At 40.8% G+C, this 72,089-nt stretch overlaps 1 long non-coding RNA gene across 1 annotated transcript; it reads left to right on the top strand.

The window, feature by feature from the left end:
- The first annotated feature begins 19,084 nt into the window (after positions 1–19,084).
- Positions 19,085–45,109, top strand: LOC150077706 (uncharacterized). Its single transcript, XR_016547642.1, has 3 exons — positions 19,085–19,178; positions 34,747–34,860; positions 44,903–45,109. It is a non-coding gene; the product is annotated as an uncharacterized LOC150077706 (long non-coding RNA).
- The last annotated feature ends 26,980 nt before the right edge of the window (positions 45,110–72,089 follow it).

Here is a 72,089-nt window from a genome sequence, read left to right as displayed (position 1 = left end):
CCAGAGTAGAAGATATAGGGTGGAGAGGAGAGGAGGACGAAAATGTCCCCCCTCCCCCCAGGGAAGTAGGTTTAAAGGTGAAGGAGGCTAGAGTGCCCTCTTCAGATCGCCATATGGCTATTGGCAGCTATTGTTTCAAGTTTCTTTATTCATGGGGCTAGCTCCGTCCTTGTGCTTGTGTCCCTCATCTTTAGTTGCAGCCTTTACATTGTGCTGGCTGGTGTCTCAATAGTGGTACTTGATGTCAGTCATTGTAGATGGTGATTAATGTCCTTCTCCTGATGAAGAGGTCTTGTGCGAACTGGGATAATGCTCTATATTCATCCTCAGTATCTATGAAATGGGATTCCAATCCTTTTGGTAGGTATCTTATTTTTGTTATAAGTACTCCTCTGAGGTCTTCATATTGTGGGCACTCGTACACTATGTGATTCCAGCTTTCTGTCTCCCCGCACGTACAGTTTGGGTCCTCAGTGAGTCCGAATCCGTGCAGCTTCTCATTGTAGGGTCCGTGTCCTGTTATTAGAGATGTCAAATGGTACCCTGGGAAGTACCAGGTCGGCTGTTTTGGGTAGATTTTCTGGAGGTCAGGTAGATATCTTCTGGTTATCTCACCCTTGGTGGTCTCCGTCCATCTTCTCTGCCATAATTTTAGCAGGTGGTTCTGTAATCTAGTTTTTTCCGTTTTTAGGTTGTTCGCTGGGTCAGTTGTGTAGTCCAGATGTGTGGCCGCCACTCCCCTGGATAGCAAGTATAGCAGACCTGTGCGAACGACCTCCAGGTCCAAAGGAAGCGCTCCAGCGAGTACCTGTAGTGCTGGAGTACTCACTGTACTACACGCACGCGTCGTAGTTAAGAGTATGGTCCTTTGGATCATGTCCAGAATTCTTCTATTCACTGCCAGTGCAGTTTTTGGGAACCAAATTGCTGAGGCGTAAGTAATTGCTGGGAGAAACGTTGTCCTGTAATATAGCGTCAGGGCTCTTTTTTTGAGTCCCCAATCTTTCCTAGTAACTCTGGCTACCAGTGCAGAATAGCTCCTGATTTTTTTTTCTTATGTACTTTAGGTGCAGCTGGAACGAGAGGTTGTTGTCCAGTACCACGCCTAGGTACTTAAGTTGGTTTACAAACTTAATGGTGACATTGTTAATTTTTATTTGCGGTGGTCGTCGCAATTGCAGGGTTCCTTTAAGCAGGATTGAAGAGGTCTTTGTGGGTGAAATTGTTAGCTGGTGTTTTGCGGCCCATTGCTGGAGTTGCTGCAGTGCTTGGTTTGCGTGGGTTTCCAACTGGGCCCGGGAATCCGCTCCCACGGTCAATATCAGATCATCAGCGAATGCTTGTGTCCTGACGGGTCCCAGATCCATCACTAAGAACTCATCTAACACCATATTCCACAGGAGTGGTCCCAGCACCGACCCCTGCGGACAGCCTCTGTGTACTTCTCTTGTGACCTTATGGTATTCTACATTGATCTCCACTCTTCTATGTGATAAATAGTTTTCCATGACCTTGAATAGGTTTGTTGGCACCCGTGCCTCCCTCAACCTCGCCAGGACGCTTGGCCACCAAAGTGAGTCAAACGCCCCAGCAAAGTCAACCGAGATGAGAAGCAGGTACTTGTTTCTATATTCTTGTACCGTCCTGAGTAGGTTTCCCAGTGCGTCCACTGTCGAGGTCCCTGGCTTGAAGCCATACTGATTAGCGGCATGGAGTCCAGCTTTTCCGTAGTGAGCAATTATTCTTCTGTGAAGTAGTCTTTCGAATACTTTACTTACCACCGAGAGCAGTGCGATGGGTCGATATGCATCTGGGCTTTCTGGGTTTTTTTGGGGTTTTTTTGGAATTAGTTTTAAGTTGGCCGTTTTCCATGCCTTTGGAAAGTGGCCGGCTTCCAGGCATCTGTTGTATAGGGTGAGCAATAGGTACGGTGCGTATTCAACAGTTTTCTTTAAGATTTCCGGCTCAATCATGTCGAGACCTGGGCATTTCTTGCTTCTTACTCGACTAGCTGCCACGCTGAGCTCGTCATTGGTAAAGGGGGGCTCCATTGCCTGATTGGTGTAACTGGCATTGCTCTCGCATATTTCTCTCTGTGCTGTTAGTATCGGCATCGCTGGTTTCTGGTAGATTGTGTCCAGTATATTGTCCATCGACTGCTCCCAGGTCGTGGTAAGGTTTCCCTGCCGGGTCCTGGTTGTGGCATTCACCTCCCCTCTGGGCATTTTGTTGGTGGTTACCTTATAGACTAGGCCCCAGGGGTTAGTGTTTCCTTCTGTGGATACTAAGAGCTCCCAAGAGCGTCTTTTGCTCTTCTTAATGGCATCAGTATAGCGGTTTCTTATCTCCCTATATTGTTGTCTCAGGACTTCGACTTCGTTTGCAGGCCATGATCTGCGGGCCCTCTGAAAGTCCTTCCTTGCTTTTATCGTTTGCCGCCGGAGCATGGCAATTTCTCGAGTCCACCAGGGTACTGCCCCCAGTTGGGGGTGTTTTTTTCTTATTGCTTGGTTACTGATAGTTGTCATCAGTTCCGTAGTAACTTTCTGCAGGTCGTCTGGGCTGTTCAGTGGGTTCAGGGTTAGTGGGTTACTGTTGATCGCTGTGGTTAGTAGTTCTTTGAATAGCGGCCAGTCCGCTTTGGCAACTGCATATCTATGGAATCGTTGGTTGATTGTTGTTGCTCTTGTCATTGTTCTTGTTATTGTGCAAGTTATAACTCGGTGATCCGAGGTGGTCCAGGCTTCCTCCACCCTCCAGTCGGCCACGTGGTTCGCCAGGTTCCTAGTGGCTAAGGATATGTCGATTGTGGCCTCCCAGAGGGTGTTACAGAATGTCGGTAACTGGTGTGGCTGGTTTAGGACCGCTAACTGTGATCCTGTCAGGTAATTCTCAAGCTGCTGTCCGTTTGCTGTCCCTTTTCTATCATCTGTAGCGCTATACCATAGCGGGGAGCGGCAGTTTACATCCGCGCCTATTATGATTCTTTCGTTTGGCAGGATGTTCTGTAGGTAGCGTAGGTAGTTGATGGCGATCTCTATTTCTTGTCCCGGTCTACTGTATAGAGCCACCACGTAGAGGGAACCCAGTGCTGTGATGAGTTGGGCACAGGCTGCCCAAGCCGTGCATAGTTGCGTTATTCTTGTTGCGGTAATATTCTTGTTTCTGACCAATACCGCCGCCCACGGGGTGTCTTCTTCTGTGTGGATCACTTTATATTGTAATGGGTAGCCCGCCACCCGCCTTGCATGGACATACGGCTCCTGTAATATAATAACGTCGATGTTCTCTTCATCGGCCTTGACCCGAATCTGGTCAGCCACCGCTTTTGCTCGCTGGGCATTTGTTTGTATTATTTTTATCATGGTTGTGTTATATTTCTTAATTTTTGTACCCATAATCGATTCTGTTTTGGTAGGTGCTCTTGGCTTTTATATAGATTGGGCAGTTAGGATCCCTGATTGAGTGTGTATATTCGAGTTTCATTGTTTTACAATTTGCGCATGTGGCTTCCTTGTCTTTGTGTGGGCATTCTTTATATTCGTGTCCCTTTTCAGTGCAATGTCCGCATGTTGGGACTGTCTGGGAACAGACGTGGCTGGAGTGGCCGAACTTACAGCATCTAAAGCATTTCGGTACTGCCACCCGCTCACGAAAACGATAGCTTCCCCATTCTATGTAGACCCTTGTCCGGTCCTTTAGGACTTGCCACGCTTCCGGGATTAGTTCCACACTCCAGCTGTTTTTTAAGCCTCCTCTCGCCTCTATGTGGAACTTTGGTGTTATCACTTCTTGTGGCTGCTTGTCCGGGATCTCGCGTTGGAGGTTTCTGTGGTAAAGTTCTTCAGCTATCTGGGTGGCTGTAATTTCTGGGCTAACGTCATAAATTATTATATTTGGTCCCTTCCTTTTGGGCGGCTGGGCCGTTAATCCAAGGGCTTCAATCTTGGGGTTTTCAATGATGCTCTGGATTTCTTGCCTCGTCTCTGTCTCTATTACCAGCCCTACGTCTCTCATCTTTCTCATCCCTTTTATTCGTGTTAGCTTCAGGTCCTCCTTCATGTTATTTATTACTTTTGCTTTGAGGTCTTCGCTTGTGGGAATTTTTCCTGTTTGTTTCGGTCTAAGTATCACCAGGTTTGGTGTTGGTAGTAGCGTCTTCCTCTTCTGGTGCGTTGTTATTGTCTGGTGCGTTGTTGTCTGTTGCGTTTCCGTTGGGGTCCTCAGCGCTTCTGTATATGTCGGGGGGCGCTGTGGCATTTGTCTTGCCCCGCATTCGATGTAGGCGTGTAGCCGTGTGATGGCTCTCTCGTTTTCAACATGTGTGTCATGCAGGATTGTCTCCATCTTGTGAAAGATGGTGACAATCTGTGATCTCAGGCCAGACGATATCCTACTGGGATTCTCCTTAAAAATGGTTTCGAGGGCCGTTTTCAGAAAGAGAGTTTTCTCGTATACGGATGAGCCTTCTGGTATGGTATGGTCCAGACATAGTTCTTGTTGTTTTTCATCATTTCTTTCTTTTTGCGATGCATTGGCTTCTGGCTGTTCCTTTGTTTCAACCCGAGATCGTGTTTCGCGTTCCGGTTCGGGAACCAATCGCTTGCGGGTTTTCCGCTTGGTTGGGGGGGTCCCAGGTCGGGTGTCCTCTATATCCTCCAGTTGATCAATAACGATGGGATCATCATTTTGTGTCTCTGTCAGGGAATGTTTGTGCTTATCTTTCCCCTCCATATCCGTGGATTCCGGATTACCGGGACTGTTCGGTTAATCGGGTTCACAATGTTGGGGTTAGATGGTTTGTTAAAAATGATGGCGATTGATGCCAACCACAAGTTCGTGGGTGTATTTGAAGGCACACAATGGACTGTGAAAGTTTTGGGTCTCCCCACAGCACTTTGAGTGGGGGGAGGGGAACGCCGGATATATAAATTCTCCTAAAAGGACGGGATTACTTTCCCAGCGTGATATCTAGTAGCGGCGAAGACGTTCATGGCATTCAGGTTTCTGGTAGAAGCACAGGTGCGAAGATAGCCTCTCTCTCTCTCCGTGGAGAGTTTATGGTGGGGGGGGGGGGAAACGCCGGATATAGAAATGCTCCTAAAAGGACGGGACTACTTTCCCAGCGGGATATCTAGTAGCAGCGAAGACGTTCATGGCAGTCAGATTTCTGGTAGAAGCACAGGTGCGAAGATAGCCTCTCTCTCTCTCCATGGAGAGTTTATGGTGGGGGGGGGGGACACATTAAATTCATATTTCTTTGGTGATATTATTCGGTAAAGGCACAGATTGATAGAGCACAACAACTGCTCAGTTTGCACTAGTTGGGGAACCTCCCCAGTCAAGGTGTCAGGTGGAAACGCGGCCGCCGTGTTATATCGGCAGCCTCTCTATAGCCCTGTTGTCAGCGACATGGTGACCATGCGGTCTGGCAACAAAGGATACAGATAAATAACGCTTCAACCTGACCAAATTCCCAATATATAGGCAAAATTTTCTCACCAGTAGAATCCAGTCCAGTTTGTCTTCAAGTGAGGATACATTTCATGGCACTGACAGAAGTAAAACACATATTTTAAACTGAAATTAGCGGAGCGATGAAACACACGTCTGTTCACAACGGCAGCCATATTGGCGATCCCGAAAGGTGGGGTAGCAGGGGGCGAGGCGACTGGTCATCTCGTCCTCCTGCCAGGAAGGGATATTAAAGGAGAGCCAGGCTAGTGCTTGGCTCAGGCCGCCAGAACAGCTGCTATTCGTCCTTCATTCAGATTTTTTGTCTATCTTCATGGTTGCTTAGTAGTCCATCTTTGGTGTTATGCACATTTTGGCTTCTAGCCATTATGTGGCTAATGTGCATTCAGGTCCCGTCTTCTTCTGTACAGGGCTTCAGCGAACTTTGAGAAGGCAATACATTCCTGTCTCCCATCCAGGAGGTGTTGTTCTCTATCTCTGGGCAAAAAAGTGATCCGAGTGATGAGTTGGCAGCGGAGGTCATCATAAAGCTGGCATTCATGCATGAGGTGGTGCCAGCTCTCCAGCTCTCCACAGCAGCAAGTAGGGTCATCTGTAATGCCCAGGGCTGTAAGTTTAGCCTTAAAGGCACCATGTCCTGTTAGCAGGAAGGTCGCGTGGAGTCCCGGCGTGAACCATGCTGGAGCCATTGATAGAGTTTTCCAACGTTGGGGAAGAATCGTTTGGTGACTTCTCCCTTTGGGGAATTCTCCCATCTGATTTGCCAGGTTTGCATGAGATGATTTGCAAGTCTCTTTTTCTAAGTCAAACGATTTGTGGTAGGATCTGCGTCGAAGCCGGCGAGGGTGCAGGCTCTTCCCTTGGAGAGTTCACATAATACTCCACATTTAGCTACTTCGAGGTCTAAAGGTAGGGTTCCCGCCAGCACCTGCAGCGCGTGGGTGCTAACTGTTCTGCAGGCCCGGGTTATAGCGAGCAGCATGGCTCTATGGATAGAGTCGAGGATTCTGCGATTTACAGCCATGGTGACTTTGGGGTACCAAGCTCCGGAAGCATAGGTAGCTATCGGCAAGAAGGCGGCTTTGTAAAACAGCTTGAGGGTCTTCTTTTTCAATCCCCAATCCCTTTTTGTGACTCTGGTAACAAGGGCTGTATAGCCCCGTATCTTCTTACGGATGTATTTCAAGTGTGCCTGGAAGCAGAGAGTGGGGTCCAGTATTACTCCCAGGTATCTAAGTTCCTTGGACAGTCGTAATGTGATACCATCAATCTTAATCTGTGGGGGTCTCCTGTAATCTAGGGCACCCTTGAGGAGAATGGAGTCCGTTTTGGTTGCTGAGATCCTAAGGAAGTGGATATTGGTCCATTCTTGTAGGATTTTAAGGGTATGATTTGCCTTTCTTTCCAGCTGGATTCTGCTGTTTCCCTCTATCATCAGGATGAGGTCGTCTGCAAAGGCTTGTGAAGACGCCTCTCCAATATCGGTATTTAGGAATTCATCCAAAACGATGTTCCATAACGTAGGTCCTAAAACGGAGCCTTGTGGACAGCCTCTGTTGATTTTTTGCTCCTCCTTCCTTATATGGAGCATTCACCATGATGAGTCTACTGGAGAGGTAGCTTTGGATTACTCGATAGAGGTTGCCTGGCATCCCACTCCCCCGGAGCCGGGCCAGGATGCTCGGCCACCAAAGGGTGTCGAACGCCCCAGCAAAGTCGATAGAGATAGCCAGGAAATATTTGTTTTCTGTGGCAGCTGCACGTGCAAGGACGTTCTTCAGGGCATCTACAGTCGACGTTCCCGGTCTAAAGCCGTACTGGTTTGGGGACATTAGGTTTGCCTGTAGGTAGTAGGTACATTATATGCCAAGCTTCGAAGAGTTATACGGAAAGATTGGGGTATTAAGGGAAGGGCATTAAATTTATTGTACGAATGCTTGTTTGTCCCCATAATATCTTATGGTGCTGGAGCTTTGGTTAATAAATTAAATAATGTTGTTATTCAAAAATACTTGATACAAGCACAAAGATTTGCTTTGCTCGGTATTACAAGGGCATGCCGGACGGTGTCTTCAGACGCCTTGCAGGTATTAGCTGGAAAGATGCCAGCCTATTATGTAGTACTTGTTGCAGGACTCTCATATTTGACAAAAAGAAATATCAAGAAAACTGTACTTGGTGTGAGCACATGTCCAGATGGTAATAAAGAATATACAAAAGCAGATGTAAAATTAGAGAAGAAAAGATTTGTGAATGAAATTAAGATAAAATGGCAGGAATATTGGGATATATCAGAAAAAGGGCGGCAAACATATATATTTCTGCCAAGAGTTGATATAGTTGATTTTAGAAATAAGAGCTGGTTACAATTTGGATTACAATCAACATTTTTGGTAACCGGACATGGATTGGCTCAAAAACTATATCAACTAAGTCTGCATGATACTGGATTGTGCTCTTGCGGTGAAGAAGAGACATCTGAACATGTCATGATGTATTGCAGTCAATATGTAGATTTAAGGCATACTCTAGAACTATCTTTGGGCATTCTGGAGAAGGAGCTCCTCTATGTTATGTTTAATGACCGGCGTCTCTTTACTTATTTTAATAATTATGTAAATAGTGTATTTAAAAGAAGAGTAAGATTGCTGGATAGTAGAGGCACGCCTCCACGTGGCAGGGATGTCAACTCGGGCTATCAAGATCAATAAAGATGAAACTTGAGATTGATTTTCCTAGCACGAGGCTAAGTTGCCGAGCGTTATTGTTTTGTTAATTTCTTTCTTTATGGTTTATTGCGTTGCAAAATTTAATAATATAATAAAAAGGATTTCAGTATAGACTTTATTTCCCATTTTAGAACTAGCCACGGATGAGCCTCGGCTCAGGTAGTGGTTTCTATAATGGAGGTCAGAATGGAATGTAGGTAGTAGGTAGTAGGTAGTTAATATTATTGAGTTCTAGACTCTGTCATTATATCCCTTCTAGACTTTATCCATGGATGGGCGTCTGCCCAGGGAATGGAAGCCTCGAAGGAGATCCAAAATGTAGGTAGTGAGCCTGTATTCTGGTTAACAGGAGTCGTTCCAAGTGTTTACTGCAGACTGTTAGTAGGGCTATTGGTCTGTAGGAAGTTGGTTGGTCTGGTGGTTTTGTCGGGTTTTTAATTATGAGTTTAATATTTGCTTTTTTCCAGTCCTTCGGATAGGTTCCAGTTTGGAGACATAGATTGAAGAGGTTCAGTAGCATGTCAGGGGCTATCTCCACCACCTTCCTGATGATTTTGGGCTCCAAGAGGTCCGGACCCGGACATTTCTTACTTTTAATGAGGTGCGCAGCCGCTTGTAGTTCCTCTATTGTGAAATCCGGTTCCCTGTCTTCTGTTCGGTAGTCGTCATTCTCTGTGCACATCTTGATTTGTTGGGGTGTCTGTGGGTCTACATGAGGGTGGAAGGTTGCATCCAAAATATTGTTAACAGATGCCTCCCAAGAATTGGTAGCATCTCCCTGTGGTGTTATGGTGGTTGAAATTACCTCTCCCCTGGGAAGTTTATTAGTGGTTACTTTGTAGACCAACCCCCAGGGGTCAGTGTTGCCAGTGGTTGCGACCAGATTTTCCCACGAGAGTTGTTTACTTCTGCGTATGAGCGAGGTGTACTGGTTTCTGGCCTCTTTGTACATTTCCCGTAGTGCATCCACTTCAGGGGCAGGCCAGGAGCGTCTGACTCTCAGGAATGCTTTTCGTTTGTCCTGGACTTCTCTTCGGAGCCTCTGGAGCTCCGGACTCCACCATGGTACAGCACCTGAGGCAGGTTTTCTTCGTTTTATGGCAGCATTCGCTGCTTTAGTAATGATCGCTGTGACTATTTTTTGGAGTTGGTCAGGGTCTTGGATTGTTTGAATTGCAGCTTGCTGTGTATCTTTTTCTGCTATTAGGGTGTCTCTGAATTGGTTCCAGTTTGCAGTGTTCACCGCATATCTCTGCAGCATTTTTCTCTCAGGATATTGTCTCTGATGGTCTCTGTTGAGTTGGAAGGTCAGGACCCTGTGGTCGGACGTTGTCCAGGCATCCTGAACCGTCCAGTCTGTTATATTGCCAGCAATGTTTCTAGTGGCTAGGGAGACATCGATGGTTGATTCCCATCGTAGGTTGCAGTAAGTCGGTAGTTGATTAGGTTGGTTTAGCACTGTTATCGTTGATGTTGCTAGGAATTCCTCCAGGCGCTGCCCATTCCTTGTCCCCTGCCTGTCCGGGGTTGGGTGTACCAAGCTGGTGACCTGCAGTTCACGTCCGCTCCTATTATTAGTTTCTGGTCAGGGAGGATATTTGTTACATGTTCTAGGTACCTTGTAGCCATCGTTATGTCCTCTCCAGGGCGGCAATAAAGGGCTACGACGTAGAAGGCTCCCAGTGCTGAGATAAGATGCGCACAGACTGCCCAGGCCGTGCAGAGGTGAGTGATCCTGGTAGCTGTTATATCTGGGTTTCTGACCACAATAGCGGCCGAGGGGATTTCATTTTCAGGTTGTATGATCTTGTATTGTAGGGGGTATCCCCTTACTTGATTGGCGGCTGCGTATGGTTCTTGGAGTATGATGATATCTATATTTTCGTCGTCGGCTTTCATCCTGACCTGGTCGGCCACTGCCCTGGTTCTATGAGCGTTTAGCTGGAAGAATTTGATTACTTTAGTGTTGAATTGTTTATGGTGTGGTGCCATAATCTGTTCTGGATTGGGTCAAGCTCTTGTATTTTTGGTATATGGGACACATGCTGTCTCTGAGGGAATGGGAGGCATCCATTTTCTGACTTTTGCAGTTTGCACAAACGGCGTCAGTGCTCTTATTTGGGCAGTCGGTGAAGTTGTGGCCCTTGCCAGCGCAGTGGCCGCAGGTTCGCACAGCCTGGGAGCATGTGTGCGATGTGTGTCCGAACTTGCAGCAGTTGTAGCATTTGATGATAGCCACATGTTCGCGGAATCGGTGGCCGCTCCAATATATATATACTCTAGTCTGATTTATAAGTATTTGCCAAGCCAGCGGGCTCAGTTCTACCGACCAGTTGACTGTGCTCGAGGACTTGGTCTTGATGGTGTGCTTGGGTATCACATGATCATTTAGATTTTGATCTGGCAAATGTTTGGATAGATTTCTATCAAACAATTCTCTTGCGACCTCCTCGGGTTTGATATCCTTATCAAGGTCGTATATAAGGATGGAGGGCCCCTTCCTTCTTGGGGGTTCCGCTCTGAGTCCCAGGGTTGCTATCTTGGGGTTGGCTATTATTTCGTTTATTTCCTCTGTGGTCTCTGTTTCGATGACTACACCTGGATTCCTTGTCTTTCGTACCGATTTTATTTTCGTGGTCCTTAGGTCATCGGAGAGTTTATTAATTATTGCCTGCTTAATGCCTTCACTAGAATGTTTGTCCATTTTATTAAGGGGTCTCAACACTACAATGTTAGGTCGCCGAGTGGTGGATTTCTCCTTGGCTTGTATTGGTTGGGTGGCTGTGTGGTCACACTGAGCCGGTATCCTCAGCGCATCTGCATAGGAGGGAGTGCGCTGTGGCATATTTTTTGCTCCTCCTTCCTTATAAGCCTGCAGTTTAGCTGTGGCTATTTCAGATTCTAAGTATGTTTGGAATAAAACGGACTCCATTTTATTCCATAAAGTAGCAATTTGGCCTCTGAGACCTGCTGAGATTCTGTTGCTCTGGTCCCTAAATAGGTCTTCTAGGGCTGTCTTGAGAGTGCGTGCTTTATCCAAGGGGGATCCCTCTGGGAGTGCAGAGTCCAGGGGGGAATCCTTCGGCTTGGTTTCAACTTGTTTTCCTGGTTGTAGGGAGCCAGGATCATCATGAGCGTCCTTTGGTTGGCTCTGGCTTCTAGTTTCTCTGTCCGAATTAGAGACTATTTGATTTTTATTTTTTCTTTTAGCCAAAGGTGTCGGTTTAACTTCTTCAGTATGGAATTGGTGTTCAGGGTTAACTTGTTCACAGTCAGAGTCACAATCTTTTTCGTGTGGTTCTCCCATCATGTTTGTATCCATTTCGGAATTTCGAAGTTATCCGGATTAGTTAGGTCTAGACGCGTTATTTTGTTTGAGGGCTCTGAGAGCTGTTGGAGGATATAAACCACTAGTCCGTGGGTATATTTGTTGCCGTGTGATCTGCAGGCGAAGATTCGGGCTCTCCCCCACTGGCAGTATAGGGGGGGGAAGAGCCTAGTATATAAGTGGCCCTAGAGAAACGGGGTTAATTTCTCTGGGGGTTTTTCTTGGCGCCGATAACAGTGGTGACATCAGTTTTTGCACTACACGTATATTTGCTAAGATCCATTCTGTTCACGGTATGTCTATTGCAGAGGGGAGGGGGGAGACAAAAAATACATGTTTCACTAGCACAGTAACGCTAATTCAGCACTGATGATGGAACGCTCTTGCAGCTCGGGTGTAGCACAAGTTGGGACACCTCCCCAGTCAAATGCAGGGTATTTACGTGGCCCCGCTTTATATTGGCGCCTCTCTATATCCTTGCTGCCAGCCACATGGTGACCACTGCGGTCTCGCAAACAAAGGATATAGATGAAAACGCAAATAGCCTGCTAAATTCCCAGTTGAAATTTAAAAACTTTCTTACCGTGAGAGTCCACTAGTTGACTTCTTTAGTTGAGAACACTTTTTATGGCAATATCTATAATTAAAACGCATATTTAAGCACATTTTTATTTAGCGTTGATCAGCACGTCCGACTAGTAAGGCAGCCCTCTGGCGGTGTTTTTCTAAGTCAAGGAGGAGAGCTCCGGCCAAGACCTGCAATGCGTGGGTACTGGTTGTTCTACAAGCACGTGTAACTGTCAGTAGGATGGTTCTTTGCGCTGCATCAAGGATGCGTCGGTTTATTACAGTTGCTGTTTTGGGAAACCATATTGCTGAGGCGTAAGTGATGATCGGTAGAAAGGTTGTTTTATAAAACAATGACAGGGTGCGTAGGTTTAACCTCGAGTCCCGCCTGGCGATCCTAGCCACCAATCCAGAGTATCTTTTAATTTTGGCTCTGATATAAGTTAGATGGTGTTTAAAGGTAAGATTACCATCCAGTATAACCCCTAAATATTTTAACTGGGTCATTAATTTTATTGTGGTAGGTCCCACCTTTATTTGTGGCGGTCTACGTATATCAAGCTTGCCTTTTAGCAGGATGGAGGACGTCTTTGTTGTTGATATCGTCAGGCAGTGGGTTCTGGTCCAGTTTTGCAATATCAGCATTGCCTGATTGGCCTTTTCCTCTAGCTGGCCCTGCTATCTGCAGCAATGGTGAGGACCAAATCATCAGCAAAGGCCTGGGAGCGCACATCACCGAGGTGCAAAGCCAAGAACCCGTCCAGAACCATATTCCACATGAGCGGTCCCAGAACAGAACCCTGGGGACAACCCCTGCGGACATCACGATTCACTCTACCATAAGGTGCTTCCACGATGATGCGTCTCTCGGAGAGATATGACCTAATTATGGAGTATAAGTTGATCGGCACTTGTGCCTGCCTTAGTCTTGCCAGTACGCTCGGCCACCAAATGGTGTCGAACGCCCCAGCGATGTCAACGGAGATGACTAGTAGATATTTATTATTGCAGTTTGCTGCTGATTCCGATAGGCTACGCAAGACTTCCACAGTAGACGAACCCTGCTTGAATCCTTATTGCGATGTCTCTGTTAGTTTCGCTGTCTGATACTGATTTATCCTTGTGCAGAGTAATCTTTCTAGCAGTTTGCTTGCAACCGGCAGTAGGGCTATTGGCCGATAGGAGTTTGGCAAGTGGGGTGGTTTGTTTCAATTTTTGGGGATTAATTTTACCTTTGCAGTCTTCCATTTTTTGTGGAATATGCCCTTAGCCAAACAGCTGTTATATAGGTGTAAGAGGAGGTATGGAACGATCTCCACAGTCTTCTTAATAAATTCGGGTTCTAAGTAGTCCAGGTCTGGACATTTATTGTTTCTTATCTGGGTTGCCATTTGTTGTAGTTCATCCCGTGTGAAGGGTGGCTCCTGAGTGTCTGTTGAGTAAGCTTGATTATCTTGACAGATGATGAGTTGCTCTGGCAGTGTTGGCTCTATTGGTTCCGGGAAGATGGCATCCAATATATTGCTTATAGATTGTTGCCACGTGGTGGTATAATCACCTTGTGGTGTCTGGGTGGTTGAAATGACTTCCCCCCCTGGGAAGTTTATTCGTCACTATCTTGTATACCACTCCTCAGGGTTCGGTGTTCCCTGTTGTGCTAACAAAAGTATCCCAGGCCTTGCGTTTGCTCTTAACGATTGCATTTGTGTAGCTGTTTCTGGCTTCTCTATAGCTTTCCCTTAAAGCTTCAACCTCATGGGCCGGCCATGTGCGCCTTGCCCGTTGGAATTGTTTTCTTCTTTTAATTGTTTCCCGTCTGAGCTGTTGAATTTCCAGAGTCCACCAGGGGACAGCTCCCTGGATCGGGCTTCTCCTTTTTATTGCTGCATTGCTGGCTTCTGTTATTATCTCGGTTACTTTAGTTTGGGTTTTATTGGGTTCCTCGAGCTGATTTGTCTCAGTTAGATGTTGGGCCGTTGCTGGTACTAGGATTTTCTTAAAACGTTTCCAATTTGCTTTGCGAATGGCATAGCGGCTTTGTATTTGCTTGGATATTGGGGCTCTGTCAAGTGACCTTGCTATCTGATAGGTAATCACTCTGTGATCGGACGTTGTCCACGAATCCCGAACAAGCCAATCCTTTATATAGACTGCGACGTTCCTAGTGGACAGCGTGACGTCGATCGTGGCCTCCCACAGTGTGTTACAGAACGTGGGCAGTTGTTGCGGCCTATTTAGTACCACGATCGGGGAGTTGGAAAGGTATTCGTCTAGTATTTGTCAGTTCCGAGTTCCGCTTCTGTCCGGAGTCAGGCTGTGCCAGGTTGGGGATCGGCAATTGACATCTCCCCTATGATTATTTTCTGGTCCGGGAGCATGTCTACTAAAGCTTGAAGGTATTGTGTAGCTGGGGTAATGTCCTCCCCCGGTCTACAGTACAGTGCCACTATGTAGAACTGGCCTAGCGGCGTCAATACGTGGGCACAAGCTGCCCATGACGAGCATAGTTGTTTAACTTTCGTGACTGTGTAGTCTGGGTTGCGTACCACTACCGCCGCCCAAGGGGTATCTTCCTCTTCGTGTACTACCTTATATGTGATTGGGTATCCACACACACACGTTGCGGTGGATGAGATGGCGATAAGTGAGAGTCGGGCTTTGATTTGGTAGTTGAACCGAAAGCTTCAAGGGAAGGGCTCACCTGCCCATTCGCCAACCTTTTCTGGCAGCAGTGTGCAGTAAATTTCGCGCGAGCCACACTATACTGTAAAGTTTTTCAGGTTTAGGTGAGAAAGGCCGGAGCAGCTCTGACAAATTAAGCATTTGCATTTGGAGCATTTTATATATTCTCCTTTGTTTTCATGAAGAATTGCTTTTTCGCATAATTTGCAGGTATCAGTGATTGTAGGAAAAGGCGCTCCTTCCATGATATAGCAAAATGAATGAAAGGATAAATTTGTTACAGTTCAGAACTTTACGGACGTATCGTATTCCCAGCAATAAGGGAAATAGTGAAACCACTAAGCCTAACTGTCAACGATGCGTATGTGACTACAGCAAAATGTAAGCGTTAGCAGAATGCTAAGCCTAAAGGGATTAGGTAGATGACGAGAGAGTACAGACAAGATAATCCTCGTAATAACAAAATTTTCTCACCCACGTAATCCTCTTGCGAAATTCTTTTAGCTGGTACACTTTTCCGGTGGAAGAAAACACTTTAAACACATTAAAATAATTCGACATTCAGGAGCTCCAGAAGACGTGGCTACACTGAATTGCTAATCGTCAAACTGTTAAATTATCATTCCGTGCTGTAAGTCTTTTAACACTGTCGATGATGGGGAGTGTGGTTGTTATATTAACTTGGGTAGGACGTGACCATCTCTCAGTGGAGGGATGTTCGGATTTTTATCTCTCCATACATTAAAAACGTTTTCCTCCTAGTAATATTTATTCGAACCAATGTGAGAAGAGAGCGAAGCAATTACATCACTACAAATGCAATTAATTATTGACCACTGCCTCCACAACGTTCACCAACTTCGTGCACGTGCATCATTTGATGTTCCATTTTAACGTTTTTTGTATATTAATGAAGAGCGGGAGTGCAGTAGCACACGCTCTTTAAGTAGACCGGGGTTCAAGCCCCTGACTGCTGAATACGGTCGATCTGCCAACCCGCACTGGACCAGCGTGGCAGATTATGGTCCATTTCCCTCAGCATGAATTGTTGAGGAGGCTTCCATCCTGCAGTGGGTTAATAATGGCTGCACTTTACTTTTTTTTTTTTATATACGTAGTTTAGAATTTTATAATTATTTTAAATGTTTGTACAGTTTGTATATGTTTCAGTTAAATAATTACATAGTGATATTTATTCGAATTTGAGAATGCCGCGCACTACAAATGCACAGGTAAATGATTACATAGTTTATTTCCTGATTAGTTATCGTTCATAGTGATATAGTGGTTATTCCCTGGCGGCATCGTGTCTTCCCCAACTCCGCGTTTTTATTTTGTGTAGAATACAATACTCTGCATAATGCCAGGGTGTGTGTTAGTCTGTGTTTTGTGAAGTATTAGTGTGGGTTGTGTTGTTCCTCTGACCACTTAGCCTGGGGACCTGTGGAGGGTCATTAACACCCCCAGTTTCCTTCACCGCTCCAGGGAAGTGGGCCAGGACACAGGTGAGAAGAAAGCTTTGGCTGGGCGAACCGCGGAGTAGCCTAGACATCCAAGGAGATCCCAAAAAAAAAGTATATTGGAAAGAAGATAATGATGCGATAGGAAGAGCGAGGGATAAAAGTGGTAGAGAACAGAGGGGGCAGTAGTTGAGGCACCCGTCTGATTTAAAAGACGGAAAGTAAGGGGACCAGGATGCCCATCCTAGTCCAGAGGGTGGGAGTTGAAAGTGGGTGGTGGGGTGAGCCACTGGGCGCAAGGGGGGATTAGACGACCCAGGGTGGGGGAAGGGGATTAGGGGAAGGAGCCTCAACCACCAAGGTAGTAGGGATAAAAGAACATAGGGAAAGAGATCCCTACGGTGGAGTGTGTTTTTTGCAGCTCTGTCCAATACTGGCCTGGTGGCTACCCAAATGGCCAATGTCAGCATCTCACACCATGCCAGCTAGAAAACGCTACAACATGGTATCAGTTTGGATAACCGTGAGGCCCCTGAGGGCCTGCATAGCGATCAATCTGTCCGGTCAAGAGGCTAAGATAGAAAATGCAATTATTAATAACTCTCATTCACTCGACATTACACAATTTTACTTTTTATAGTTTTTCTTACACAGTTTCTATTTTATTTTATATATTATATTAGATATAGATCAGTGTGTTTCGGCAGGTGTGTCTTTTACTTAGAAAAGATTGACTTACTCCGTCATAACTCTACATATTACGTAGAAAAGCGTGCGCGGGGGTTGGCGAGCAAAGTGAGCAGGGAACGGAGCCGCCTAGTTTATTTATTAATTTACTATATTAATTTATTAATAATTTGAAGTATACAACTGCACCCTGATACGGTTGTATTTGCTAATGGAGTAGTAAAAAAGTAGTAGCGAATAAAAAGCAAATAGCAGACTGAAATTTGACTTATAAAAATTATTCGATAAACTTAAGTTCCGAAAGTTGGTTCTGCAGGATGTTTTTAATAAGCAGCAGTTCTCCATGACGAATATTAGAGAAAGGTACACTTTCCTCAATGGTATTTCCTTTTAATAACGCTTACATTATTTCCAATTCAATTTCATCTTAACTAAACGAAAGAGTAAGGAGGTAAGGTCTAACATATGAGGTATTCCAATTTCTTCATGTTAGACTGGATATGTAAAATAAATTATATGTAGTTCAATATGTAATAAACATACTGCATAAAATGGCGATCGTGGCAGCTGCATACACCGTGCAGCCAACAAGTTGTTCATCAGCTGAGACACATCACTCGGTAGGTTTGTTGAAAATGAACTTTATAAGGGATAAGAGATGCAAACCTCCTTGGGGAAACCTCTGCTGATGTTCAACTTGAATCAATTGTGCAATGCATCACGAAAATTTGTCTTCCAGTCAGTAATTGAATGAAAAGCTTGAGAATGTGGCCTGTAATTCTGAAATAGTTCTCGAGGATTATAAGTAGGGAACTGATGAAGAATCTGTAGTATGGTGTTTTGATGTTTAAGGAAAATATACATCCATTTGCCGTCTATTGTTTGGGGAATATTGGATTCTACAGAAGGTATCAAGGTAGTTTGACGCTATTGATCTGTTCTATATAGCGGATTTGGATAGCCAGCTCTGTGCCAGAAAAGTACTCATTTACGTATGACTTTTATGGATGGCTATTTCAAAATTTTTTAACATATTGCATTCTATAGAAATTGGTGTATATTCCTTGGTAAATTTTTGTTTGTTGTTTTTTTTTTTTTTTCATATATATCAGCTTTGCCATGTACTCTTTTCAGATTGAAGACGTAGTTGGAGTTGCAAGAACCCCGTTGAAGATGAACAGGAAGGGATCTAGATTTTGGATTGCAGATTTTTAGCATGGATAAAGGAAATCCATCGAGTGCATTTGGTTGGTAGGTTGTTTATTGAGCAGATTTGATCCTGTCGGATCAGGCTGATGGGAGAAAGCGGAGTTTTATTAGTTATTGGAATAAATTCACCATCACAGCGGAAAGGAGGATCGGATGCAACCATAGAAAGGCGTGATCTGCCCAACCCAGGAACGTATTTCAGCCAGAGAGAGCAGTCATTGCCTGGTTTGGGATTATTAACGGCCGAACAGTGTCTATTTCAGTTATGGATGAAATTTCTTCCAGGGTAAAGTTCCAGAGCTAATTTCCTTACAGTTGTATGAGACTGGAGTTGATGATTCGTACAATACCAAGAGAAGAGATTAGCAAAAAAAAGAAAAAAGATTTGCTTCAGTTATACCATTGGCTATAGGATTTTTATTGATGTTAATAACTTTACTTTTTGAGAATTTTCTGGACTTCTTTAGCATGTTTGAAAACGGTTTCAGGTGACCATCAACAGTGCAATTTCGTTGAGCTCGTTGAGGCAGGCATAATGCTTTCTGATCAACTTTTCAATCAGCTTTTAAATTAAAATTAATTAAGTTTTTCTTAGCAATGTGGCATTCATATCACGTTGTAAAAAGGAATTTAATGAAATCACTATTTCTTGAGATTTCTGTAGGCAAAATTATTGACATTTATGATATTTTTTTTCATGAAACAAATTTTATGATCTTTTTATGACCATATTTTTATGTCCATATATTCATGATGTTTTATAACCATTTTATGATCGGTTACAATTTAAGGCAGAAATTACTAAAACAGGATTTTGTTATTAACGAAGATGAAGGTGAAACGACCAATAAATAATGAAGTAAAACAAGTATTTTATGCTTTATCGTGAAGGGCATCAGCAATCACGGTTGCCAAGCTAACAACAACATAAACAGGCAGTGATTTTCCTCACTTCTAGGGAATTGGCAGGTTTCTCTGCTCGCTTCAGTACACAAGATATTTCCAAGGAAAAGAATCTCTCCTTCGCAGCAACTCTAAAAGGTAAGATCGTTCATTTTATTAATTAATTAGCTAAGTAATAACTTTTATTGCTCCATACCGACTTACAATAATACCCACCGCAGGTTAGACGTTTAACAAAAAAAAAAATTCGGTTGTCACGCCAAGGTGTGGTGGTAGGTTGCTACTTGTATATCTGTTCTGCAAAAATACAATAAAATATAAATGAATTGTCGCTACTTCGAAATCTAAAACTGAAGCGAATGTCCCGTGAGAGTTATTATTGGATTCTGTGTGGGTGTGTGTCGGTCTGTCTGTCTGTTTCGCAACTGACTAATCTGGCCCTAGTGAGTCTCATTAAAATTTGTCTCATCTCCGGTTTCGAAACTAGACTGTATTCAACCGTTGTCGGACTTGCGCACTCGTGAAGGTGTTCTCCTGTCTAGAAGATTTTTTGGTTAGGAGATATACCGGTGGGTTGTTGTTGTAGGGTGTTAGGCGGATCAGCAACTTAGGCTATATTGCGCCCTATGTAATATGTCTGTAAATTACGTGTGTTCTGTGGTCGATTTGCTGTTTGCTGGACGAGTAACCCAAGTTACAGAAAAAAAAAGAAAGACCGGTTAACTCGGCCACGTTGTGAAGTTGGCCAATAAAAGTTCCTCTCGTCATTTGACGGGATTCGAATGCCGGGGTTTTCCACACGGTTTTGAGGAGGGCGGTGATAATAACAATAAATGCGTAAACAGCCTAATCTCTTTACCCATCAGTCTCTTGGCATGTAACAACTCACTTTCCAGTGAATGGATATTTTACATCTGATTCTTTAAGATCGATATGTCTAGCATTCTGAAATTTCATCAAAATTAGAGAAATTCAAATTTCTCAGGCAGTCTCTTTTGCATTCATGTTTCCGTTTCAGATGTGAAGACCTTGCTGAAGTAGAAAAGTGAGATCAATATCAAATGCTTTTTGTTAGTTTGGGTAGATTTGTTTTGCTCTGAGTTCCAATTTCTAAGTCTCTTCCTCTCTCCAGGGAAACATTGCCATTAATTTGGAACGGCAGCATCAACGTTTCATCTTTCAAAATTTTAGAACAGATTTGAAATATTTGTGCGAAAATGCATGCCACGTATTATATTGACAGTTTATTCGATTTCCTCTGTAACGGTCTTCTCCCCTCAAGAGATACTGCTATATTTATATCTCTCGCCTGGCAGGTCGAGTCTTCCCAACATCGGGTGGAAAAGATCTGCCGTTCAAACCCTGTTGATGAAGTTATTTTATGAGGAATTTATAGGATGTGGGGAGAATAAAATCTTTATATATATATGTGTTTTTATTTGAATATTTTTAATAATATATTAATATTAAATATTCCTTATTTTGTTTTGTTCCCTTATAACTATATAGACCTCATTTACTTACACCCCCACTTACACATCTGACTTTGCTTCACAGGAGAATTCCAGATTCAAGGGAACTTCACAACTATGTATAATTCCCTTCGGAATGGCTCAGTGTTCAAGAATAACAAAGTAACTCATTAATAAACAACAAAGTTTATTTACATATAAATATACAACATGAGATACAACTGAACTAGATAGCATGTAATATGACATACAAAGTTAAATCAAAGATACATTGCATATATTATTCTTATTCCTGTTTACCTTCACTAGCTAATCTGAGTTGACTATTATATAAAAACACCTGATTCATTCTTCTTCCCCTAACTAACTCCTAACACTTATACACATTCACCGTACCTATTTCACTTTCTCCTGGACACAATTCTGTTTCATATATTAACAATCAAATATGCTACTTTCATCATTATACTCTGTGTTCTCACCATTCTATTACAATATACTTGTAGATCAATCTTAACCTTCCTAAAGTCTCTATTTGTTATTGGTCTTTCAGATAAACCAACATCTGTTCAGATAAACCTTCATGAATTAAACACTATATTCAGAGTTGCTCATATAACTCAATTATCTACTGTTAAAACATATTCAGAATCACTCTTTATAAACCTTACTACCCTTCAAACACATTATAGCTACTTGTACTTCAATTGAATCTATTACTCATTCCTTCGTTTCCCTTGCATTATCCATTAACCCCCCTTTTTAACGTAATAAACTCTGTTAGTATATCTACTTCAGAGATAATTTATCTTCCATTTTTCTTTCTAGTGCTATCCCCTTTTTAATTAATTACTATACTGTTTCACTAACAGTCCTTCTTGTTAACTTAGTGTACTTAATATATATCGCTCAACTACTTCTATCTTGTTCCTTGCTTTTCCAAGGAAGTTTCAAGCTTCCATCTTAGGCTCTCCATGCTGTCTTCTAAGGCTTTCCTTCATTTTATTTCTCCTGAATCTGCTACAGATAATTTTCCGGAACTCTTGGCTGCATGGGTCTGGCGTCCTTTCTCCATCCTGATCGGGCTACTAATTTTTCGGCTTCGCTCCGTCTAATAGGGTTGGCACTTTGCCCTCGCCACCTGTTAGTTTCGATACAGGGGCTGCTTCCTACCGTCTGGGACATCGGAACTCAATGTCTTCATCAAAAGGGGCTTATTTTTCTAGGCACCTTTGCTTCCGCTGATTTCTATCATTCCACTCCTTTACTTTCTCCGTTACCTTCGTCTTTCCACCTTTAAAAAAAAAAAAAAAAACACATTCACAAGGAAAAAGCTCACAGGGTGCTACCTTCCTTCTCCGCTTTTTATCTGTTTCCTTAGTTTGCCAGACCTACACTGGTCACCATGTGGCTGGCAGCAGGGATATAGAGAGGCACCGGTTTTAACGCGGAAGCCACGTTGGTACGTTGTACTTGACTGGGGAGGGTGCCACGATCTGTGATATATCCAGAGCAAAAGCTGCTCCAACAAGCTGTGCTTACAACTGTTTAAAAAGACAGTGAATAATGTTTTTAGTGACTCCCCTCCCCCGCCATAAACTTTCCATGATGTTGTGGAATCTTCTCTCAAGTGCCTATTTCAATATTTTAGATGTCACAGGAAACCCCATGCGGAGGTAATCCCACTGCTCTAGGGGAATTTTAACACTTGACTCCTCCCCCCCCCCAACGATTTGACCTTGGGGAGAGCTCAAATCGTTGTCAGGGTATTGTGTGACAACCATACAACGCACGAACTTGTGTGACCCACCAAACTTCGTCTTTTTAAATCAACTACAAGAATATATAAACAGAACCCCGCTAATCCGAATACTCCGATTTTCCGATCTGGCCAGAAATGCCTTCGGAAAACCCCAACCAAACCGAAGAAAACATCGGAAAAGAACCAGAACCCATCCTGATTGATGGCAATAGGGACGACACCGAGGAACAAAAGCCGACCCCACTTTCAAAAAAAAGGAACAAGAAACCGGGCATCCCGAAATTCGAACGGGAAACCAGGTCACAATCTGACCCGAGCAAAAGTAATTTGGAACAACAAAACCAACTGACTGAGATGGCTGAAGAAATGCAAACCCTAGACCCCACCTTAGAAGGGGGCCCAGTACCAGACCAGATTCTCATACTCAGGTCTGCCCTGGAGGAAATTTTTGCAAAGCAGAACAATCGAGTGACAACAACGATTCGAGCAGACATTGTCTCACTGTGGACAAAACTGGAGACTATCCTGTACAAAACCCACATAGAGAACGAAAAAATAAACGCCACATTAGAGGCATACCTGCAAGGCGGGACAAGAGAAATGCCACAGCGTGCCCCGACCTACTCAGAAGCACTGAGGAGCAAAACCACCACTGCAAACATAAATGAACCTGCCCCCAAACCTGCAAGAGTGTCCTCGAGAAGAACACTCCTACCAACACCCAACATAGTCATCCTAAAGTCAACAGGACAAGATATATATATATCTTTATTGCAGGCAGTGATTGGTTACATGATTGCCTGATGCAATAATACCCACAACAGCGACAATGCTAGGGGTTTAACATTAAATAACTTATACAGGAAAAATTACTTAAAACATATATTAGGACATAAAACGTATAATTACATATTTTACATATAAAATTAATATTAAAATGTGAAATGAAGACACATGAAAAGCGATGAAAAGAGGATGACAGTCACTCAGTTGAAGACGAAAGCTGGTCCCCTGATGATGCGTCTTCTGTACGATTTGTCCTCTATGAACTTTTTGTAGTCCACATCCATCTCCTGGACGTTGTGGAGCATCTCCATGGCAGGAATCTATCCCATATTCTGAGCCTCCACGCCACAGACTGCAGAGAGGGGAAGGCTCTTAAGGGTTTTGGGGGGATCCTCCAATTGCACATCTGCCAAAAATTTGGCGTATTGACTTCACCCGCTATCATTTTAATTGACACAAGCAAGCGGAGGGCGAATATCCGTTTGGAGACTTTTCTGTAATTTAGAAGTTGGGTGATATCTGAAGTATGTATGAGTGGTGGCAGTTTATGCTTGAAGAGGATCCACCGAAGAAGCCAGTACTCATCAGACGCAATGGTTTTTAGCGTGGTTTTCGTTGCCGACGCCCAGATTTCTGACCCGTAGGTGATGGCTGGCTGCAGAAACCGGTATATGTATTGGAGCGTGTACTCAGGCTCTTTGACATGAAGGAGGTGTTGTTTGGCAAGCCATCTTGCTCTGCAGACCTTGTTGTGAATGTCTGCAACATGGTGTTTGAAACTGAGTTTAGGGTCGAATATAACGCCGAGATCTTTGTGTTTGATGACTGGGGTGATGGGGGTTCCGGGGATTTCCAGATTTAGTTGCGTTGGGATTGATTTGAGGGAAAATACCATTTGTGCAGATTTTTTTGGATTTATCTTAAGAGAGAACTGTGCCAAGTATGTAATCAGATCCTTGAGGCTGTTGATAATGTTTCCAGAAACAGAATCAGGTCGGGCGGTCCCGTCGATCCGATAGAGGAGCTTCAAGTCGTCTGCATAACTGATAAATTCTGTTTGCTGTCACAGGAATGGGTGGATGGCAGCCGTAAAGAGGAGCCCTGAGAGAACTCCACCCTGGGGTACACCTACAGAAACTTTCCTCGTGAAAGATTTTTTATTCACAGTCAAGTGAAGGACACTGGTCGTAAGTAGTGACTTCAAGAATTCCAGTATATTGCCTTTTAAAAACAAGCGAAGAAATAAAGAAGATGGTAATGGAAAACCTGCCGAAAGACCTCGGAGCTACCCGAATTAAAGCAATAAGGAAAACAAGAAACCCAGGGATTGTAATAGAAATGGAGACCAAGGAAGAAGCGGAAATAATCATGTTCAATGCAAAGATCCGAACCTTGGGCCTTACTGCGGAATCCCTAAGAAGAAAAGGGCCATCTGTCATAATATTTGACGTGGACCAAGACATCACCCACGAGACTCTAACCGGGGAAATCTATAGGAAAAAGCTACAGAGAGAGGACTACCAGAGAGGGATGAAAAGCTAATGGTAATGCCCAAGTATAAAACAAGGGCCAGAAGCAGCGGAAACTGTAACTGGGTAGTGGAGCTGGCCCCAGAGGCCTGGCAAGTCCTGCGGGAACAGCGATCAATTTATATAGAGTGGAGTATACAGAGAACACGTGGCTACAGTAAAGTGTTTTAAGTGCTGCAAATATGGGCACACGACACACACATGTAATCAAATGGAACCAACCTGCGGCCACTGTTCCGAAAAGGGGCACACTTCAGTAGCTGCCCAAACAAAGCAAAAGACCCTGTATGCGTCAACTGCAAGCTACTAAGGCTAGATCATACGCATTCCATAAGAGATCCAAAATGTCCGACATATCAAAAGTTCAAGTGTATATATCAACTCAGAACCGATTATGGGTACGCAACGTAAAAAATATAACGATGGAGTGCTAAAAATTCACCAAATAAATGCGCAACGTGCGAAAGCAGTGGTCGCCCAAGTATGCCTAAAAGCAGAAGAAGACAATGCTGATCTCATCCTTATTCAAGAGCCCTACACTCACATGAAGAAGGTTAGGGGATACCCGCTCAGCTTTAAAATAGTACAGAGTGACGAAGATACACCGTGGGCAGCAATTATAGTCCGCAACCCAGAAATAACAGTAACCAAGATCCCGCAGTTATGCACGCCATGGGCAGCATGTGCACATATAATCAGCTCTGTCGGCTGCCTATATGCAGTCTCTCTCTACTGCAGACCCGGCGTCGAGATTGACTTCGCCATTACGTATCTCCAGGATGTCCGAACTACCGTAGCAGGACAGAGGATCATAATAGGTGCCGACGTCAACTGCCGATCCCCACTCTGGCACAGCGCCAGGCCGGACCGGCAAGGCACCAGAAACGGCCAAAGACTGGAAGAGTTCCTGGCTAACTCAATATTGACGGTTAAAAATCAACCTTTCTGCCTCCCAACCTTCTGTAATACACTTTGGTGGCGACCATTGACATCACCCTAATCACAAGAAATATCGATTCCCACGTGACCGACTGGAGGGTGCAAAATGCTTGGACCACGTCGGATCACCGTACCACCACCTACCGGATACAGAGAACCACAGCAAGAATCGCAACAGACAGGACGATGCTAAACAGATTTGCAATCTCCAAAGCCAATTGGGAACTCTACCGAGAACAGCTTATTAGTAGAGCCCAACATGATAGAATTGGGCAAACCAGACAGGACGGCCAAGAAATGAGAGGACCCAGACGAACTGCAACAAATAATAACAAACATTATAACCAAAGCAGCTGAAGTCGCCATAAAAAGAAAAACGCTTTCGAGCAAGACCATGCCCTGGTGGACACCAGAGCTGCAACGACAAAGGAGATTAGTCCAACAAAAAAGGAAGGAATATCAGAGAGCACGGAGGTCGTGGCCACCCACTGAGGTCACTTACCTGCGCCGCCAATATACAGTACTGAGAAATACTTATACCGAGAGTATAAAGAAAAGTAAAAAGTCCTCCTGGGAACGACTGGTCTCAACTAAAGGTAATGAGAATCCCTGGAGAGTGGTCTACAAGATCACAACAAATAAACTCCCCAGGGGGAAAATAACCACACAACTATAACGTCGCAACGCACCCTCACCACAACATGGGACGACTCGGTGGCCAACATTTTGAACACCATTATAAAAGACCCACCGAATATACTCACGGAAGACCAACAAGCTATCATACAGGCAAACGAGACCTATAACACCCAACAAATGGAGCCGCCAATTACCATGGATGAGCTACAGGAAGCTGCAACAAATGCGCAACAAGAAATGCCCTGGCCCTGACCTCTTGGACCCAGAACTCGTTAAGAGGGTGGTGGAGCACATACCGGAACCCCTGCTGCACCTCTTCAACTGCTGCCTCAGAGTGGGCCATTTCCCAACTAGCTGGAAAACAGCACATCTCAAGCTCATCCTGAAAAACCCAACTAAACCACCTGAACAACCAAACTCTTACCGTCTTATAGCGCTGCTATCAACACTAAGTAAACTCCTGGAGAGAATACTACATCGAAGAATACTCAGCCACTACAAAGAAGCTAACCTAGAGTCACCCAGACAATATGGGTTCAAACTCGGACTCTCCACGATTGAAGCAATTCGGAACCTCCTAGAAAGCGCAGCACAATGTAATGAAAAGTACTTCCTGGTAATTGCGGTCGACTTCGCGGGGCGTTCGACACCCTCTGGTCGCCGAGCGTCCTGGGCAGACTCCGCAAGGCAAAATTCCCCATGAATTTATATAATTGTATTAGATCCTACCTCTCAGATAGAAAAATCAGGGTAATGGCACCGTTCCGGAGCCTGACAAGATCGGTCCGCAGGGGCTGCCCGCAGGGATCTGTCCTGGGACCGCTCCTGTGGAACATTGTTTTTGATGAATTCCTGGCACTCGACTTGGGTGATGTCAACGCACAAGCTTTCGCGGATGATCTCGTCCTAATGGTGGCAGCGAGCTCTAGATCACAGTTAGAAGCCCGTGCAAACCATGCACTGCAAGTGCTCCAGGACTGGGCAAACCTGCATACACTGGAGATTTCCCCGACCAAAACGAACTCAATTCTACTGAGAGGAACACTCAACATCAGATGGCCGCCCCAGATAAAAGTAAGGGGAAGCACAATCAAACTGGCAAAACAGATGAAATACCTAGGCATTATCCTAGATTCCAACCTGTCCTTTAAACAACACCTCTTATATCTGAAGGAGAAGCTGAGAAAATACGCAGCACTAGTAGTCAGAGTAACACGCAGAGACTGGGGACTAAACAAAAGAACATTGTCCCTCTACTATAAAGCAATTTTCGTCCCAGCAATTACTTATGGAGCCCCAATATGGTACGCCAAAGCAAGAACTGCAGTAAATAAAAGAATCCTCGATACAATACAGCGAAAAATACTCCTCATCATCACCAGGGCGTGTAACACGGTGAGTACCTGTGCACTGCAGGTCCTGGCAGGAACTCTTCCTCTGGACCTGGAGGTGGCGAGATGTGGGTTGATGTACTACCTGGCAAAGGGAACACCGACCACGTTTGACACTTTTACACTGGACCCTACAAACCACCACCGAATGGAAAAACAGAAAATCATGGAACACCTGAAAGAAACTTGATAGAGGAGATTTTATTTTTATTTTATTTATTTTATTTTATTTTATTAATAAAAAGATACACAACAGGTAACCATTAACAGTGTATCTGAGATCAGATCAATAAACATAATAACAATAATATGAAATCTAACAGGACGATAAACATTGATATAGATTCAAACAATAAAAGCATATGTACAAAAGAGGATTGTATTAAGTTAAGTTACCGGTAAAACAAGTAATAATTAATCCGTTAGAGAATAGAAAAATAATATAACAAATAATAAGCTACAATAATTAGATGTGAGCTAGTCACTTTGCAGTTTAAGTGAAGAGGCAAACTTGTGGATGGAGTTCATCAGTGATTGGGAGTTGTCAAAGAAGTCAATGCGAGAGTCATTTGCTGATTTGCTGATTCTGTTCAGTGGACTGAACTTCATTAAGTCCGTGTTGGCAGAGTCAAGGCGAAACGGTGTAAGGTTCCTGACTTGTCTACAGGGAGCATTGAAGTTTATTTTACTCAGGATATCAGATGCTTCATAAATTCCAGTGATTACTTTGGCTAGGAGGGCGATGTCAGCAGTAACTCTTCTAGTGCACAGAGGCCTCAGATGAAAGTAATCACACAGCGATTCATAATACACTGAGTGATAGAATAGAGGATTGCGGTACGTAAGGTAACGGATAAAGTTTTTTTGGACTGCTTCAATTTTGTTAGTTAAAGTCTTTGTGTGAGGATTCCAGATGGGTGAACTGAATTCAAGGATTGGCAGAACAATAGTTTTATAAAGGATAACCGCATATCTGTAGTTTTTGAAATTGTATGTGTTCCGTTTGATGAATCCCAGTGTTTTGAATGCTTTGCTAGTGATTTTAAGGACATGGGCATCGAATTTAGCACTGCTGGAAAAGAGAATCCACAAGTCGTTAACTTGGTCACACCTTTCGATGATCACAGAGTTAATACTATACTCCGTATTCATTAGTTGTGGAGATCTGCAAGATGAGAAAGAGATAACTTTGCACTTCGAGGGGTTAGCAGACAAGCCATTCAGAGATAGCCACAGAGAGAATTTATTGAGAGCACGTTGAAGTTGTTGAGAATCGGTAGTCTCCTTCACTGCTGAGTAGATCTTAAGATCATCTGCATAGAGAGCAACTTGAACATTGGAGGTGTAGATGAAAGAAGGAAGATCATTTACGAAAACAATGAAGAGAAGAGAACCTAAGGGAGAGCCTTGTGGTACTCCGCTTAGTGGTATAAAACAGTCTGAGTTCACTTGATCGATGATAACGCTCAAGGAACGATGCGTAATATAGCTGTGTAGCCATGAGAGCAAAGGGTCACGGATGCCATATAGTTTAAGTTTTTCCAGAAGTTGTTCGTGCGGGACTTTATCAAATGCCTTAGATATGTCTGTGTAGACTGCATCAACTTGTAGGTGGTTATCAAGAGCTTCCGAGGTGTATTGCCAGAAAGATGGCAAGAGTCGATCAAGGGTGAAGTCACACGGACATTTATACCCTACGTAAAATAAATAAAATAAATTTTCTGTTTATACTCCGGCACGACAACCAAGTCAGTAGAGTTTACAATAAATCGTCAATACAAATATTTATCGTATTTAGTAGTCACGGGCTTGAACCCCGGTCCACTCAAGGAACGCGTGCTATGCACTCTCGCTCCTGACCACTGGGCTACGTCAGGCCTGACGTAGACAAGACCTATCCAAAAGCCCCCAAATGGTTCTACCCAGGACTGAACACCACCTTCCTCCTGACGGGCCATGGGCCCTTTAACGCAAAACTGAATGCATTCGGACTGACCGAGGACCCAACTTGCACCTGTGGCACTATGGAGATGTGGCAACATATCATGCACAAATGTGAATGCTATGAGGAACAAAGATCAGTATTCATCACCAGTATAAAGTTTGTACCAAAAGACAATGAGCATCACCTCCTGGATTCGGAAGACGAGTACACCGCGTTCAGCCGCTACGCCCAGGACATCTTTAACAGAAGGAGAACAGAAATCGCTATCCGCAACAATATGGAAACATCTGAATAGAAGAACTCCATTGCAACTAACCAAGGAGGAGACATTCAAGACTACAGCATGAACATACCGCATGACTACAACCGATCAGAAGAAATTACCAACATAGATAACTCTCCATTCATGACCTGGTGCAAATGGCCAGAACTGATGCTCTCAACGAATATGACTACCTGAATTGACATCAAAGCAGTACTACAAACTGACTAGAGTCAGTTTGTAGTACTGCTCTTCCTCCTCTTCCTGATCCCATAAGATGAACACGAGACAAGTGAGACTGAACCAAGACTGTGACCTACCTGAAGTGACACTGAACTGAACATCCAAAAACCATGACTGTGACCTCAGCTACGCTGTTGCCTCACCTTTTGGCGATCTGGGTTGGACACCTAGTCTGGACCACTTTCTCTCCATATCCTGGAGGAGGAAGGGGCCGGGACCGTCCCCTCCCCCGTATCCCCCGTTTACTTCTCCTGGTGCGGCATGGGCATGCCACACTGATATCTGGGGTCGTCTACCCTATTGGCCTCATACTTCTGTCTTTCCCCTCCAGTCTTCAGTCTTTCCCCCCACTCTCTCTCTCTATACATCACAGTGTACGCCCCACACGACAAAAACTTAAACTTCCAAATTATAACAGCCAAATCGTGCATCAATTCCGAAACTTAACCTCATTAGCGAACCACCCCTTAAAATCGCGTTATTATTATTTTTATTTATTTTATTTTATTTATTATTATTATTTTTTTTTAATTTATTTATTATTATTATTTTTATTTATTTTATTTATTATTATTATTATTTTTATTTATTTTATTTATTATTATTATTATTTTTATTTATTTTATTTTTATTTTATTTTATTTTTTATTATATATATATATATATATATATATATATTTTTTTTTTTTTTTAGGCCCTACCCACTGAAATCTCAGGAAATTAGGTGGCAGGGCCTGCCAGAGTAAATAATTATGCTGGGTGTACCTGGTCTGCCTCCATGGGGCTGAGTGTGGGCATTTGTTTGGGCCCCAGCAGGGGTCTAGAGGCTAAATGGCCAGAGGAACAACGATACACAACACAATACTTCCAAACCCCATACACTTTTAAATCTCTGGCCTTAACAGTGATCTGTTACACCCACAAAGAAAACCATGCGGAGATGGGGGAAACCCCTGGTGCCGTTTGACACGAACACACTTTACACTTTACTTTACCCTTACCTTCCTCCATGACAGATTAGAATTTCTGCATCGGTCACTGCCCTTGCCTTTCAATGACGGACAGGCTTATTCTCCTTACACTCCGTATATTCTAACATGTCAAAACTCAACTGTCAATGTTACTAACACATATTTTCTACTTCGACAAAACCCTCAACTGTCATCTCCTAACTCAATTTTACTTACACCGACAGAAAAACCCAACTGTCTGTTTTTCCTAACTCATCTCCATAAACACACACATAAAACTCAACTCTGTGACTATTTTTACCAATTTCCACAAACACTGACAAAATCTCAACTCTCCTCTGTCTCTCCCCTTTCATTCACGTTTTGAACATCTAAATTACGTACCGCCCTATATGTCAGGCCAGTCCTAGTTCTCAGTCTTAACCAATCTTCTCATTTTAGCAAACTTTCACTCTGTCCTATTCGCTCATTTTAATTTTTCTCAAGGTGTCTCTACAGTGCTCTATCCAACTCCTCATTTTAAGAAATTTGTAAATTTTCTCAGGCCGTCTGTTGCTTTGAAGTTCGCCACCATCTTTCTGTTTCACTTAACACTTTTTCTTCCTAATATCCCGAAACTTGCTATCACTGACAGCCAGACGCCAGTCTTAAATCTCACCCGAGCATTTGTCCCGTATTTACTACCCGTCTCTTCTTCAGATGTCACCGATCAAAGGAATGTCCCGACAAACTCGGTACTTTGCCCTATTGTTCTTTCGGGGCCATAATTATTCACACGTACTCGCCAATAGCCGCTGCTACCTGTTAACATTGTTTTCGTGCGACCTCTGTGCTGGGAGCTGAAGTGCAGCCCCTATTGCCACTAGCCTTTGTCAAGCTTACCGCTCCCTTCTCTATTACCTTGTCTAATTAAATCCCTAGCGAGTGACTCATTATCTAAATAATATTCGTGACTAGTAATGTTTTGCTGCCCCATATTGCTATATCAGAAGCTTTACTTTAAATTAATCTCACTTTTGTATAAAAATATTTCACTTGTAAGATTCTATTTCTTACAAGGGGACATTTTTGAAGCATGGTTGACTTAGATGAGGATAACACGGTTTTTTTCGGGCAACTTACAGACAGTATATACAGAGCAGAATGGTCTCAGTCGCCGATGCTCCTATAACAAGAACAACAACAATAATAATAATAATAAATACGTATTTCTTGTTTAACAGTGTACTTTACGAAGACCTTGGACAACCACTAAACACTACAATCGCATATTTTTCTCCCTGGACTGAAAGTCAACTACTTTCTTTTAAAGAAATCTTTATCACCTTCCAAAATTTTGCTGAACTTTTGCAAGCCCATGCTGTATGTTCTAGAGGGGATTTCTTCTTCAAGATAATCTACAATTCCGAACATCTACTGCTCCTGATCCTATTCCTGATGCCTCAAGTTCCACTATATTCCCTGATCCTGCCGCATTCACTGGGAGAAGTTCCTGACATCAGCTTTCTTCTCACAATTGCTCTGGTCTTGTTCCAGTTTTGTTGCATTCCATTTGCTGCCTTCACCGGGGTCTTCAGCCTGGGATAAAATTATTACTATTAGTTTTACTTATATTATATATATTTTACTTATATTATTTATATTTTATTTATTTTATTTTTATAAAATATATTTATTTATTTATAGCTGGTAGTTTAGCTCAGAGCAGAATTTTTCAGCGTTCTTGTTTTTTGTCTTAGCTTATTATTTATCCCTTTTCCTTTCCTCTTATACTGACCTTGATTGAGGTATGTGAACTTATTAAGGTGGGACCTTTTGCTGGCAGTACCAAGAAGCACCTTCTTCGCTGTTCTTGGTATTGCAGGATTATTTTAATATTTCTGTTTTTTAATTTTTTTTCTTCTTTTTCTTTTAGTTTTTGTCCTTCCCATTTTGTCTGCGCGATTATGTTGGCTACACTGAGCTGAGCATTGTCTCTTTTTTCACACGTTCTCCTGAAGGTTCGCTGGATTTTCTTGATTCCCTGTAACACGGCTTCATACATTTTTTTCTCCTCTTCTTCGATTTATATATTTCTTCTCTTCCGTTTTCCTCTTTAGTGTGAATGCTGATGACCATCCCCTGGTTTATTCAATACGTTTTTAATATTTTCTGCCATTTGATTTGCTAATTGATTTATTTAAGTTAATTCTGTTTATTTTTATTAATTTTCATGTTAATTTGCATATTTGCTTTTGGTTTAGACTCTTCGATGTTTAAATGTACATTTTATTCACGTTTGCTTATTTAACCTATAGAGGGCGGTGGACATGGCATATTTCATGATTTTGATTTTATTTTAGATTATTGGTCATTTTCTTTCTGTTCGGATTGTACATGGACACCACCTAGAATTTGGTGGTGAAATGCAAATATGACTCATAAAATTCCAATCGACCTGATCCACTCACATACAGATATTTTGTATAACAACTCTTTAGTTGGAAGGATGGACACACTCCACTTCGAGATTTATCTTCCTCAGTGTCATTAGGTTGTTGCATTATCTTTTCCAAGATCGTTATACTATTTGTTTTAGAGCAATCTGGCTCCTTGTCCATGATTTCACGTGATTCAATCGTTCTTAGGGGGTTAACTGCGATAGTCAGTTACAGTATTTTGAAATGTTTAGAGTTTAGCTCTGGATTGATTGCATATGTTCATTCTATCTAATTATACTTATTCCATCTATCTAAGCAGGTAGGGACGCATAAAACTACTTAGGATTTATGAGCAGTTCTATCTAAGGAATCAGTTGGAGATCATAAAACCACTTAGGTTTATCATGTAGGATTTAGTCATCTCATGGGTAATTCACTGTATTTGGGAAGCAGCTGGTTCATCCCTCTATAAAGATTGTTCCAAGAAAGACGTGGTTAACTACAAACCGATTAGTCGGATTTCAACAAATAGATTGAAGTGGCTAACTACAAACTGTTCCTCTGATTTTAGCAATAGGAAAAATGATGGAGGCAGAGATTAAGCATCGAGAACAATGTAATCCACATAGAGATGATTTTAACAAGGGAACACAAATTGATTTGTAAAGGGCTACTGCTGTTTTGGAAATATAAATCTGATGTAGGCGTGAGTTAACTTCATAGGCCCACCATATTAAGCAACGGTGAGACATCGCCTGTGGCCTGCATCGTATTATAGACATGTTTTGTGTCTTATGTAATGCAGCCCCTAAACGTTAGTTCAACTCCTCCATGGTTCTCTGTGATGACAAAACTCTGTATAATGATCAGGATTGAGTGTAGTGCTATATTTGCGCAGTGTGTGCAGTCACTCCTAAGAAGCACTGAGCTTCTTGAAAAGAAGAGGCGCATCGTAAAAGATACCAGGCGTGTTTGCAAAGACTGATGGAATCGCAGTGGGCGCACATATGAAAAAGACTTCGACTATGTAGGCAACAAGAGCTTGGTAATTAGAAATCTCAGAAGGATCTGATTAGGTTGTATAAGACTCTGACAAAAGTGGTTTGACTGAGTCATTAGTTTGGGAATGTCTGGATAAGAATCTTCTTCGCGACACGAAAAGTTTATTGACGCAATTTGGAAGAGGGCTGAACTAATTGGACTCGGGCAGTGACTTTTTTTTTTATTTCGTGGATGGCTGCAGTAATAAAACAAGTTAACTGGTACGACCACTGAATTTGAAAGTTATTCTATCACTAGGAACATTATAATATTATGCTCATAATAATCCGTACAATTGCTTTTTAGAACTGTTTCCGAGCCTCGTTTGCAGCAGTTCCACTTGGCGAACACATGGAATATATTTTAGAAGTCATTTGGAATGGATTGAGACACTTTGTTAGGAAGGAGGTGAAAAGTCGAGTAAGTATATTTTTAAGAAAAATCTTAAACAAAATAATTTGTGTTAAATTTTGTGTGATAAAACCGTTTCATAATTTTTGCGAATTCTTTCATTTGAGATGACTGCTAATGGATTTTTAGTTTGACAGAAGAAGTAATTCCCTGTCTTGACCTCTGAATGTAAATATCATCCCCCCCCCCCCCAGCTTACTGCTGTCCAAAGGGTGGCTCTTGAGCAGAGCAATAAACAGATTTAATAAATAATTGTCAGTCAAAGGTTAGCCCAATTCTGATGTCCTTCAGTGCCCAAAAAGTAGTGGCGTAAAATGGTCTGAAAAAAAAAAAAAAAAAAAAAAATGTATTGAATTGGATTGGATTGGATTGCTTGGTGAACTAACGTGAGATGTTAAGGCAGCCTACAGGCAGTTACTCTTTCTTCTAACAGGTGAAAGTGCAGATGTATTTCTAATGCACTGCACTGGTTTTTGGCGCATCACAGAGTTAGGTCATATTTCGCTGTTGTGTATTATGCTGATGCAAGTGCCGCATATTTGTTAATGATTAATAATTGGATGCTAACTACTTCACTATAGTGGAAAAGTATGCTAATTATTATTATTAATTATTAATAATAAAAGTTAATTATAATGTAACTTATTTATCCACGATAATGAGGACCATCCTGGGAAGGATATTTGTCAGGAGGGTGTGCTGTTTGCAATCTGAGATGCGAGGTGCCACATGGTCAACGGTTCATGTAGAGTACCTACGGGCTCGACCCGAGATAACTAGATTTACAATAAGAGAGGATTATCAAAAATTAGCGGTACAGAGTTTAAAAAATTCTGTTCTTTATGCAAAACAGTTCAAATAGCAACCCGTCAAGTTTCTGGCAGTTTCAAATGAGTTTTTGTTTTTAAATTACAGTTCCTGAACAGAAAGAAAAAAAAAACAAAACAAAAAAAAACTAAACTATTATACATATTAGGGTCATCTGGAAAGCTACTTGAAAGTAGCTTTCCAGATGACCCTAATATATATAGTATCCACGTGTATTGATTCTGTAAATCCATCTGTTCTCTGGTCGATTTGTCTGCTTTGCTGGAAGAAAAATCCCACCTTTTACAGGAGCAAAACCTTGATATCTGCACAAGAGACTACTAACTCAGCCACGTAGTGAAAAATTCCATCAGATTTCCGAGCATCATCGATGGGATTCGAATCTCCTTCTTTTCCAACCTGTATGGGGAGAATGGTGACATCTCCACTGTGCTACCAGCGCAGACATACAGGTCCTGAAGAAAGTAATGTTGTGTGAGTGAAGAAAGATGGACAAATTCAGTCACCATGTAATCATCCAATACTTGGGAAAAAGGGACTAACGCCAAAGGCAATTCATGAGGATATGGTTACAACATTAGGAAGTGACGCCCTTTCCTACTGCATAGTTAAGAAGTTGGTAGCACAATTTAACCACTGGAGGGAAAGCCTGGAATATGACTCACGTTGTGGAAGACCTTCAATGTCCATTGCTTCAGAAGTTGTTGACAGTGTGCCTGATCTGGGATCAGCGATCAAAGGATGATAGTACTGCGCACTTCCAGCGTCTTGGGCATCTCATCCGAATGTGTGTACCACATAATAAGAGAGGTTCTCGCTATGAAAAAAGGTGTCAGCACGATTGGTCAAGGTTTTAACGGCAGATCAAAAACTCACAAGTTTTGTCAAATGAATATTTCCATCGCTCTCAAGAAGATCCAGCAAATTTCCTTGCAAGGAGTGGAAACACAGCTCTTCTCCCCATCCAAAGATAGCGAAGTCGATTTTTTTTCTATTGGCAAGGTAACAGCATAGGTATTTCGCCATTCTTATCCCTTCAAAGAAAGTCAAGTCGATTCTTTCTATTGGCAGGGTATTGGGTTTCTATTGGGTTTTTATGCGTAGCGTATGAAGTGTTGCTAGTGGATTACTATCAGGTAATAACTCATAACCAATAACTTAATAACTCATCAGTTCAGTTTTGAAATCTTGGACCATCAGCCATATTCACCAGATCGAGCACCACGGAACTTTCACCAATTTACTAATTTGATAAAAAAAAAAAAATATTGGCTGGAATCCATTTTCCCACCGAGAGAGGTGTCATTGCTACAATGGATATATTCTAGGAAACCCAAGAGAAAACGTTTTTCGCACCTGGAATGAACGCATTATAGCGTCTGTGGCAAAAGTGTTTTGATTCAAAAGGGAACTATATTGAAGTCACATGTTACCAGACTCTTCAAATAAACCTGTCATTCTCACGCCACGAATTTTTTAAACCCACCGTATGCAGGTCTTTCCTGAGTGTTCCTTGTTATGAAACGAGATTATTGATTCAAAAGGAAACGAGATTATTGATGCAAAGAAAAACAGGAAAGATTTCTTTACTTATATAAACTCTGTAAAATAATAAGAGAAGTTAACCTCTATATAGTACGTAGAACATTTCCGTATGATACTCTCCATAAATTAAAACGAAAAACTTACATCAGAGTAACAAATCGTTTAAAAAATAATTAAAAATCGATTATAAACTATAAAGCATTTAGGGCGTAAGCCTCAAGCTACGGAAAAGTCTAGACTATGTATAAGTATAGTGCGACTGTTTTGCCATCATTGCATCACTCGGGTACCTACCCACCCACCCACGTAAGAAGGGCCAAATAGCCCTGAAACAGTGCTGTCTGGGTGGTGATATCCATCTGAGAATAAGTAACATTAGTCTTCTCCTCAGGTGAAGCGTTACTTATTCGAAGTAGTGCAATATCATGGCAACTCGTTGTGAAGGTATTCACAATATGAGATATAACTTAAAACGATGCCGCTTTGCTAATATTCTGTTCATTCAGATTTGGCTATGTATTATTGATGCTTTCGCACTATACTTATACATAGTTAAAAATCGATTTATCGCAATTAAAAATAAGAAAATTAATTAAAAGAATTAAATAAAAAAAATTGCAAAGATTTTCCTTTCTGAAGCTGTCGTAATCAGAGGAATTTTCATTCCTATTTTACAAATATTGATAACAACGTAGAATGTATTGACCATCACAGCTCTGGTTCATACAATCTAATTATATACTCTAGAAGGAAGGAGATGGATCAGATTGGTCCACTTGATACCGATGGTTTGACTGTTGATGATCCTGCTCAGACAGCCGACAGACTGAATGAGTATTTTGCAATCAACTAGCCAGCGGCTACTTGATTGCTGGAACAAACTTCCATCTGTCGTTGTGGAAGTTGAGAGCTTAAATAAATTCAAGACAGAACTAGACAAACAAACGCCAGTCATGGATTTGATTTGGGATAAAAACGATTTAAAACCGATCATTATATCATCCTGTGAACGATGATCAAGTGACAATAGGTACTTTCTAACAAAAATTCATGGTGATAGGTCCAAACAAACAAGATGAATAAATACAGGGTCATTGAGAAAGGTGTCCGTGATTTCCCTTTTAATCATCTTCGGGAGTATTTGATCGATTGCTGTGGTCGTAGCAGCAAACGGTGTGGTAACTTACTAAGTTCTATTTGAAACCTCAAATAAAACTTAGTGAGTTACCATCTTCCACTTTTCCCAGATCTTCTATCAGAATTGCGCGGATTGTTTCTCTGTTAATTTAAAAACTTAGTGAGTGACCTTGACAACGTCGTGAGTGTGTGCAGAATGATTCCTACGCGCACCGCCTTAGTGTCAGTAAGATGGCCAAGCAACAGAAGGCGCGGTGTGTGTTGTGAGTTGCACTATTGTCATAGATTTAAATTCGGCGTATCACAACACACACTGCGCTTTCTGTTGCACGGCCATCTTACTGACACTCACTGAGGCGGTGCGCGTAGGAGTCATTCTGCGCACACTCACGGCGCAATCAAGGTCATTGTTCAGGTGTCAAATAAAACTGAGTGAGCTACCACACTGTTTGCTGCTACGATCGCAGTAATCGATCAATTATTTCCTAAGCTAATTAAATGGAAATAACGGACACCTTTCTCTATGGCCCTCTTTAGAAAAAAACAACAAATTTTTTCTAATACTAAGTATCCGCCTTGCACACCCTTCTGTGATTGCTTGTAGGACTGTTGGCAGAATTCTTAAGACAATTTTAATTGGTCGCCACCATTCCTTTGTCAAAATGTTTAATCCTTTTTACACGGTCAAATCAACTTCTCTACAGCATGGATATTATTTTAGAGAATAAGTAACAGACTAGGGGAAAATCACATAATCATTGGAGTGGTTCAGCTTCATAATACTGCTGGAAGTCATTGCGGTACAAGAAAACACATGGGTTGTGTTAGGGTAGCTAAGAATAGAAACAGGTGCATGTATACTTGCGTGTACACTAATGCTAGGAGTTTAGTAAATAAATTTGATGAATTTGAGGTATTACTCAAAACATCAAAGGCAGATATTGTTGGGATATCAGAGACGTGGTGTCACACAGATATAAGGAATGCAGAACTGGAATTTGGGGAGTACAACGTCTACAGAAAGGATAGACAGGATAGGAAGGGAGGAGGGGTTATGCTATTAGTTAAAAAACACATAAAATCCAAGGAAGTGAAGCCAGTTGACATCGCTGGACAGTGCAGTGTTGAGTCAGTTTGGTGTGACATAAGCATAGGTAAATCAAAATTGAGAGTAGGAGTGTGCTATAGGCCTAATGACTCGATGAGTATAATAAGATACTGTACAGGGAAATAGAGTGGGCCAGTAAATCAGAGAGTCTTATAATGGGGGATTTTAATTTCCCAGATATTGACTGGAATTTGTGGGTTGGTCACTCACACACTAGCAAGGCTTTTGTGGATTTATTGGATGATTGTTTTCTACACCAGCATGTTCGGGAGGCAACTAGAGGGAGTAATACTCTTGATCTGATTATCAGTAGTGATTCTTCATGCATTAGGAATCTGCAGATAAATGAACCACTGGGTGGCAGTGATCACAGTGTGCTGAAGTGGGATTTACTCAAGGAGGTAACTACCATCAGAGGTAAAGGGAAGGGTTTTTGCTTTCGTAAAGGAGACTATGCTGGTCTGAGACAGTATTTAAATTCTATACAGTGGGACCAACTGATGATGTTACCAACAGCAAATTCAAAATGGGAAGCATTCAAGGAACTAATCTTGGAAGCTACCAGGCTTTACATACCAACCAAGAAATATTGTTCAAGGTTCAGGCCTAAATGGTTGTCAGATGAACTAATGAGACATATGGCAGAGAAGAAAAATGCATGGGATACATACAAATTAATGGGTGACGTGGAAGCTTATGATAGATATAAGTTGGTCTGTAACCAAGTCACAAAGGAGATTAGGCAGGCAAAGGCAGATTATGAGAAATCCTTGGCAAAGGATGCAAAGAAAAACAGAAAAGAGTTCTTTACCTATTTAAACTCAAGAAGGAAAGGGATGAATCAGATTGGACCACTGGATGTTGATGGTTCAACAGTTGAGGATCCAGCTCAGGTGGCTAACAATCTAAACGAGTATTTTGCATCTACATTCACACATGAGGAGTTATTCAGGAAGGGGAATGTCGTAGGTGAAGTAAACATTGGCAGTGAGCTAGATGATTTTCTAATAACTGAGAGGAAAGTGGAGGAGAAATTGTTGAGGATAAACATAAAAAAGGCACCCGGGGTGGATGGGATCTATCCAGTTATATTAAAGGAGGCAGCAAAGGAAGTAAGCAAAACCCTAGCCATAATTATGAGAGCTTCTTTGGACTCAGGGGAGGTACCCATGGACTGGAGATGTGCAAATGTAACCCCAATTCACAAAGGAGGATCAAAGGCTGACACAAGTAATTATAGACCTGTTAGTTTAACTTCGGTTCCAGGAAAATTAATGGAGGCACTGGTTAAAGAAGCACTGCAGGATCATCTGGACAAGAATTCAGTTATAGCTCAGACACAGCATGGGTTTGTTAAGGGCAGGTCTTGTCTGACCAATTTGATTGGATACTATGATGTAGTCACAAAAGAACTGGATGCAGGGAATAACTTTGATATTATATATTTGGATCTTAGAAAGGCTTTTGATACTGTTGCGCATGGAAGACTGCTGCACAAATTGGAGAAGTGTGGCATTCGAGGCAAATTGCTGCTATGGATAAAGGGATGGTTGAGTGGCAGAAGACAGAGAGTGGTAATCAATGGACACTGCTCAACGTGGACTAATGTTATTAGTGGAGTTCCTCAGGGTTCAGTGTTGGGTCCATTGTTGTTTTCTGTATTTATAAATGATATTGATGATGGTGTATCAGGCTTAATGTCCAAGTTTGCAGACGATACAAAGGTTGGCAGGGTTGTTAAGGACACTACTGATACTATGCTGCTGCAACAGGATCTGGAAAGGTTGAGCAAATGGGCTGAGAGGTGGCAAATGAAGTTTAACATTGACAAATGTAAAGTACTACATATGGGAAACAGTAACCCCAGATCAACGTATCAACTCTGTGGTACTACGCTGACAGTGGTAGAGAATGAAAAGGACCTGGGGGTAATTGTGCAGGCAGATATGAAGTTCTCTGAGCAGTGCAGACGAGCTGCAAGAGTAGCTCATGGTGTCTTGTCAATGATATACAGGAATTTTTCTAGCAGGGACAGGGATGTGATTATTCCCTTGTATAAGGCATTGGTCAGGCCACACCTTGAGTACTGTATACAGGTCTGGAGGCCTCATTTCAAGAAGGATGTAGAGCTGCTGGAACGAGTACAGAGAAGGGCAACAAGATTAGTGAATGGAACAAAGGGTTGCTCTTATGAAGAAAGGCTTAAGTTTTGCAAATTACAGAGCCTGGAGACTAGGCATCGCCGAGGTGATCTGATAGAGGTGTACAAGGCTTTGAATGGCTTGAGCATGCTCAATGCCGATGGAATTCTTCCTCTTGCTCAGAATAATCACCTGAGAGGGCATAAATTCAAATTGAGGAAGGACGGATGTCGGATAGATGTGCGGAAATTCGCCTTTAGCCAGCGGGCAGTTGGTTTGTGGAATAGACTTCCATCGCTTGTTGTTGAAGTTGATAGCCTAAACAAATTTAAGGCTCAGCTGGACAGGTATTTCGAACGAATTGAGGGGTGAAATGGGAGTAGTGGTTGTTTTTTTTTTTTTTTCTTTTTTTTTCTTTTTTTTTTGGCTGATGCTGAATAAGCTTGCTTTCTTGCATCATATGCCTCTACTAATGCTAATGCTAATGCTAATAATCCCACGCTTTGCTAAATATGCTTGTTATTGTTGATTTTGTAGAGTTTTAGGGGCATCAGCGACTAAGACCACATTGCTCCGTGTATACTGTCTGTAAATTGTGGGTGTTGTGAGGTCGAAAAACTTGAATTTTTTAGGAGGAAAAAAACCATGCTACTGACTAATTCTGTGACGTTGTGAAAAAGGCCCATAAAAATTCTTCAAGTCATCGACGGAACTCTGACTCAGATCTTGTCCACCCGACGTGGGGGACAGTGGCAATCCTACTAACTGTGCTACCCACGAGGGCAAATCTTGATAATCAACTCAGAATGCGTTGATTATCAAGGAGATTTAGTTTGTAGCTTTCATATCCTATCGCTGTTGCAATAGGAAGCAGCTCCCATTTTCTCGAAAAAAAATGGTAAAAGGTAAACTGTAGCCATTATCAATCCACTGAAGGATGGAAGTCTCCTCGATTTATGTTGAGGAAAATGGACAATAACAATCTGCCACACTGGTCCAGTGCGGGTTGGCAGATCTACCGTATTTAGCAGTCATGGACTTGAACCCAGATCTACTCAAAGAGCATGTGCTACTGCCCTCTGTATACTGCTCACCCGCTCCTGACCACTCGGTTAGTCTACGCGGGTAGCACAGTTGTATCGACACAGTCCTCCTTACCCATGGTGTAAACGTCCCAGGTTCGAATCCTGTCGTTGACGCGAGGAACTTTAATGGTTTTTTTTTTCATTGCGTGGCTGAGTTAGTCAGGGTCAGGCGTAGATAGCAAGGTGTTTTCCCCAGAAACTGGGGTTTTTAGTCCAGTAAAACAGACAAATCGACCAAAGAACACACGCAATTTACAGATACAATACTCATGGGTAATTGAATTAACATTCTGGGTGACCCTAATAAATAGTTTTGACCACTCGGCTGCGGAGGGCGATTTTCTCCGAACTGAGATTTACTCAGTAAATTGTTTTAATCAAATTCATTCCCTAACTTGTAAATATTTGATGCAATCCTTATTCAGTGTCTTACCTGAAGGACAAATTTCTTTTATTGATTCCATTCCCTTTCTGTCAGAATAAAGTGTTGAATATCATTGTGGTTGTTGAGTTTTGGAAAAGAAATTTTTTGTTTATCGGATGTTGAATTCCTTTGAAGAAGAAGGGGTCATCATCGATGGTTTTAATCAGCCTTCGTACGTTTTCAATCTGAGAAGTTTCTTTTCAACTCTCAAGTATTATATAATTAATACATGGCACATCTTCCACTTTTCCCAGATCTTCTTTCAGCATTGCGTGGATTGTTTCTCTATTAATTTAAAATTGTGTTTCCATCAAACTTCTTTGTCTTCTCTCTCTTGTTAGGATAACTGTACTAGAGGTTCCCATAGGAGGGTGATCCTCAGGAACGAAATAACTGGAATTTACATTTCAAAGGGCCACCCATTGAAACTGATGTGATTCCTGGACAGCAGTTCCATCTATTGATGGAACGAGATAAATTTCACCTACTACAAACTTTTGCTAAAACCGCATTTGATCTGACAACTATGCCTCCACAATTAAGAACTGGTTTAACTTTGGTTACCTCTGATTAGTTTGGTCTTTATATTTATTGTTGGCGAGTTATTTTTTATTTATTTTATTTTATTTTTATTTATTATTTGTATTTTTTATTTATTTAATTTTTATGTTTTTATTTTAATTTTATTTTTATTTAATTTTATTTTTTTTTTATTATTATTTTTTATTTATGGTTATTATTATTTTTTAAACTTTGGAGTGGGCTCCCCAGAATGTTTTTTTTTTTTATTTATTTTATTTGTAATACAAATTGAGACCTTAGGCACCCCATATACTGAAACTGGGCCGCCTTCCTGTGGTGTGGACGAGTATCTGGAAGCAGCCTTCCTGGTGATCCCTGCTTCTGGGTAGCCAAGAGGCCAACACAACATACATAAACTACACAAACATTATACTGCTACACGTCTGGCCTATTTTACAGTCTGTTAAAACATACAGTAATACACGGAGGATTTGAACTGACATTCTAGTAGCCACGCTAACAATAACACATGTCCACATGTTCAAAGGGTCACCCGGAAAGTGTTCTCTGGTCGATTTGCCTGTTTTTCTGGAAGAAAAACCCCAGATTTCTGGGGAAAAAAACTTTGATGTCTACTCCTGAGACTGACTAACTCAGCCACGTGCAAAAAGCCCATAAAAATTCCTCACGCCATCGACGGGATTCGAACTCAGGTCTTTTCCACCCGGTATGGGGAGGACAGCGATTCTACCAACTGCGCTACCCACGAGGGCCATACAGTGTGACCATGCCAGATCTCTTTCAAGAAGAAACCACTTCGTGTCACAAGGCCCACATCCTGCATGAATGATTCCAAGATCACGTCCAAGCATTTCATATGCTCCCCAAAATTCCCCCGACTTCGTTCCCATCGAACATTTGTAGGCCTATGGAAGGCAGCATTCGTAAGTCTGCGCGAGTGCCTCTGAATTCCGAATTCCGACATGTCCATCGTTTCAACTGGGTCTAGATACCTGAGGAGAACTTCCGCAGTCTCGTGGAGCTGATGCCACCCCGGTTGCAGTTATAGCGCAAAAAAGCAGCTCGGCACCTTATTAGGTATGTGTCCGTAATGTTATGGCTGATGAGTTATGTCGTTTTTCGAATGGGATTTGTCGAATGTAACTATTATGAGAGTATTCCCAGAATACACAAAATTGGATTAGTAAAGAAAACATTCCTTTTAAGTCGTTTAAGAATCACATTTTTTTGTCTGTTTCAGGTTAATTTCTGGGACAATATGGATTCTCAAGACGAAGAGTTTTCTCCTTGGGTTTCATCAGAAGTTAATTATTATGGTAAACCTGTAGAAAAGAACTTCCGAAGTTGTATCCCCATTACGAAGGGTGTTCCAAATGAATCAAAATCCATCAAAGTCTGAGGTTTTTCATGAATATAGTTCATCGACAGTTAAAAGAAACATTTTGAATATGCTACCAGTAAAATGGGACTGTGATCAATTATTTCATTTAAAATTTTTATAAATATTCTGTAATTAATTTATAATAAATCATTGTAGGAATATTTATTTAAAATAACTTTAAAAAGTGTGTATAATGAACATCGGATTATCATGGTCAATGTAACAAAATATGTAATTACAAAAGTGACGCGTAAATGGAACAGATCAATGTGTTTTTTGAACATATTTTGACTAATAATAAATCAATAGTTAATTTATTAAGTACATAAAATAGATATAATGGAGTAAGTGAACTTCATAGTACATTGATGAAATTGAGAAGTTATGAAAACAGATTTTTGTTACTTCACATTTTATTTATAACATTTCAATAAATTTTTTCATGGTAAAAATGGATCCAACTTTGTTGCTGCTTGTGGATATTGTTGTACTGAATTTACCCTAATCAGTCCAAAAATTCCAAAAATGTTTAATTACATGGAAATGAAGTAGAAAGGTTTCATATATTGCATCTTGGACAACTTGGATAACGATTTAAGTCGCTGAGTAGCGGACTTCCGATGGTCTGTACCATCCAAACTCGACTGACAGGGATGTTATCTTAAAATTGTCGAAAATATTGACATTTTAATTCCATATTTCCAATGATGTGGTAGTCCTTTTGTGCAGACAATGTTTTTTGCAACAGAGTAACGCACAAAGCCATGCCTCCAGTGCAGTTCCAGAATGCTTTATGGACATGAAGTACAAAATTTGGAATTGCCGGCGCGGGGTACCGATTGGAATCCTTTGGATTACCTGTGGGATGAAATGGAATGTCCCTTGACTAACTCAATAGGTCAGTGTTCAGTGGGAGAAATGGAAAACTCTATCTGTTGCAGGGTATCGTTCGTTAATGGAAAGCCTAAGAGGGATGGTGGAATATATCACAGCAACCAAAAGGGATAGGAATGCTATTGGAATGAGTGGCAGTGACGTCACTCTGAAACCGATGTGGGTCCGGATACGTTTTGGAGGCAGTGTAGCTTGTCAGGAAATAACAATTAATATCAATTAACAGAAAATGATAATGAGGGGAATACTAGTCATGGAGGAAACATACTCGTCAGTAGTGCGGCTATTCAGGGAAAATTATTACTAGTAAATAAGAGATTCGGTGCTCCCCATCAGGGCCGGCCATAGGCCGATTATACCCAATCGGGCCCGGCGCTCTTGTGGCCCCGTGCGCGGCAGAAAAATTAAAATTAGACAAAAGAAGAAGAGATTAAAAAAAAAAAAGAGATAAATTAAAAGAAAGAGAAGAAGGAAATTTTTTTTTTCTTTTTTTAAGTTTAGTTAAAGAATTGATTTCAAATCGTATTTAAATCGCATGGGACTCCGGTGAAACCCAAAACAATTACCATTTTTAGATATGTTTAGAAATATGACAGCATTTTATCAATGAGTACAAATGACGCAGAGAAAAATAGTGTTTTCATTTTTTAGTATTATTATCTTATTTTATTTATTTATTATTATTTTTGTTTTCAATTCCTAATATGTGAAAAGCGAAGTCTGTATAATTCATAAAGGTGAGGCAATTTTGGCCATTAACTAGGGCGAATTATCTGAAGGCCAGTTTTACACATCCCTTGAAATATCAAAAGAAATTAATTTTCACACATGTATACCCCCACCTTACGCATGGGCCAGACATAAGGTGGAGTTTACATGATGAAGTCTGGAACCCGCTGAATGGCCGAGCAACCCCGCTAGCCCCGCCGACCGCAGTACATATCGCTATAAGGTTGTTTATTAATACTGATGTGTTTTCATTTGAATAATTGTGCTCCTTATGCAGTTAAGTAAAACTTACCGTATTTGTCGGCTTATAAGACGCACTTTTTTTTTCATTAAAAAATCACCTTGCGTCCTAGAAGACGAAAGTGGCAATAGACCACATGCGCAAAACCGAGAGTTTACCTATAGCAGTTAAGGTATAGTTAACTACCATACGTCAGTACAATTTTCACTAATTACCAGGCTGTTGTTGTAATAACAAGTGAATTCCAGTTATACATTTAAGCTCTAATCAATTGCAGTCGCATCAAGAAGGTAAAATTATTCTATTGCATTTAAGGGAACAGAGCAGCAGGACGAAATTTCGGACCACCGCCTACTGAGAAGATGATTGGCCAATAGAGGAAGCAAGAAGGTTTATTACAAGAAGATGATAAAACAAAAGCACTTTTTGTAAACCAAAATGTCCAAATTTGGAAGAAAACTTACAGCAGCGGAGAAAAAAATTGCATCATCTAAAAAAAAGTAACATTTGGAGCGAAACGCATAAAATATTGTTCGATTACAGTCATTTTGTTTATCTCAAAGCAAAGGTATTGGGTCAGATAGCGCTTCTATCGTATCAGACAGCAATTGCAAGGTATTGCATCAGATAGTAATTGCAAGGTATTGCATCATTCGTTTCTACAAATACGGCGTTAGAAGGCTAAACACGCTCATTAGTATCCTGTTTTGCGGAGGTGTAAGCATGGCTCCATATGTTCAGTTGACACCAAGAAAAAAAAAAGTGTAGCTGTTGGTCTGTCCCAGGAAGGGCTTTCTACGCGTGCTATCGCGCGATAAAATAGGCTGCCGCGGTCAACAGTATCTCAAGTGTTGAAAGTAAAACGTAAAACTGGTGATGTGGAAAAAAGACCTGGATCAGGCCATAAGAGTGTGACTTAGCCTTCCCAAGATCGATATTTGAAGCCTTTGTTGACCCAAAAAAATGAGGAAGAAGCGACTTGCTTGGGCTGAAACGCATGTTTCATGGACAAAAGAGCAAGGGAACACCATCAATCTTTTCTGACGAATCGAAATTTAACCTGCGTTTTTTTTTTTTTTTTACATACAATTTTATTACATATTGTGGGGGGGGGATAATATAATGTTATTTACTGCAATTCACAGAAGATTACTACCTTTCCTCATATATCTCTATTTAGATTTTCTTAGGCACCCTCATCAAGGTCCCACCTTTTGCCACCTGACTGCTATACACTGTATATCTCACAAAAGGTTCTCAGGAACATGAGGGTAATTTATTTTGTTTAGCCCTAGTCAGTTTCCAGGATTCTCTCGCCAAATTGTGGGAGAGCAAACTCTTAACTTCTTAACTAGGCAAGCAAGGCGTGTGTTACTTAGAATAACAGGACTCAAAGTGAAAATAAAACATGGAATTTATTACATACAACATAATATACAACAGAACTAGATAGCATATGATCCTAATATACAAAGTTTACTCAGAGATACCTTGCATATGTTATTCTTATTCCAGTTTCTCTTCACTGGTTAATACGATTTGACAATTATATAAAAAATCATCCTTTATTCTTCTTGTCTTATTTCCTAATTAACTCCTAACATTTATACATTCATTGTACCTATTTCCTTTACTCCTGGATACAATACTGTTTCATATAGTAATAATCAAAATGCTACATTCATCATTCAGCTCTTTGTTCTCACCACACTGTTACAATATAATAAATAAATAAATTTTCTGTTTATACTCCGGGAAGACTAAACGATCAGAGGAGTTTACAAGATACATAGAATACAAGAAACAGCACCGTATTCAGCAATCATGGGCTTGAACCCCGGTCACTCAAGGCACGTGTACTTATGCACCCTCGCGCCTGACCACCAGGCCTACGGCGGCTTCTGCAAATCTTCCCTATCCTAATTTCCCTTCTTGTACTAATTATTCACATAAACTAATTGTACACAAATCTTCATCGATTAAAGCACTATATTAAGAGTTGCTGATATAACTTAATTATCTATCATTTAAAGCATATTCAGAATCTTTCTTTATTTTGGTGCTACCCCTTTCATTAATTACCCTACTACTTTACTAACAGTCCTTCTTGCTAACTTAGAATATACCTAATATATCGCTCACCTACTTGTTTCTATTCTTCTCCAGGGAGGTTTCAGGCTTTCATCTTAGGTTCTCCAGACTGCCATATTGGGCTTTCCTTTCTGGTTTCTTTCATTTGCTTCCTCCTGACTCTGCTTTAGATAATTTTCCGGAACTCTGGCTGCTTAGGTCTGACATCCTGCTTTGAATACACAACCTCTCCTTTACTACAGATCACTCAGATGTATTTTTGTCCAAGAATCGTTACCTTCCCTGGTTCGCTTAACCGTCTTTCATAACTTTTTTGCTTATCATATTTAAACTTCCATTTATGTGCTATCTTAACTGTTTTTCCCCTTACTGTCTTGGACCCTTTTTGCACTCCCTACATTTCTGCACTGCCCGACTTATTTTTTTCTACCCTGTCTCCACGATCACTCCTTTAGACACTTCTCTCTTCTCTTCACACTCACCACCCCCAACTTTTTCTCCGTCGTTTGAACCTCCTCCCACAGGACTCTCAACCAATCCCAAGAATTCACCTAAATTTCCATCTTTTCTATTTGTTAAAAAAATTACCATAATCTTTTGCTCCGTTTGCAAACGAAGCCTTCTTCCTGTAATTTCCTTGTCTAGTTCTGAGGGCAGCACAAATATTTCATGTCTGCCGTCGTCTCCCAGGTAGCCATTTTCGTGTTTTCCCCTTTGCAAAATGTTGTCAACTTAATAAAAAGTCGCCACAGTGACCTAGTCTTTTCCGAATCAAACGCTAACCCATCAGGACTCATGTCCAGATGACGCATAGTTCAAACGTTTCTTGATCACTCTCTTTTCACTGTCCATTTGTTCTGTTTCTAGTAACCCTTTTCCGCCTGCCTACTAATGACCACTCCTTCCCTAGTACGGGCGGCTGCCTTTTTTTGCTGTCAGTTCACCCGTTTTTACCACACATTTATATTTATGTTACTTTCTCTTCCATTTGAGTGCTATTCAATTTACACATCTATAATCGCTTATTTCTAAATCCCGTATTCTTGCCATATATGCATCTCTTTAATGTCAAAAATTCACTTCTCATATCAAAGAATAATTTATTCCCAAATCACAAAAATTTCCCATAAACTCTAACTCTCCATATTTGTAAGATTCACATCTCGCAATATATATATACAAATATACATAGATACAACCACTTTCTATTTACAATCAGCAGTTTCACTTGCGATAAAATGCAATAAAAGATGAAGTATGTATGTATGCGTATGTACTTCTTTTGGGTGGCACTTAAACGTTTAGTCGAACTTCATCTTGGAAAATCTGTGTTGAAAAAATTACAGTCTGCAGCGAACAACACCCAGTTGATCATTGCCCATTCCTATGCATAAGGAGCTCTGCCTGGTTCTACGTTCTAGTGTTGCTGCACCAATTTGTCGTCCAGTGGAAGGAGTGCAATACCAAAGGACTGGAGCCCTCAGGTTGCCCAACCCAAGGGAAAAAAATAAATTAAAGAAAAAATATATAAATAAATAAAATATTCAATGTAAAAAAAAATCTATGTATAGTTAATACCATTATATGCACATTCAATATTATTACTAATTTAAGAAAGCAATATTTAGTTTCTACGTTAACAGCTGTTTTACCTATTAAGGTAGAAATATAAGTTCATGAATACATCAGCCTGCTGTCCCCTCCTACAATTAGTAAACAAGGTGCTTCTTCTTTTAAACACATCAGAAAAAGATTGGAATGCTGCAAAGTTCTTGGCATCTTGAATTAAAATATTGAGATTGTCAATCTTAATGGGTTGACTGCTGTTAAATAGTTTTGTCTGAAGTCGTCATAAGCCGGGTATTAAAGCAGATCATGCCTCCAATCTCCTACTTCCCCACAGAAAAACAAAGGGTCATGTTCAAAGCATCTTCAATGAACTCCCTGGTAGTGAGTCCTGGATTGCCATCTGTATTTCCACTTCTCAGTGAATTTTGTCCAAAGATTAATTTTCTCCTGCCTAATGTCCATGGCTGGATTACTTGCAATGTCAAGGATTTGAGTTGCCAAAACTTTCTTTAAGTTAGAAATCATACCTCAGTATGCCACATAAAGGTCAATCGGGATACAACCTGAGATCACTTTAATGCATTGATTGATGTTGTTCTGCAGCATCTGTGTATTGCCAATACCATATTTCTCTGCAATGATAAAAGTTTGGCCTTCGTTGTGACATGAGTAACCCTAGGAATCCATATGGCAGTCGCATATACTACATTTGGCAAAAATATAGCCTCATAATATAAGGCCAAAATTTTGTTCTTTATACCTCATTCAGCTCTGGAGAGCCTACTCACATTGGAAATAAACTTCTTAATCTCTTCAGCTAAATTCTTTACGTGGGAGATGAAAGAAAATTTATCATCAATTAAGAGATCAAGATCAAGATATGAAGTTTAGGAGGTCTGTTATAATCCATTTTATTATTAAAAATCAAAATTTTAGTTTTCGTCTCAGAAATTTTTAATGTGTTTATTGTAGACCATTCCAGCAAATCATCCAGAATTTCTTTCCCATGTGTTTCTAGCAAAAGCCTTGGCCTGCCTGGTATGCATAGCACTAAATCTTCGGCATATGCTATTTTATTGCAAATTTGACTTTCTTTTGGTAACCATTGGTCTAAAACAGAATTCCAGAGGAGAGGAACATGGACCGAGCCTTATGGGCATCCTCTGGAAATGAATTTCGAAAATACCAAATGTTGTGAGATGACTTTTATCTGCCTATTTGAAAAATAAGATCTATCGGTAATAACCTGATATAATAAATCATCACATTCTGCTTCTCGATGTGACCTGAGGGCACTCTCCCACCTGAGTGTATCGAAAGCGCTCTCAAAGTCGATAAATGCAAACATCATGTATTTGTTGTCTTTTGTTTTACATAGATTCACCAAATTTATGATTGCATCTTCAGTGGAGAAGATGCCATCAGAAATTTGATGAATCTATGTAATTCATTAAATGTTGGTGAATCTATGCCTTCATTAAAGCCGAATTGTGAATTAGAAATCATATTACTTGTAGCCAAAACCTTCTGCATCCCAGTCGCTATTAATAATCTCTCATAAAGCTTTCCAAGATTTCTTAGAAGATATATAGAGCGATATGCCTTGGGATCCGTTGCCAATTTTCCAGGCTTTCCGAGCTTCTTTAATAACGCAGTTTTCGAAAAATTTGGAAAAGTTCCCTCTAATAGACATTTGTTGAATACATTCAACTGTATATGTGGAAAATGTTGGTGAAATATTTTTAATTGCCGCATTTTCAACTAAGTAAGGGATTGATTAATTTTAGAAATTGCAAGTGCAAGTTAATCTATACTAAATAGTTCCGTGTTATTTGATCCCTTGTAAGATCCTGTCAGGAATCTTATCTGAGCTTGTTCCGTTGTGTCTTGCTCTGGGTGATCATCAGGAAAAAGTCTCTCTATAATAGCTTCAACTTACGTGTACAAGCAGAATGAAAAGCTAACGTAATAGTATTATGCACTGCTAATGAACCGGATAAGTCCTCAATATTTTGTTGTTACTCCTCGAGAGCAATTACAGCCTTGCAACGATCTTGCATAGAGTTAATCAACTTCTGGATATACAGTTGCTCAATTTCGTTGAACCACACCCTTATAAAGCTCTCCTGTAGCTGAATATTACTTGTTGGCTTGTTCTGAGCAATTTTAAACAACATTATGTAACAGCAATTTTCAAATGTAGCCTGTTGCCCAGCCAGTCCAACAATGTAATGCCAGCATTTCTGAGATATGACTGCACCTTGAGGGAGAAAAACGAGGGAAAACATTGGTGTAAGTATGTTTTAAACCTTGTGAGACAAGAGGACACACTCACCATTAAATGTATATAACATAAAACTTACTAATTTCTCTGTGTGGCAAGGTGGTGAGTCCTGTTGAAAAATGCAGTGTAGGCATTTCTGTGGCGATCCGTAATCACGGGTTTCAGGCACTCCTCCAAGATAGCAGTGTAGGTCTCTGCATTCACTGTTCCTTTAAAAAACTTAATTCGCCCCACCCCTTTGCTTGTTATACATCTCCAGACCATCGGAATGGGTGGGGGGAGGGAACTCTACAGTCTGTGTTATGCAGTCAGGATGGTATGCCTCCGATTTTCGTCTTCTGACATATCGTTTCCTTCCCATCCGAGCCATGCAAGTTGAATTTTGATTCGTCAGAAAAGATGACGGTGTCCGATTGCTCATTTCTCCATGAAACATGGTTTCAGCTCAAGAAAATCGCTTCTTCCCGATATGTTGCGTTAACAAACGCGTCTTCATGGTCCGATAGGTATGCAGGCCACATTCCAAAAGCTGTCTTTGGATAGTTCATGCACTTGTTTCAACTCCATTTCATGGTCCAGTTTTAGATTAGGAGTCTTAGCATGGCAATTACGAAGGCATAGCCGTTTCAAATATCGATCTAGGGAAGGCGTATTCATTCAGTCATTCATTCAAGATACCGATAAGAGACCCACCACACAAGCTGAAGCTTTATATATAGCTTATAACTTAACTTTTTTTCAACTCATTCTGTATAAAAAAAAAACAATAATTTATTAATTAATTAAATTAACACGACTCAAAATAAAACAAATAACTAAGATTGAGAGATCATTATGCCGCTTGGCACAAGACAAGTGAGATAAACTTTGGATATTGATTGTAAGTCCCGCCTATCCCAGTGGACTTAGTTTCCATCCCTGCCACTGGGAGGTGGGCTCTACTATCTTACTTTTATTTGCTCTCTCCTTTTAAATACAGCTTAAGCAAAATCATTAAATAAGCAAAATTTATATTTTTTCACAAACATAGTCCATAAGGATCTTTGTTCAAACCTTCTAATCAATATGTCCAATCGACTCCTTATATCGACATAAGAGCTACAATAGAACATTATATGTTCAGATGTTTCCTCGTGGTCTTCACACGCGCAATACTGATCTTGTGCGAACGCTAACTCATAGAGCCTTTTAGTAAGACCGTGCCTGGTAATAAGGAAGACTAGATTCACACCAAACTGCTGCCAGACTTTCTTCCTTACATCAATAATATTAACTTTTGGCAAGAACATGTAGGTAACCCTACCTTTATCTGAGGTGTCCCACCTCCTTTGCCATTCTAACACTAACTCTGACAGTATCCTTCCTTTCTCAGATTTTCGATCTTGTCTGGTATACAGCCTTCCATCATCCAGGCACGAACTCATATTTAATATGGTCTTTCTTAAATTCCTCTTTGTGCAATTCATCAAAGCGGAAGGAATAATCAACGAATCCACCGGCAGCCTAACTGAAACAACTTGAAGTGCGTCTATCGAAACAGTTCGACACAATCTAGTGATCGACAAAAGAGTGAACTTTTGAGTCTGCAATATATACTTTTTAATTAATGAATTTTTTAATTCTATGAAGCCAAGTTGCTGAGGCGCAATTATTATTGGGATGAAGAGGAAGTCATACAACAGGTTAAGTGGGCCTTTATGCCCCAGTCCACACTTATAACTCTGTTTAGCTTGCGTATAATGTTCTTATTATCTTTTTAAAATACTTGGCATATGGGACAAAACTGATCCGCTCTCCTATCAACACACCCAAGTATTCAACTGTGGTGACATATCGAACAGAAACTCCATCTCCACGAATCAAAGGTCGCCTAGTCTCACTCAATTGTCATTTTAACAATAGTTGCACAGTTTTAGTTTCAGAAATTTGTAAGCCATACAATGTGGACCATTCCATTAAAACTCCCATAACTCTTGCAGCCTGTTCTTCTATATGAGTTTCAGCATTACCATACACCAAAAAGAGAAGGTCATGGGCATAGGCTATCACATAAACACCCACATAATTTCGTTTCAGGAATTCATCTATTACCATGCACCAGACCTGAGAACCGATCACAGAGTCTTGAGAACAACCTCTCACTACATCTTTTACAATTTCTGGGTAAACTGTTCTTACGACAACTTTCCTATCTTCAAATTATTGTAGAAACACAGAAAACTATTTTTCAGAACATTTGGTTGCTCTTAACCTATATATCAGCCATAATAACGTCACCAACACGAGATAAAATTGAAATTGTTTTCTAACAGTCCTGAACTCCTTTCTCTGTAAATCCAATAATCCGCCCCAACAATTTTCAGGACGCTTTCTAAATTTCTTTTTACGCATATTACAGTTTGATGATAAATATAAAGCTTTTTGTAACTCTTGTATACTCAATATCCGACAATTCATTTCATTTGACTTTATTTATCTGAGTACAGAAAGCCGGGTCAAATTTGGTCCAATTTGCAGTATGCACTGCAAATCTCGCTAACTCCTTCTCTTCTCTGGCAACTATAACACTACTTATTTCAAAGAGAATTGCAATATGGTTACTAGTCGAAAAGTCTTCAAGAACCCGCAAATTTCCTTTCTTATTATAAATAGAAATCGTATTCACAGTTAAATCTATATGGTACTCCCCATGTACAGAGGAATAAGTAAACTGATGACTTTGTGTATTTATTACCACCAATCCCGAGGCAGAAAGGAAATCCTTAGGAATCTCACCTCTTTCATTGAACTCCCTCCCACACCAGATTGGGGAATTCGAATTAGAATCAAAGGCAACAATTATATCATTAGGTAATAACACATGGCATATCCTCTCTAACTTATTTATATATGACTCAATTTCCGCAGAGGTGGACAATATAAAGAAACAAAATAGATCTTTCCAAAATTCACAATAATTTCACAACATATTATACTTTCATCTGAAAGACGAGTTAATTGGGTCACCACCATTCTTTACATTCCATACCACAATAACAGTTTTGTGATGATCACCTTCAGACACAATCCTATAACTCATAGAATATCCTCTAACTTTACCCATCGCTTCATAAGGTTCTTGAAGCAGAGTAATACCTAATTCTTTCTTCTCCATCTCATATGCCAATTGTGATGCTACATCTTTTGCTCTCTGTGCATTTAACTGAACCACACTCAATTTTTCAGCCATAATTTATCTTCTGTTTATACATTTGCAATGCTCTTTTATATCCCTGGCAATTCTTATCCACTGCAACATGGTTCATCGCTCTCTTCCTCTGTTTTCAATTATTACAAACCTGTCCTTCATTTTTACAGGTACAATCTTTGTAATAATGACCTGTTTCGGGACAGTGTCCACAAACAACAGTTCCCTAACAATATTTTGAAACATGTCCAAAAGTTAGACATTTGAAGCATTGTGTTACAGAAAAGATTTATCGGAATTCATATGCCATCCATAGGGGATATAATCTTTCACGGTTTCCAATAACTTTGCAGACCTTCGGCCTGATTTCCAGCACACAATTAACCTCATCGAGCCCGTACTCACCAAACACGGAGGATGCGGCAGGTCAGGGAATGACCACCGCATATTCCCAGCCCGGATAAAGGGTGAGGGTTGGCGTCAGGAAAGGCATCCGGCCGTAAAAAAAAAAAAAAAAAAAAAAAATTGCATGCCAAAAACAATAAAAAAAAAAAAAAAAAAAAAACTATTCCCAGATTTATTTATAGAAACAAGCTCGAAATTCAATTCTCATTGAATACCTACTTGGGCACTCCATAATCTTTACAGTTTTTTAGCCACAACTGATCCAGGAACTCTTCTTGGTTTACATCCTTATCTATGTCAAAAATCACAATATTTGGATGAATTTTTCATGGTACAATCAGCCTTAAACTCGCTTCCTGTATCTTGGCGCAGCTTTTGAATTTGCATATATCATCATCCTCTCGGCCTCCACTAGCAGACCACAATCTCGTGCTATTTTAATGTTTTTTTACTTTCACATCTTTCAATAAGGGTTTTACTTCTTTTAATAATTTCATTTTTAGCTCTTCTCTGGTGTTGAATTTTTCGCTATCACCTTTTATCAACAATACCATTGGGATTTTTTTTGTTTTTGGACTTTTTGTAATTACTCCAGCGTAAGATTTCATTTCTTGAGCTTTTTATCTAATCGTTCCCTCGATAGCAAGTTCTCTGTATGTACGTCCATTGCCTTTGTTTCCAAATCATTCCACATCTCCAAACTTTCTTGACTATATTTATCGAACATATAGGCTTTCAATCTTCCTCTTATTTCTTTAACATGTTCAAACGCTTTAAATTTAGATCTTTCCTTACTGTGATCATCTCGCTTCTTTTACTCCTGTATCTATATTTTGAGACTTCCTTCTTGGCACTGTTGCTTGCACTTGATTTCCTTTTCTTTGATTTTGACGCACTACCACTTTTAGATTGTGAGGTCGGAAGTAGGCCCGAGAGAGATAATGACGCAGAACCCTTAGGCGGCAGAGTTCTAGGAATAGTTTTCCAGAGAATATCTCATTTTCTGCTAAGTCCTGCGCTTGTGATGGAATCTCCTTATCTGTCTGTTCTCTTTCATCATCGGTGACTGTTGATGTTACTTCTAACAATCCTCTTCACTAATCGTTTCTGGAGGCACTCTGCTATCACAATCTTCTTCCATAATTATATATTATAAAATTTAAATATATTTACAATAAAAGCTGAATCCCTAAAACGGGAAATAGCCAACTATTTACAAAATATACAAACTCACAATACAGGATCGATAGCCCAAAAATACAGCGTACCCTGAATTTCTCTAAAATGCTCACACAAATCTATTCACACGCAAGCTAAAATCCACCTCATTCAAGTTCAACGAGTAAGGGTCCCAGGATAAAAACCTTTAATTTGGTGAGGACACGGATATGCTTTCAATAATCTCAGGAGTGGTAAAATAACCCCCTCCTGAATTTTGAAATGTTTAACCGTCAAAATAAAACTCCTTGACCCTACTACACCAACTGCTCAATTCAGCCAGGCAAGGAGTTGCCCCGTCGCGGAGGTATGAGGAGGCAAAAGGAAAAAACAAACAATCCCGTGATTCACACAAGAAATACAGAGCGCTCTCACAGCGAGAAAAGGCCTTCCGATTGCCCCAGCTTCGCCCCCGGGGCATTTGGGAAGGTTTGTTTGTTATTTGGAACATTAGAAACTAAGGCCATATTGCTCAGGGAATATGCGGTGGTCATTCCCTTGACATTTCCGCATCTTCCATATTTGGTGGTGAAGGGCTCGAACCCCGGTCTAATCAAGAATCGTGTGCTATGCACTGCTGCTCCTTCCCACCTGACTACGGAAGCGCTATGCTTGGGAAGGCCGTCACTCTCTTACGGCTCACTCTCTTGGGCCGTAAGAGAGTGACGGCCTGATCCAGGTCCCACTTCGCATCACGCTTTGATTTCAGCACCCGGGATGCTGTGCAACTGGCGTCTAATTGCAGCCTATTTTATCAGCGATATCACGCGCAGAAAGCCCTTCCTGGGACAGAGCAACAGCTACACTTTTTTTTTTCTTGGTGTTAACTGAACATATGGAGCCATGAATACACCTCCGCAAAACAGGATACTAATGAGCGTGTATACCCTTCCAACGCCGCATTTATAGCAACGGCTGATGCAATACCTTGCAATCATTCCCTGACCTTTCCGCATCCTCCGTATTTGGTGGTGACGGGCTCAAACCCCGGTCTAATCAAGAATCGTGTGCTACGCACTGCTGCTCCTTCCCACCTGGCTACGGAGGCGCCACTGTATAAGTGAATTTGCACTAATCATTCAGAACTTTTCAACTTCCTTTCTTGGAAAGTTTCGTAATCAATGGTTAAAAGACGCTAAATATAAGAACTGACTCTGCAAATTAGATGGTGATTACTTAAATGGTTTTTGTAAATATTGTAAACGCACGCGGACAGCCAAATTAAGTGAAATTTAAAAAAATATAATAATATTTTTGGTTTCTTTGGTAAATTTCTAAGAATTCCAAAGGATAAGTTAAGAAAACACGCTGAAGATTTAGAAATCGCACTTTCAGATACCGAAATCATTGAAGGGAAACGAATTGGTCAAGTCCGCGAAGGTGGCAGATATTGATGACCATATGCTAGTGGAGAAAATGAAAGCACCGAAACCAATTCTCCTAGAATCGTGCTTCGAAAATCCTTTAAATATTTTAAAATTTCTCGCAACCAATGAAAGAATCCCTGGATTTCTGAATTTATTCCCATCGCTAAGAATATTTTTAAACAATTCCAGTGACTGCAGCGTCAGGGGAAAGAAGCTTTTCCCGATTAAAGTTAATTAAAACATATCTGAGGTCGACGACGCTTCAAGAGAGACTCAACAGCCTGCAATTTTATGTGTTGAAAGAGAAGGAAGGAATTGAAATTTTAGAAAGCTTTAAAAGATTTTGCCGATAAAACCACAAGAAAAATATACTTCTGATTAGCTTTGTTACATTATCAAAATGTCTGGTCAATTGTTAATAAATTGTAATATAAAAATAAAAAAGAAAAAAAAAAGAATTATTAATTTTAGTTTTTCATTTTTTCATTTTTTCAAAATATAGAGGGGTTAATATTGAATTTTTCAAGGCTCCCCACTAGCATGCTTCAATCGGGACCTGTATTTGTTAAGACCGGAACTGCGACAAGCAATACAGAGCTCACAACAGTACTATCAGGGCTATCAAAAATCCCAGGTGACAGCGATGGGCAATGGTCAGTTAGGGAACTTATAATCTCTTAATGAGATTGTTGGTGGAGAGTAGCAGTGTATCCCATATATACTTTATAGGACTGTGATTGGAATTCTTGATGGTCCACAATACAGTAATGTTGCTCATCTTCAATTAGCGGGCGACCAGTCTGGTGTAATGTGAATCTAGACACTAATAATCACAAAATACCACCGTTGATCTCCAGTCTATCCAATATGTTGACTACATTATCACATGCGGTCTATTCAGCGATAGAGCGCACTGAATAATAGATAATACTATTATTATTCAGTCGAATAGTGGAATTAAAGAATCTATGCAAGACTTTTCTCAAGGTGGACTGAAGGCCATAATTTGTAAGTCGGCCTTAAATCAGCAACATAATCTATTAGGAAATGATTCATTCATTCCGTGTTTACAAGCACGTAGAGGCTTCCAGTTTTTCTGAATAAAATTCAGCTGATTTCGAAAAAAAATAAGATATTGATTGAAGATTTTATTTATCTGCCCTTGAGGAGGCAATTACAACCATTATTTATCTTTTTGATATCAGTAGTTTTACTCGAGAGAACAGCTAAAGGATACGAATATTAAGCTGACCAGTTTCTGGACATAATCATTAAGGAAAACTGTATATTCGGCAACTTTCCAATTTCGGAATTTTTGAGATTTGTTTGTTTGATAGAGAAAGCTTATCTTACGTGCTTCATTCTTTTCAAACGCATAAAATTCTTTTTTCAGAATCTTCCGTAGAAAAATCACGCAAGATATACGTGATCAAATTTATCTATTTTTATTATATTATTTTTAATACTATTATCATTCAGTCGAATAATGGTTTTGAAACCAGTTTTCGAGGTAGGTTTCACAACTTCCACTAACCGCCAAGGAAAGTGTAAGCATAATCGTGTTTTTTTTCTAAATTCCTATCTGTAGACCAAGTTTCTTTATAAAAAATTCATATATCTATTGAACATCATATACTTTTCTTATTAGTATTAGTATTAGTATTAGTAATGGCAGCATGGGGCAAGAAAGCCTATGGCTTATGCTGCACCAGCCAAAAAAAAAAAAAAAAAAAAAAATCTAAACAAAACAATGATAAAAACAAAAAAAAAAAATAAATAATAATAATTAATAAAAAAAAACAATAATAATAAACCTATCATCCTATGCGCTTTCCTTACCCGAAAGTACTATCCAGATGACCTTTGAATTTCCCCAAACTGTCTGCCTCTACCACCCATGAAGGCAACTTATTCCAGTAATTTATAACTCGCTGGCTAAAAAAAAACTTCCTGCAGTCCAATCTAAACATTTCCCCCCACAACTTGAATTCATGTCCCCTAGTTCTAGCGTCATTTATAATCTTGAAAATTTTGTCCTCATTCATTTTACTGATGCCTCTCAGAGCCTTAAAAACCTCAATCAAATCTCCTCTAAGGTGTCTAGTTTCCAAACTCTGCAACCCACATATTCGAAGTCTTTCTTCATAAGGACGCCCCTTTGCCGATCTCACCAGGCAAGTTACCCTTCTTTGCACCCTTTCAAGAAGCTCGATGTCTTTCTTTAGGTGCGGTCTCCATACTTGAACACAGTATTCCAAGTGTGGTCTAACATAAGCCTTATATAATGGGATTATCACGTCCCTATCTCTACTTGCAAAAGTTCGATAGATCATCGATAGGACACCATGGGCCTTCTTTGCAATTTCTTTACAATGCTCAGAGAATTTCATGTCTGACCGTATCGTAACACCCAAGTCCCTTTCCTCCAGTACTGGGTTTAGTTGAACTCCACCAAGTGAATACGTTATTTTGATATTACTGTTTCCCAGGTGTAATACCTTACACTTTGTTGGATTAAAGCACAGCTGCCATTTTTCTGACCATTCCTGAAGTCTATCTAGGTCTCTCTGAAGAAGCTTAGCTTGACAGTGATCATTAACTACGCTACCAATTTCGACATGATCTGCAGATTTAGACATCACGCCCTCTATCTCTTCATCGATGTCGTTTATGAAAATTAAAAACAACAATGGTCCTAATACTGACCTTTGGGGAATCCTACTTCTTACATCAACCCAATCTGAGGAATAGCCATTTATGACAACCCTCTGCCTCCTGCCCTGAAGCCATCCTTCTATCCATCTAAGGATTTTCCCACTGATTCCAACCTGTTCCAGCTTATAAAGCAACCGCTCATGTGGGACTGAGTCAAAAGCTTTGCTGAAATCTAAATAAACAATGTCGAAATTATTCCCTAAATCCAGCTCGTGAGTGACCTTTCGAAATAGCGAACCAGATTTGTTAAACATGATTTTCCCTTTACAAAACCATGCTGAGTATCCTTGAGAATTTCAATTCGATCCAAATGACCCTGAATTCCACCCTTGATCATTGTCTCCATGATTTTCCCTACTACTGAAGTCAGACTGACAGGTCGATAATTTCCAACTTCACTTTTAGAGCCACCCTTATGTATGGGAGATACATTTGCACTTTTCCAATCCAAGGGAATTTCCCCAGCGTCTAGTGATGCTCGCATAATTAGCTTCAATGGTTCAATGCACTCTCTTGCCGCCTCCCTTAAGATTATTTTTTATATTACATCAACTCCAGGAGCCTTACTGGCCTGTAGGCTCGAAAGTTTTTTCATTAAATAATCTTGCGAAATTTCAATATCATTAATTACTTATTTTTTAACTTCGCTCCCACAATTTCCCATTGCCACAAAAGGTTTTTCATTTGTAAATATCGATGCAAAATAACTGTTGAGTTCATCTGCAACGGCAGCTGGTGTATTTAATACTATCCCCTTTTCCTTACGTAAAGGTCCGACCTTCTTGTCATTTATATATGTGAAGAATTCCTTATCCCCCCTATTTGCTCTGTTTGCTAGTGATTTCTCATAAACTGCCTTTGCCTGTCGAACCTTTTCTGTGGCTCTATTACACATCACCTTGTAGCTGTTATAGGCTTCAGTACTTTTTACTGCTCTGTAACCTTTCCATGCCACCTTTTTCTGCTCAACTAATGTGGCAACTTAATTATTCATCCAACTTGGAACCCTCCTCCTTGAGTATTGTTTTAATGGTATATACGCATTGAAGGCATCTGTGATTAATGTTTTAAAAGCGTACCACAGTTCAAATGTATTCATTTTCTGCACGATATCTACCCAGTTAATAGAGGCCATGTAGTACCTTAAGGCATCGTAATTTCCTTTTCTGAAATTAAAACCCATTCCTTTGCCTTTTACTTCTGCTACCTCTCTCGTCATCATCCACCGTAGAACTCCGTGATCACTTCCTGCTACTGGTTCCTCTACTGTCAGCCCTGTTATGTCATCTGATTCATGTGTGATGATGAGGTCTAGGATATTCTTTTCTCTTGTACTTTCCCTAACATGTTGATACAAATAACAGTCGTCTAGTTGATTTAAAAAGTTTGTTCCCCATGTCGAGTTTTCTTCCCATTTACTCCAATCAATTAGAGGCAAATTGAAATCACCCATAATAAGACATTGACGCTTACTTGCCCAATCCATTTGCATGTAGAGGCTTTTGTCATAATCTTCACAATCACGTGGTCTGTAGATTACTCCTACTCGCATTATATCTTTGTTTCCAACTATCTCACACCATACAGACTCTATACTAGCATGTGAAATGTCTGAATCCGGGAAAGCACTTCTAACGTTACTGTATAAACAATTAAGATTTACTATTCTTGTATATTTAACAACCCTAGCACAACCCTTGAAGTTTTTTTAGGCTCTCTTCACTGATATTAGCTACCCGCTCGCGTGAAACGTTTCTGCCCCAGAACATCTAGATAATACGTCCAGTTGGGGTAACAGATAAGAACTCTTAAGGTATGTAAAAGAGTTACATTGACCAATATTATCAGATAAATGCGTGTTCGTATTACCCACATCCTCCCTATCTAGCAGTTTCCCTGAACCTTTAAGGTATCCTCAATAATACTGGCAAAAACTTTTGCACCACCTTTGTTTAAGTGTATCGCGTCTCTACAAAACAAATTCCTTCTACCTACAAGTGTGGGCCATGCTGATAGAAATTTCCCCCCTAAAGCCTTGCAGATTCCTTCAAGTCTTGAGTTAATCCACAAGGCTCTTAACATATAATCCTTCCTATCGTGTCTGAGCAGAATTGCAGACACATAGACATTATGGCCTAGCTCGCGACATTTCCTCAGCATGGTCCTGTATTTTTCCAACAAATCGTCAGATCGTGTACGTTTAATATCATTAGTCCCCACATGAATAATAATATTCCCTTTAACCCCTTTAAAATCTGACAATCTGTTGGTGACATCATCAATAGTTGCTCCTGGCAGACATACCCTGGTTCTACTCCACCTATCCTTATTACAAAAAATATTCCCCGTTTCCCTGACAGTGGAGTCTCCTTATAAAGCAATGTCCTTTTTAACCAGAGTAGTTTTCACTTCGTTTTTCTGTTTTGAGGTTGGAATCGGGTGTGCATCACTTGGTAGATTGCTGGAGTCTTGAGTCCCTGACGAGCTCCCAACAGGTAAATCAGGTAATACAGAATTTTAAAATAATGAGTCAATAATAATAGTCATAACGGGATGTCTTGGTAAGTTTCAGATTTAAATATTCGCTGTTTAGGGTGTAAAATTGGCTTGCATGCTTCTGCTAAACCTGTATGTGTATAAGTATCCCTGTTTCTGATGTTGGACGGATGGTACCGCATTCCTCGTTTTCTCCAGATGAAATAACGTCTAGAATCTGTTTCTAGGCATTTTTATTCGGGCGCTAGAGATTGGACGGTAATGTTTAATTAGCGATGTGTTACGGATCTTGGGTATAAGCTCGACAGTATAGTTGTTCCACTTAACTGGAAAGTAGCGGGCCTCAAGATGCCATTGTAGATAGAGATAGACAGCAGTGGTTGAATAATGAAAGGGCTGAGGCACTTAACGGTGAATTATGGTGGAACATTATAAGTTACTGCAACATCACTGGGAGCCAATGAGTTGAGGACTTTTGTAAGTTGAGGTGAAGTGAAATTATAGCTGTGAAGGATATCTATATAAGACACGTGATCCGGCATATCAAGTTTTGGAGGCAGCACATTTGACCGTTGAAATTTCGCAATGTGGTCCATCCATTGGTCACGATTAACAAGGATTTGGTTGCTAAGGTACGCATGATAATAGGGAATGTTCCCCATATGAAGCTGAGCATTGAAGAAATTAGCAGTCGCTGCTGATTTTTGTCTGTTGAAATGAGCCCGTGCTTTTGAGTAGGAAATTCCATCACCAACATCACTTGTCGGACCAACATCCTTGGAGGCTGAAAAGTTTGCAAAAGTGTTAATCCAGTGCATAAAAATGGTTGTTGCAAACGACTAAACGTGACTTCACACCCTTCGAGGACATGCCAAGGAGTAAGTGTGGCAGCCATAAGGCATTTTTCAGCATTTAGAAAATTTGGGCTGATGATTGTGGACGTTTTACTCAGCTTATAAAGAGATTCGCATCGCTTATGGGCATTCTCTTTGCATGGAAGTAGTAAAATTTGCGAAACAAGACGGTCATGATTGGAGTTAAAAGTTGTTTCTGAGGGTCACCAATTCCTTTAGTGAGAATTTCATTGACGAGGCGAATTTCAGCGGATTTCATATCTTCAATTAGGCGCTCTCTTAGCAATTCACGGTGAGTTGGTAGGTTTAAATCGCCTATGAGCTGCGGATATGTGGAGGTGATTATGATCCAATTTGAAATTTCGGTAAAATATTCCGAGTGGGCATTGGCGGAACATAGATTGTGCAGATGTCAAAAATGGCCTTATTTGAGCTAGGTTTAAGAACCGTGCTTAAAAGTTGTGGACTCATTGGACTTCTTTTTAATTAAATTAAGCATTGATTGGTGGTAGATGACTTTGATCCTTGCAATAAAATGGAATTTGTTCAGTCGAAGAATATCTGCGCAGTGTTTCGGCACCTTTGCCACCCGAGTGTTCAAGAGAAAACTATAACTGAGGCAAATCAACGAATCCTGATTTTTTCTGGAATTCTTGTAAAGTTTTACTAAAGTTTTGATGCATTTGTTGTATAGCCTCTTATGAACTTTGCACCGTTTGGAAGTCACAGTGTTTGTTCTTCATATCGGCTCTACACTTTCAGGAAGAAGATGCTATCGATCTGTACGAACTTTGCACTCTTTAGAATGGACAACGATGGTGGAATGAGTTTAACTTGGGTTTAAAGTTAAAAATATCGTGTTCAGACTCATCTTTTCCTGGTGTGAATTGCTGTACGTCACTCATCATGTCACCTCTTGATCATGATTTTTTGGGCTCTCGATTAATTAAGGAATCTGCTATGTATTCTTCAAATGAACTTTCACATTTTGGAAGACATACCCCAAACTGAAGATATTGTGCCCACATGATGGTTTCCCTTGTTTCCTGGGAGGATTCTATTGTCAACTTATAGCGCTTTCTTTGAATAGTTAAAAGAAAAGGAAAATTGAAAAGGTTGTTTAAGCATGGGTAATGCATTTCTATTATTTCTACTACCTAGGTAGTATGCATTCATCGTTTTATTTTATTTCATATTGTGAATAACTTCCCAACGAGTGGCCCATGTATTGCACTACTTCGAATTAGTAACGCTTCTCTGTATAAGTAACAGAAAGACAACTGTTACTTATTCTCAGATGGGCACCACCACCCAGACGGCACCGGTTCGAAGTTGTTTGGCTTCATCATCGGTGGATCGGCAGGTATCCTGTTGCAATAGTGACAACCCAATTATGAAGTCTAACTCCACAATATGAGATATAATAAAACGATGCATGCATACTTCCTTGGTAGTAGAAATGGTGGAGAAACATTACCAATGCTTAAACAGCATTTTCATACTCTTTGACATTTAGTTAAGAAATATATTAAAAGGAAAATTATGAAGGTAAGTTCTCTTCAATTGGCATATGCTTTTATCCTAGCTTCCTGTTTCCCCTGCTTGGCCTTTCAGGGCTAGTGATGCATTTTGAGAAAGATTTCCTCTGTTATAATTGTCTCGTGAAGCTGACTCTTGACGGAGATGATAGTTTCACTCTCTTCATTTTTTTTTTCTACTTTAGCCTTACTTATGTGTGAGAGAGAGAGAGAGAGAGAGAGAGAGAGAGAGAGAGAGAGAGAGAGAGAGAGAGAGAATCTTTAATGCCCTTCACGGCCAAAAAGCCAGGGGTTATGTCTACTAACTTCCCTTTTCTGGTGCATCCACCTGTTTGATCCCCTTCTATACTGTAATCACATCCTTCGCTCACCAGATCCTTTACTTATCCTACTATAAATCTTATTTCATTTTCTTCTCCCGTACCACCCTGGGACTTTGTCTCAGGTGGGTGGAGCAAGATGTTAGTAGAACTTGGCCGGCTCCATTATAAATTCATATTTAGTGCTTCCTTTTCCAAGGATTTGTATGTTTTTTATACGCACGTGCATCATGTCTAAACCGTACATGGATGACATTGCCAGCTATTTTTTTTTTTTTTTTCATCGATGAAACTTTGTCTTTCATTCCTTTCTCTGGTTTTCCTGGATGTAACATATATCGTTGAATATCGAGTATCCTTGAATGTACTTGTTCTGTACGCCAGAGATTCGACACCCAGTAAATGGATTATAATTTATTCACAGAAACTTTAAATGAAATATTCAACAGAAAAGATAAAAGTCGCAAGCTGATTTGAAAAGGCTTCCTAAGAAATGGAAAACCAGTCTATTTAACCTTGAGATGAAAAAAAAAAAACGCTAGTACCGCAAATTGCTTTTTACAGATAATTTCTTCTTACAGTTATCTGTTTCTAGTGCTGATACCTGGTATAGGTTTGATGGAAAATGCAACCGAATGCAATTTTTGAATATAATTTGCATAATAAGCAGATAATCGACTCGACTTACAGCCCAGCAACTGTTTGGCAAATTAACTGTTTAATCACGTGAAATCTTGGATCATGTCGATTCTTTGTGGTTCTAATATGCACTACATTAAGAAATATTTAGATTCCCATCTCTCCTAAAAGCAGTGAATGGTACAGTCCAGGCGTACACCCATAAGTAAAAGATAAAAAGACTATCAGATGCGAGTATTATTTACTAAATCAGCTGCTACTATTGATTTACTAAATTAAATATCAGTAGTTGTCCGACGCGTATTAGTGTTTTGAAATCAATGGTGGCTTCCAGCCCCTCCTGTTTAGGGCTTGCTGAATCTCTCAAGATGGATCGACGTTGAACGTCTTACTTTTCAGAGTGAACTGGTCCTGGTGGTTTCCGCTGAGATAAGAAGTGAGCTTGAAGTTCATACAAACAGCGCTCTTGCTGTCTTACAGCATTGGACTGCTACACATCGTTTCGTCATCTCCGGAGAAAAAACAAAACCAGTATTACTTAAAGCAGACCCATTAATTATAATCGCTAACACCTCCATCAAGCTATTTCCTGAGATTAAGAACTAGTGTCACACTGGACATGAAACTAACTTTCTATACTCATCTTTTGTACCTCACTAACAAAATCAAGAAATATACCGCCACGATTGTCCGAATTATCGTGCGGATTGGGCCTGAAGCACCGAGCAATTGTGCTCCTATGTCGGGCGCCTGTGTCTGGTGTTCCAGAGTTACCACACGCGCTGCTGACTTTGGTTTGAGGTTCATGCTCCTCACAGTTACTACACTGGTAGGCAAAACTTAAGGACCAACACTATTTATAAAGGTTACAACTACAAAATCTTTACTTAAGGTACTCTTTACTGATGAGAGTAGATTCATTCTCAGCAGCGATTCTGGATGTCAGCTAATCTGGCGAGAGGTTGCCACACGGTATCACTCCGCAAACATCACTGAAAGGGATATATATGGCGGTCGAGGTTTTCTCGTCTGGGGAGGCGTTATCTTGGATGGATGTACACAACTAAAGATACTAGAAAGCGGTACTATAACCGGTGCACGCTACTGTACTGAGGTAATCCTTCCCCATGTGCGTCTGTTCCGAGGTGCCATTGGCGCCGAGTTCGTGTTTATGGATGATAACGCCACACCCCATCGCACTGCAGCTGTTGATATGCTTTTGGAAAGTGAGGACATTGTTCGTATGGATTGGCCTGCCCGTTCCATCGATCTAAATCCCATCGAACACATCTGGGAAGCTCTGGGGAGATGCCTAGCGGCACGTCCACATCCACCAGAAAATGTTAACCAGCTCAAGATGGCGCTGACAGAGGAAGGGACGACGTTACCGCATGAATTTATCAAAAAGATTGTTCTAAGTAAGGATAGGCTGTGCAAAGCCTGCATCGACATTAACGGTGTCCATATCTCCAACTGAGGACCACCTCTACCCTTTGTTCCATCTTTGGCAGTGATGCATCTGTATCATGGCAGCCAGTGCTATGTTGCCATTTTTGAATAAAGTCCCTCTGTACCGTTTTGTTTCCGTTGCTGCGTTGGTGTTGTTCCCTTCATCATTTGTGTATCTTAAGAGGTTCATTTGGTATGCTTTTCTGATATCCAGGTCACTGAATATGGGAAAAGCATACCAGAACTACAGTGGCGTGCAAAATTTAAGGACCTGAATGGTCATTAAATTTTGCACGCCACTGTAGTTCATGCTGAACAGTAAGTACCTCGACTCTACAGGAGTTAGCAAGCTTCATTTCACTCTACATGGAAGCTGTTAAGAAAAGTCTCTTTTAACGACTTAAAAAAAGCATCACTGCAGAGGTGGCTGGCCAACAGAACTTAGCAAGAATCATGGGATAATACCACTAAAGAACTTGTCACCGAAAGATTCATCTTCTCGGTATCGTTCACCAGTCCTAAGTCTCCTCCCTGGTAATTACGAGGACTTCAACTAATCTTCCTGCTAACAGGCCATGGTCCCTTCAAGGAGAAACTAACATCACTAAGAGCCGAAGAAAACCTCGTAGTGTATGGGCACTAAGAGGAGATATTAAGAGTTGGGACCATGTTACGTATAACTCCCCCAAAATATGAAAACCATTGTCTAAGAAACAATCAATATCACCGCGGGATAACCCAGACGGAATATTCTCTCAGATATTACTAGGTCGTCAGGATAATACATCAGAATCCAGCGCAAAAATACCAATTGATCAAAGAACGTGCGCCACATTACAAGTACGAAACAGAATCCCTACTCACAAACAACCTATACGGAAACAGTGTCGTAATAACCCTAATCGACAAGAAGGAAATGGCTACTACGTGCTCGACAGAGCGGTGCCCAACAGTTAAAACCTTCAGGAAACCTACGAGGAAATTATTCATGTGTTGTGGCGGACCCCAGGGTTTCCCCCATTAGCCACTATTCTACTTCTTCTGTTGAAGCTTTCGCCGAAAATGGCCATTTGTATAATTATAATAAAATTCTTTATTCATAGAAATGTAGGACGCGATTCCGGCTACAGGCAACGAAAGGAATCTCACAATTAACTGTACACATTACATTCAGTATGTACAAAACTACGTGAGTATGCAGCAATTACATAAAACACACAGAAAGTGCCGATAATACAGAGCTTGTATTGCATTATATCGATTTTATAGTAATTATAATATATTTCACAGAGCTTATATTGCATTATATAGATTTTATAGTTATTATGGTAATAAAATAAGGCCGGAGATAGGAGAAGAACAATGTGGATTTATGCAAAATACTGGAACAGAAAATGCTATCTTCATAATAAGGATAATGTCGGAGAGGGCTATTGAAATGCAGAGAGACCTGTTTATGTGTTTCATTGATCTTACGATGGCATTCGACAGGGTGAAACATGAAGAACTCTTCAACATTTTAGATTGTTTAGACGTAGATGGGAAAGATATAAGGATACTCAGGAACTTATACTGGGAACAAACAGCCAGCCTGGGAATTGGAAAAGACAGGGGTGAGAACATAAGAATTCTGAGGGGGGGCGTGTAAGACAGTGCTGTGTTTGCTCTCCGGACCTATTCAACCTCTACAGCGAGGAAATTATGAGAGGAACACATGGAATTGGAGGATTCCGAATTGTCAGACAGAATTGAAACAACATCAGATATGCAGAGGACATCGCTCTCATTGCCGAGACAGAAGAAGAACTATAGGAACTTCTAGATGAAGTAGTGGAACAAAGTAGAAGGAAAGGCTTAACAATAAACATTAAAAAAACAGAATACATAGTTTTCAGCAAAAAGAAAATTGTGCCCAAATGCGTACCGAAATTAGGGAACAACGTTCCCTTCAACAGTGCTGCGAACAGGCGCAGCACTGTTGAAGAGTTGACTACCCAATACAACATAGGCCAACCCGGAACAATATCTGGCATAACCAGGCGTCGCACGTATGGGCTATATATCAGACGACCCCTACGGCATCCTCTCTTAACCAAGGTTCATCGGCGTAAAAGACTCGCCTGGTGCAAAGAGCATGCAAGTTGGCCGTTAGAAGACTGGAAGAAAGTGTGCTGGTCGGATGAATCACGTTATTTACTCCACATCGTGGATGATCGTGTACGGATTTGGCATCAACAACATGAGGCTCTTGATACATGATGCATGGTTTCAAAAGTGCAGGCCCAGGCCGGTGGGGACGGTTGTATTGTGTGGGGCATGTTTCACTGGCGGGAACCTGAACCCCTGGTGTATGTGGAACAACGTATCAGTGTTGTCCGTTATTGTCAACTGATTGCTTACTCTGTACTCCCCGCTATGTTGCACTTTTTCCTGAATGGCGATGGTATCTTCCAAGCTTACAATGCACCGAGCCATCGGGCACTTGTTGTGCAGGAATGGTTTGAGGAACACAGTTCTGACTTCCAGCATAACGATTGGCCCCCGAACTCCACCGAAATCAATCCCATAGAGCACTTCTGAGACACTATGGAAATGCATATCAGGCGTCTGGATACACCAACCACTTCCATACTTCATTGCTAGCCACATTACACAAAGCTTGGTTGGCCATACCTCCCGAATGCTGCCGACACCTTGTTGAATCAATGCCACGTCGGATAGCTGCTGTACTGAGGGTAGAAGGAGGATCTACGAAGTATTAAGTAGGCGGTTATAATTCAGTGATCACTTAGTGTATATATACGCAGATATATGAAGAAATGTATAGTGGTATACTTACTAGTCAACAAGTTGAAAATCCGGTAGAACAACGTAGTCCGTTTTCTGAAAACCACCAGAAAACTTCAAGTTCCACTTCAACAAGCACAAAATATCAAGACGTGGTATAGAAGTTAAGCATTAAGTAAAGATCTTAATTCATTTCTTCGCAAAAACGCTTTAGTTGCAAAAATGTTAAAGGCCCTAAAGACATCTTTGTTTTGTATCAACAT

Source organism: Mastigoproctus giganteus, chromosome 11, assembly GCF_048544385.1.
Source record: "Mastigoproctus giganteus isolate SK-2022 chromosome 11, ASM4854438v1, whole genome shotgun sequence".
NCBI lineage: Eukaryota > Metazoa > Arthropoda > Arachnida > Uropygi > Thelyphonidae > Mastigoproctus > Mastigoproctus giganteus.
Note: the sequence above shows the minus strand (reverse complement) of the source record. Positions and strands in the feature narration are given on the sequence as shown.